The sequence below is a fragment of the Nicotiana tabacum genome, chromosome 5 (assembly GCF_000715075.1).
Source record: "Nicotiana tabacum cultivar K326 chromosome 5, ASM71507v2, whole genome shotgun sequence".
Classification (NCBI taxonomy): domain Eukaryota; kingdom Viridiplantae; phylum Streptophyta; class Magnoliopsida; order Solanales; family Solanaceae; genus Nicotiana; species Nicotiana tabacum.
This window is the reverse complement of record NC_134084.1, coordinates 123858517-123930605: the sequence shown is the minus strand read 5'-3', so window position 1 is coordinate 123930605 and position 72089 is coordinate 123858517. Positions and strand designations below refer to the sequence as shown.

Sequence of the window (72089 nt, the reverse complement as noted above, 5' to 3'; positions counted from 1 at the left end):
CTGGAGGGCCATGACTAGCACCCGACCATACTTGCCGAGCACCAACGTACATTTTATCTAACCTTCTTTATTATCTTTTACGGCTGACGAGATCAATATAAATGGTAGACATGGATCATGGACAACCAACAATAAGAACTGATGGCATGAACATATATAATATGGGATGACCAGACAATCAAGAAACTATATATAAGGTATGAGCTACCACGCTACCATGAAAGACTATACAACAAAAACTAGCCGACAAGGCATACCAAACTATACATGAGTCGACACCTGTCTATGAGCCTTTAAAGGAACATAAGTGCTGCAACATAGCCGGAACAGGGCCTCGACATACCCATAATGTCTATAACAAAAATTCATACCAAGACCAAGGCAAGTCCGGAGAAAGGATCTCGCCAATCACCGCTGAACTGGACAGCCTACTGTGGTGGGGGAGCTGCACATGCCTGTCTATCAGGACTTGCAACACGACACGCAGCGTCCACAAATAAAATGACGTCAGTACGAATAAAGTACTGAGTATGTAAGGTAGGGAACCATAAATACGATCAGTAATGTAAGCAAGGATAGAGAATATACAACCTGTAACATCTTAGTACCTCTGAGGGCTACTGACATGAAATGCATGATACATATGTATAAATACATAAACCTTTAAAACATTCGCCTCTGTGGGCATCATCATCATCATATCGTACCCGGCCATAATAGGCTCGGTAAAAAACGTACCCGACCATCATAAAGCTCGGTAGAATCGTACCCGGCCACGTGGAGCTCGGTAAAACCCAACTGATTAGTGGTTGCACAATAGGTGCCGTACCCGGCCAATTATAGCGTGGCTCGGTAGAGTAAAATAGATACATATATATAATGCATGCTCGACTCATGGAATCACATTCTAAACCTTTCGGAGTGACATAAGGTCGGTATCCTCTGTACACGTTATTAGGACTAACTCTTCACTATGAACCTTATAAGAATCAGGAAGTACCAACAACGTTGATAACATAAGAATAAGAGAAGCAACATTAACATCAATCGTTCCATAAGAGGGAAAATAATGTAAGTACTGCTAGCTTCTAAGAGTAGAGTATCTTGGAAGCTCGTTCATTACATTATGTACAATCGGAGTCGTGCAAAAGAAGGAAAGGGATAGCCTCACATACCTTGTATATACTGCCCCAATCTCAAGCTATGCAATTGTCAAAACTCCTTAGTCTACAATAAGAGAAACAATACTATCGTTATCATTTAAGCGTCATAACTATTATGTATCGACCACAACCTATTTTACGATGAAACGGACAGCACCTTCCCTATATATATGAACTCACACCATTCAAAACAGTCACCAAACAGCCCAAACAACATCAATAATAAACATATTGAGCCTCTTAAAATAGTCCACACACAGCCTAATCACTCCATACATACGACGACCACCGTAGTCGTGTCAAACAACCTGAAAATGTTACGAATAAATATCAGCCCATAACCCTACATATATATGATGTTTCTCCACACCCTTCCTCCTCCAAAACTCCACAAAACAGTAGTAAAATACGCAGCCCAACAGCAACGCAAAAAAGTCCACAAAACAATAACATTACTACCAAGCCTTTCGATATATATTTCACAAGTTCTAGCTTCAATGGCTTAGCCGCAACTTGGATAATCTTAAATACATGTAGAGTAAGAGGTTCCTTACATTTATACAGAAAGAACAACTCCAATTTGACCTTAAATTTCCATGAAATATCCCTCCAATGCTGCCACAACAACAAAAAAGCGAAACTAGCGATCAATTAGTGTTTTTCGGCACTAGAATCACTTTAGAAGGCTTGAAATCACCTAGGATTGATATTAAGAACATGAGGGAGTATTTACAGAACATAAACCCTTTAAAACAACCTCCCACACGAGCTGGAACGACACAAAAATGAGCAACAACAAGAAGAACAAGAGACTTACTAGCGCCACGGAATTCCCGACACTTGATTTGTGTTGTTTGCCCTTTTTGGGTCTTGAATCTTGAGAGAACCTTGAGAGGATGTTACTAGGGTTCTAAGGTCTGAAAATAGTGAGAATAAATGACTTAAAACGGGTTGGAGGCATCCTATATAGGTCCAAATATCTTAAACCGCCTTAGTGGGCCCCATAGAGAGGTGCTTGGCGCAGTCTCGCGAAAATGCGAATATCTCTCTACTCCGAGATCGTATCAATGAACGGTTTAATGCGTTGGAAACTAGACTCATAGATCTTTAATTTGGTTGGTAGATAAACCCGTAATTCCTTGTAAATTAGGAGAAAAGATTAGAAACATTCGACCTAATGTTTCTATGCTCTGAAAGTATATTTTGGATTCGTCTCATGTTTTGAACTTCAGCACGGTTCAGTTGGATGATGATTTGACCTTTGATGTGGAGCCAGTAGCTATTTTGGGTCGCCAGATTCGGAAGATGAGGTCAAAGGATATAACTTCAGTGAAAGTGCAGTGGAGAGGTCGGCCCGTGGAGGAGGATACTTGGGAGACCGAGCAGAATATACGGAGCAGATATCCTCATCTGTTTGAGGCTTCAGGTATGTTTCTTGACTCGTTCGAGGACGAACGTTTGTTTAAGTTGGGGTGGATGTGACGACCCGGCCAGTCGTCTCATGAGTTACCGCTCCGTTTCCCCCATTTCAGCTTCTTTACGCTTCGTTATCCGTGTTTTATGTGATCGAGTTGATTAGTTCGAGTTCGGAGAGGATTCTGTAAGAAATGAGACACTTAGTCTCTTTTAAGAAGGCTTAAGTTGGAAAAGTCAACCAGGTGTTGACTTATGTGTTAGAAGGCTCGGAAGTGAGTTCCGATGGTTCGGTTAGCTTCGGGAGGTGATTTTTGACCTAGGAGCGCGATTGGAATGGGTTTTGGTGTTGTAGAAAAGATTTAGGCTTGAATTGGCGAAATTGATATTTCGGCAAATTCCGGTTGATAGGCGGAATTTTCATATAGGGGTCGGAATAGAATTCCGAGAGTTGCAGTAGCTTCATTGTGTCATTTGGGATGTGTGTGCAAAATTTCAGGCCATTCGGACGAGATTTGATAGACCTTTTGATCGAAAGCATAATTTAAGAGTTCTTGGAGTTCTTAGGCTTGAATCCTATGTTAAATTGGTGATTTGATGTTGTTGTGAGCGTTCCGAAGTTTTGAGCAAGTTTGAACGATGTCATGGGATGTGTTGGTGCAATTGGTTTGAAGTTCTGGGAGTTCCGGGTAGGTTCCAGGATGTTTTAGTGCAAAAATCAAAGCTGTAGCAGGTCTACAGGGGTTGAAGGCCCCGGAACTCACTCACGCGGTCCGCACAAAAATAAGTGCGCCCGCATTGAGTGCTGTGCGGACCGCACAAAAGCGGGCGCGGTGTCACGACCCAAACTGGAGGGCCATGACTAGCACCCGACCATACTTGCCGAGCACCAACGTACATTTTATCGAACCTTCTTTATTATCTTTTACGGCTGACGAGATCAATATAAATGGTAGACATGGATCATGGACAACCAACAATAAGAACTGATGTCATGAACATATATAATATGGGATGACCATACAATTAAGAAACTATATATAAGGTATGAGCTACCACGCTACCATGAAAGACTATACAACAAAAACTAGCCGACAAGGCATACCAAACTATACATGAGTCGACACCTGTCTATGAGCCTTTAAAGGAACATAAGTGCTGCAACATAGCCAGAACAGGGCCTCGACATACCCATAATGTCTATAACAAAAATTCATACCAAGACCAAGGCAAGTCCGGAGAAAGGATCTCGCCAATCACCGCTGAACTGGACAGCCTACTGTGGTGGGGGAGCTGCACCTGCCTGTCCATCAGGACTTGCAGCACGACACGCAGCGTCCACAAATAAAATGACGTCAGTACGAATAAAGTACTGAGTATGTAAGGCAGGGAACCATAAATACGATCAGTAATGTAAGCAAGGATAGAGAATATACAACCTGTAATATCTTAGTACCTCTGAGGGCTACTGACATGAAATGCATGATACATATGTATAAATACATAAACCTTTAAAACATTCGCCTCTGTGGGCATCATCATCATCATATCGTACCCGGCCATAATAGGCTCGGTAAAAAACGTACCCGACCATCATAAGGCTCGGTAGAATCGTACCCGGCCACGTGGAGCTCGGTAAAACCCAACTGATCAGTGGTTGCACAATAGGTGCTGTACCCAGCCAATTAAAGCGTGGCTCGGTAGAGTAAAATAGATACATATATATAATGCATGCTCGACTCATGGAATCACATTCTAAACCTTTCAGAGTGACATAAGGTTGGTATCCTCTGTACACGTTATTAGGACTAACTCTTCACTATGAACCTTATAAGAATCAGGAAGTACCAACAACGTTGATAACATAAGAATAAGAGAAGCAACATTAACATCAATCGTTCCATAAGAGGGAAAATAATGTAAGTACTGCTAGCTTCTAAGAGTAGAGTATCTTGGAAGCTCGTTCATTACATTATGTACAATCGGAGTCGTGCAAAACAAGGAAAGGGATAGCCTCACATACCTTGTATATACTGCCCCAATCTCAAGCTATGCAATTGTCAAAACTCCTTAGTCTACAATAAGAGAAACAATACTATCGTTATCATTTAAGCGTCATAACTATTATGTATCGACCACAACCTATTTTACGATGAAACGGACAGCACCTCCCCTATATATATGACCTCACACCATTCAAAACAGTCACCAAACAGCCCAAACAACATCAATAATAAACATATTGAGCCTCCCAAAATAGTCTACACACAGCCTAATCACTCCATACATACGACGACCACCGTAGTCGTGTCAAACAACCTGAAAATGTTACGAATAAATATCAGCCCATAACCCTACATATATATGATGTTTCTCCACACCCTTCCTCCTCCAAAACTCCACAAAACGGTAGTAAAATACGCAGCCCAACAGCAACGCAAAAAAGTCCACAAAACAATAACATTACTACCAAGCCTTTCGATATATATTTCACAAGTTCTAGCTTCAATGGCTTAGCCGCAACTTGGATAATCTTAAATACATGTAGAGTAAGAGGTTCCTTACCTTTATACAGAAAGAACAACTCCAATTTGACCTTAAATTTCCATGAAATATCCCTCCAATGCTGCCACAACAACAAAAAAGCGAAACTAGCGATCAATTAGTGTTTTTCGGCACTAGAATCACTTTAGAAGGCTTGAAATCACCTAGGATTGATATTAAGAACATGAGGGAGTATTTACAGAACATAAACTCTTTAAAACAACCTCCCACACGAGCTGGAACGACACAAAAATGAGCAACAACAAGAAGAACAAGAGACTTACTAGCGCCACGGAATTCCCGACACTTGATTTGTGTTGTTTGCCCTTTTTTGGGTCTTGAATCTTGAGAGAACCTTGAGAGGATGTTACTAGGGTTCTAAGGTCTGAAAATAGTGAGAATAAATGACTTAAAACGGGTTGGAGGCATCCTATATAGGTCCAAATATCTTAAACCGTCTTAGTGGGCCCCATAGAGAGGTGCTTGGCGCAGTCTCGCGAAAATGCGAATATCTCTCTACTCCGAGATCGTATCGATGAACGGTTTAATGCGTTGGAAACTAGACTCATAAATCTTTAATTTGGTTGGTAAATAAACCCGTAATTCCTTGTAAATTAGGAGAAAAGATTAGAAACATTCGACCTAATGTTTCTATGCTCTGAAAGTATATTTTGGATCCGTCTCATGTTTTGAACTTCAGCACGGTTCAGTTGGATGATGATTTGACCTTTGATGTGGAGCCAGTAGCTATTTTGGGTCGCCAGGTTCGGAAGATGAGGTCAAAGGATATAACTTCAGTGAAAGTGCAGTGGAGAGGTCGGCCCGTGGAGGAGGATACTTGGGAGACCGAGCAGAATATACGGAGCAGATATCCTCATCTGTTTGAGGCTTCAGGTATGTTTCTTGACTCGTTCGAGGACGAACGTTTGTTTAAGTAGGGGAGGATGTGACGACCCGGCCAGTCGTCTCATGAGTTACCGCTCCATTTCCCCCATTTCAGCTTCTTTACGCTTCGTTATCCGTGTTTTATGTGATCGAGTTGATTAGTTCGAGTTCGGAGAGGATAGGCGAATTCCGGTTGATAGGCGAGAATTTGATATAGGGGTCGGAATAGAATTTCGAGAGTTGCAGTAACTTCATTGTGTCATTTGGGATGTGTGTGCAAAATTTCAGGCCATTCGGACGAGATTTGATAGACCTTTTGATCGAAAGCATAATTTAAGAGTTCTTGGAGTTCTTAGGCATGAATCCTATGTTAAATTGGTGATTTGATGTTGTTGTGAGCGTTCCGAATTTTTGAGCAAGTTTGAACGATGTCATGGGATGTGTTGGTGCAATTGGTTTGAAGTTCTGGGAGTTCCGGGTAGGTTCCGGGATGTTTTGGTGCAAAAATCATAGCTGTAGCAGGTCTACATGGGTTGCAGGCCCCGGAACTCACTCACGCGGTCCGCACAAAAATAAGTGCGCCTGCGTTGAGTGTTGGGCGGACCGCAAAAAAGCGGGCGCGGGCGCGGGCGCGGGCGCGGTAGGCGTCGCGCGGACCGCACAAAAGTGGGTGCGGCCGCGTTCGTTTTGGTGCGGCCCGCTGTAGCTGAAACCTGAGGGGTACCTATAAATACGAGGTCTTGGGTTTTATATAATATTTTAACCTAGAGAGCTCGGATTTTGGCGATTTTTTGAAGGTTTTTCCAGAAATTCATCGGGGTAAGTGATTTTAACTCAGATTTGGCTAGAATACATGAATCTATCACTGAATTCATCATTTAATTCGTGATTTGAGATGGAATTTGGGAAGAAAATTGTGAAACCTTACAAAAATGTAAAATGATGATTTGAAGGACCAAATGGTATCGGAATTGGATAATTTTGGTATAGTTAGACTCTTGAGGGTATGAGGAATGTAAATTTTACCCGATTCCGAGACATGGGCCCGGGGTTCGGGTTTTTCTAATTTCGAGATTTTTGATATTTTTCGAATGTTTTCACTTGAGCTTTGTTCCCTTAGCATATTGTGACGTATTCGTTCTGATTTTGGATAGATTCAACGCGCGTGGAGTCCAATTCGAGGGGCAAAGGCGTCGCGAGCTAGAGAATTAGCCAGTTCGAGGTGAGTAATGGTTGTAAATGATGTCCTGAGGGTTTGAAACCCCGGATTGCACATCGTAGTGCTACATTGAGGCAAGATACGCACTGGATGATTTGCGTGGGGTCTTTCACTACTGGGGATTGTGACTTGGTCCATCCCGATTGATGATTTTACTGAATATTTGACTGAAATTCATTTGTTATCATCATGATTTGGGGTGATTGTCATATTTGGGCTTCGTGCCAACTATTTGAACCCTTCGGGGATTTTTATCACTATTTCCTAACTACTTGACTTATTATTTGAACTCAGTCCTGTTGATATCTATTGTTTTACAAACTCAGCCACTTTTACTCAGTTTTGAAACTAAAATGATATTTCTACATCATGTTTTGGGCTGAGGACTACTGTTTTACTAATGCCCAAGGGGCTTTGATGATTTCCGGACTGAGTGAGGCCGAGGGCCATAAGTGAGGATATGCTGAGTGATATGAGGCCGAGGGCCTGAGTTACTATTTATGCCACGCGGTGGCTTGAGTGATGTGAGGCCGAGTGATATGAGGCCGAGGGCCTGAGATACTTTATATGCCACGCGGTGGCTTGAGTGATGTGAGGATATGCTGAGTGATGATGCCACGAGGTGGCTTGATATAGCGCTTGGGCCGTAAGGGGCCCCTCCGGAGTCTGCACACCCATAGTGAGCGCGGGTACCCATTGTTCTGAGTGATTGATGCTATGCCCGAGGGGTTGATATGAGTGATTGTGAGGTATCCCGAGGGGCTGATACTATTCCGAGAGTGATCCCGAGGGGCTGATACTGTACTGAGAGTGAGCCCGAGGGGCTGACACTATGCTGAGCGATTGATACTGTGCCCGAGGGGCGGATTTCTACTTGTTATTTACCTGTTAAATTACCTGTTTTACTTGTTTTAAAAAGGAATATCATTTTATTCTTCACTGATTTACTGCTTTAAGTGATTTTACTACTTAATATGGAATTGCTTTGTGTCTTTACGTGTTTTCATACATTCAACCATTATTTATAATTGTTACTCACTGAGTTAGAGTACTCACATTACTCCCTGCACCATGTGTGCAGATTCAGGCATCGCAGAGTCCGCTCCTGAGTGCTGATTTCTCCCAGTCCAGGCAGTGATTTGGAGACTATGAGGTAGTTGTTGGCGTTCGCAGCCCCGTGCCTCCCTTATCCTAGCATTTCCATGTTTTTTTTCCTGAACTATTGTATCGGATTTTGTGTTCAGTAGACTTGTATCCGGACTTCTTAGTTGCTCATGACTTGTGACACCCCGGTTTGGGCTGTGTCGGGATGTTCCTGCTGTTGTTAACGTTAAAATTCCGCAATTTATGAGTATTATATTATATGTTATTACTGTTTATGATGATTAACTGTTTAAAAGAGGTGTTCCGTTTTGGTCTGGCTGGCCTTGTCTTCACGAGAGGCGCTATCACGACCGGGTTCGGGGATTGGGTCGTGACAAGTTGGTATCAGAGCCAGGTTACATAGGTCTCACGAGTCATGAGCAGGTTTAGTAGAGTATCGCGGATCGGTACGGAGACGTCTGTATTTATCCTCGAGAGGCTACAGAACCTTTAGGAAAAACTTCACATTCTTGGAATTCTTATCGTGCGTCCTTGATTCAACTTGGGAAGTAACTCTTTAAATTACTTCCACGTGTTCGCATGCGCGCATGAGCGCTCAGTATCAGATGTGCCTTGTTAGCTTGTGATCCCCTGATCCAGGGGCGAGATGTGATCTCTATGAGTTGATGTTGGGCCAATCTGAAGGACATGAGGCTGGATCTTTGCCTAGGGCTTGAGCACCGAGGTGCTGATTGTGGAGCAAGTGTTTTGAACTTGTATGTGCGGTACTGTCCCTATTAGTAGAAGCGATGGTTGACAACTATGTGATGAGTATGTTGGTACTGCGAGAGGTATCTATATGACTTGGAAGTGACGAGGAAGGTCTGATAGATGATAGATGAACTATTAAGTGTTTGATTTCCATTGTGGTTGGATGTGTAGCCCCGAGTTATGGGCGCGTGAAGAATCTTTTCATGTCTCCTAGTTGGAGTAAAGTAAATTTCATGTTGCGGTATAAGTTCAGACTCAGGAAAAATTAAGTGACTGTGTGATGAGTATGACGGTGGAAGGTATACAAAAATGTTATATTGAGGCAAAGCAGGCGGGTTGTCTCCTGCGGTGTTCTGAGATTGTGTGATCCTTATGCTGCCTGTTAGAAGATCTCACTCACAAGTGAAACATATTAGTTGAAATTTAAATTTGGGTCACTTGGTAGAGTGGGCTTAACTGTTACGAGAGTGAATGCGAGATTTGCATAGAGTTAAAGTACCCGATGGTCGGTATTTCAAGAGCTTATGAAGGACTGAGTCTAATCTCACTATGGTATTATGGAAGCAACAAAGTATACGCGTAATAAGTTATGGAGCATGTTTTGATCTATGGCTTTGAGCCCAGAGGGGGAGGTCGATCAGGGGGCGGTCAGGCCCATTTCTATGGACTCCCGGGAAGACCCGACGCTATTGCTTCGGATGCTATCATTAAAGGTATTGTTTCAGTCTGCCATAGAGATGCCTTTGTATTATTTGATCCCGGTTCCACCTTTTCTTATGTGTCATCATACTTTGCTCATTATTTGGGTACGCCCCGTGAGTTTCTTGCTTTACCTGTTCATGTATCTACCCTAGTGGGCGATACTGTTGTTATAGACCGTGTATACCGATCATGTGTCTCTATTGCTATTGAGAATGGTGGATTTTGATGTCATTTTGGGCATGGATTGGCTATCTCCATGTCGTGCTATTCTAGGTTGTCATACTAAGACAGTCGCTTTGGCTATGCCGGGTGTACCGCGGATTGAGTGGCGTGGTATGACTGATTATATCCCTATTAGAGTGATCTCTTTCTTGAAGGCCCAGCGTATGGTTGGGAAGGGTTGCCTTTCATATCTAGCATTTGTAAGGGATGTTGGAGCTGAGACTCCTAGTATCGATTCTGTCCCAGTTGTGAGGGATTTTCCCGATGTGTTTCCTGCAGACCTGTCGGGCATGCCATTGGATAGGGACATTGATTTTGGTATTGACCTGGTGCCGGGCACTCAGCCCATTCTATTCCGCCATATCGTATGGCACCAGCAGAGTTGAAAGAATTGAAAGAACAGCTTCAGGAACTCCGAGATAAGGGGTTCATTCGGCCTAGTATGTCCCCTTGGGGTGCACCGGTTTTATTTGTGAAGAAGAAAGATAGCACGATGAGAATGTGCATTGATTATAGGCAATAAAACAAAGTAACAATTAAGAACAAGTATCCTTTGCCTCGCATTGATGATTTATTTGATCAGCTTCAGGGAGCGAGGGTATTCTCTAAATTGATCTCCTTTCGGGTTATCACCAGTTGAAGATTAGAGATTCAGATATTCTTAAGACTGCTTTCAGGACCAGATATGGTCATTATGAATTTCTTGTTATGTCTTTCGGGCTAACCAATGCCCTAGCAACATTCATGCATTTGATGAACAACGTGTTCCGGCCTTATCTTGATTCGTTCGTTATAGTATTCATTGATGATATTCTGGTATACTCGCGTAGTCAGGAGGAGCACACGAAGCATTTGAGGGTTGTGTTGCAGAGATTGATGGAGGAGAAGCTTTATGCAAAATTCTCCAAATGTGGGTTTTGGCTCAATTTAGTGGCTTTCTTGGGGCACGTGGTGTCCAACGAGGGTATACAGGTTGATCCGAAGAAGATAGAGGCAGTTCAGAGTTGGCCTAGACCATCCTCAGCCACAGAGATTTGTAGCTTTCTTAGGTTGGCAGGCTATTATCACCGGTTTGTTCAGGGATTTTCATCCATTGCATCGCCCTTGACCAAGTTGACTCAAAAGGGTGCTCCATTTGTATGGTCGGACGAGTGTGAGGAGAGCTTTCAAAAGCTCAAGACAGTCTTGACCACAGCTCCAGTGTTGGTTTTGCCATCAGCTTCAGGTTCATATACTGTGTATTGTGATGCTTTGAGAGTTGGGATTGGTTATGTGTTGATGCAGGAGGATAGAGTTATTGCTTATGCTTCTCGTCAGTTGAAGCCCCATGAAAAGAACTACCTCGTTCATGATTTGGAGTTGGCTGCCATAGTTCATGCATTGAAGATTTGGAGGCATTTCTTGTATGGCGTATCTTGTAAGGTGTTCAATGATCATCGCAGTCTTTAGCATTTGTTCAAGCAAAAGGATCTTAATTTGAGGTAGCGGAGATGGTTGGAGTTGCTTAAGGATTATGATATCACTATTCTGTATCATCCGGGAATGGCCAATGTAGTGGCCGATGCTTTGAGCCGAAAGGCAGTGAGTATGGGGAGTTTGGCATATATTCCAGTTGGGGAGAGACCCCTTGTAGTTGATGTTCAGGCCTTGACCAATCAGTTTATGAGATTGGATATTTCGGAGCCCAGTCGGGTGTTGGCATGTGTGGTTTCTCGGTTTTCCTTATATGATCGTATCAGAGAGCGCCAGTATGATGATCCGCATTTGCTTGTCCTTAAGGACAGAATCCAGCATGATGATGCCAGAGATGTGACCGTCGGTGATGATGGTGTGTTGAGGATGCAGGGCCGGATTTGTGTGCCCAATGTGGATGGGCTTAGAGAGTTGATTCTGGAAGAGGCCCATAACTCGCGGTATTCCATTCATTCGGGTGCCACGAAGATGTATCAGGATTTGAGGCAGCACTATTGGTGGAGAAGAATGAAGAAAGATATCGTGGGAGTTGTAGCTCGGTGTCTCAATTGTCAGCAGGTGAAATATGAGCATCAGAGACCGGGTGGCTTGCTTCAGCAGAAGGTTATTCCCGAGTGGAAGTGGGAGAGGGTCACCGTGGATTTTGTGAGTGGTCTTCCTCGGACTTTGAAGAAGTTCGATACTATTTGAGTGATTATGGATCGGTTGACCAAGTCTGCGCACTTCATCCCTGTGTGTACTACCTATTCTTCAGAGCGGTTGACAGGGATTTATATCCGGGAGATTGTTCGGTTGCATGGTGTTCCGGTCTCCATCACCTCAGATAGAGGTACTCAATTTACTTCGCAGTTTTGGAGAGCCGTGCAGAGAGAGTTGGGTACTCAGGTAGAGTTGAGCACAACGTTTCATCCTCAGACGGACGGACAGTCCGAGCGTACTATTCAAATATTGGAGGACATGTTGCGTGCTTGTGTTATTGACTTTGGAGGTTCATGGGATAAGTTTCTACCACTTGCAGAGTTTGCTTACAACAACAGCTACCAGTCGAGTATTCAGATGGCTCCATATGAGGCTTTGTACGGGAGGCGGTGTAGATCTCCGATTGGTTGGTTCGAGCCCGGCGAGGCTAGACTATTGGGGACAGATTTGGTTCAGGATGCCTTAGAGAAGGTGAAGGTGATTTAGGAGAGGCTTCGTACAGCGCAGTCGCGTCAGAAGAGTTATGCAGACCGGAAGGTTCGAGATGTGTCCTACATGGTCGGTGAGAAGGTCTTGCTGAAGGTTTCGCCCATGAAGGGTGTTATGAGGTTTGGGAAGAAAGGCAAGTTGAGTCCTCGGTTCATTAGGCCTTTTGAGGTGCTTCGGAGGATTGGGGAGGTGGCTTATGAGCTTGCTTTGCCACCTAGCCTGTCGAGTGTGCATCCGGTATTTCATGTTTCTATGCTCTGGAAGTATATTTGGGATCCGTCTCATTTTTGGACTTTAGCACGGTTCAGTTGGATGATGATTTGACCTTTGATATGGCGCCAGTAGCTATTTTGGGTCGCTAGGTTCGGAAGTTGAGGTCAAAGGATATAACTTCAGTGAAAGTGCAGTGGAGAGGTCGGCCCGTGGAGGAGGCTACTTGGGAGACCGAGCGGGAGAAACGGAGCAGATATCCTCATTTGTTTGAGGCTTCAGGTATGTTTCTTGACTCGTTCGAGGACGGACGTTTGTTTAAGTTGGGGAGGATGTAACGACCCGGCCAGTCGTCTCATGAGTTACCGCTCCGTTTCCCCCATTTCAGCTTCTTTACGCTTCGTTATCTGTGTTTTATGTGATTGAGTTGATTAGTTCGAGTTCGGAGAGGATTTGGTAAGAAATGAGACACTTAGTCTCTTTTAAGAAGGCTTAAGTTGGAAAAGTCAATCGGGTGTTGACTTATGTGTTAGAAGGCTCGGAAGTGAGTTCCGATGGTTCGGTTAGCTTCGAGAGGTGATTTGTGCCTAGGAGTGCGATCGGAATGGGTTTTGGAGTTGTAGAAAAGATTTAGGCTTGAATTGGCGAAATTGATATTTCGGCAAATTCCGGTTGATATGCGAGATTTTGATATAGGGGTCGGAATAGAATTCCGAGAGTTGCAGTAGCTTCATTGTGTCATTTGGGATGTGTGTGCAAAATTTCAGGCCATTCGGACGAGATTTGATAGACCTTTTGATCGAAAGCATAATTTAAGAGTTCTTGGAGTTCTTAGGCTTGAATCCTATGTTAAATTGGTGATTTGATGTTGTTGTGAGCATTCCGAAGTTTTGAGCAAGTTTGAACGAAGTCATGGGATGTGTTGGTGCAATTGGTTTGAAGTTCTGGGAGTTCCGGGTAGGTTCCAGGATGTTTTAGTGCAAAAATCATAGTTGTAGCAGGTCTACAGGGGTTGCAGGCCCCGGAACTCACTCATGCGGTCCGCACAAAAATAAATGCGCCCGCGTTGAGTGCTGTGCGGACCGCACAAAAGTAGGCGCGGTTGCGGTCGTTTTGGTGCGGCCCGCGGTAGCAGAAACCTGAGGGGTACCTATAAATACGAGGTCTTGGGTTTTATTTAATATTTTAACCTAGAGAGCTCGGATTTTGGTGATTTTTCGAAGGTTTTAAAGAAATTCATCGGGGTAAGTGATTTTAACTTAGATTTGGATGGAATACATGAATCTATCACTGAATTCATCATTTAATTCGTGATTTGAGATGGAATTTGAGAAGAAAATTGTGAAACCTTTCAAAAATGTAAAATGATGATTTGAAGAACCAAATGATATCGGAATTGGATAATTTTGGTATGGTTAGACTCGTGAGGGTATGAGGATTCTGAAAATGTAAATTTTACCTGATTCCGAGACGTGGGCCTGGGGCTCGAGTTTTACTAATTTCGAGATTTTTGATACTTTTCGAATGTTCGCTTGGGCTTTGTTCCCTTAGCATATTGTGACGTATTCGTTCTGATTTTGGATAGATTCGACGTGCGTGGAGGCCAATTCGAGGGGCAAAGGCGTCACGAGCTAGAGAATTAGCCAGTTCGAGGTGAGTAATGGTTGTAAATGATGTCCTGAGGGTTTGAAACCCCGGATTACACATCGTAGTGCTACATTGAGGCAAGATACGCGCTGGATGATGAGCGTGGGGTCTTTCACTACTGGGGATTATGACTTGGTCCATCCCGATTGATGATTTTACCGAATATTTGACTGAAAATCATTTATTATCATCATGATTTGGCTGATTGTCATATTTGGGCTTCGTGCCAACTATTTGAACCCTTCGGGGATTTTTATCACTGTTTCCAAACTACTTGACTTATTATTTGAACTCAGTCCTGTTGATATCTACTGTTTTACAAACTCAGCCACTTTTACTCAGTTTTGAAACTAAAATGATATTTCTACATCATGTTTTGGGCTGAGGACTACTGTTTTACTAATGCCCAAGGGGATTATGATGTTTTCCGGACTGAGTGAGGCCGAGGGCCATAAGTGAGGATATGCTGAGTGATATGAGGCCGAGGGCCTAAGTTACTATTTATGCCACGCCGTGGCTTGATTGATGTGAGGCCGAGTGATACGAGGCCGAGGCCCTGAGATACTTTATATGCCACGCGGTAGCTTGAGTGATGTGAGGATATGTTGAGTGATGATGCCACGAGGTGGCTTGATATAGCGTTTGGGCCGTAAGGGGCCACTCCGGAGTCTGCACACCCATAGTGAGTGCGGGTACCCATTGTTCTGAGTGTTAATGCTATGCCCGAGGGGCTGATATGAGTGATTGTGAGGTAGCCTGAGGGGCTGATACTATTCCAAGAGTGAGCCCGAGGGGCTGATACTGTACTGAGAGTGAGCCCGAGGGGCTGACACTATGCTGAGCGATTGATACTGTGCCCAAGGGGCAGATTTCTACTTGTTATTTACCTGTTAAATTACCTGTTTTACTTGTTTTAAAAAGGAATATCATTTGATTCTTCACTGATTTACTGCTTTAAGTGATTTTACTACTTAATATGGAATTGCTTTGTGTCTTTACGTGTTTTCATACATTCAACCATTATTTATAATTGTTACTCACTGAGTCGGAGTACTCACATTACTCCCTACACCATGTGTGCAAATTCAGGCATCGCAGAGTCCGCTCCTAAGTGCTAATTTCTCCCAGTCCAGGGAGTGATTTGGAGACTACGAGGTAGCTGTTGGCGTTCGCAGCCCGTGCCTCCCTTATCCTATCATTTCCATGTTTTTTTTCTGAACTATTGTATCGGATTTTGTGTTCAGTAGACTTGTATCCGGACTTCTTAGTTGCTCATGACTTGTGACACCCCGGTTTGGGCTGTGTCGGGATGGTTCCTACTGTTGTTAACATTAAAATTCCGCAATTTATGAGTATTATATTATATGTTATTACTGTTTATGATGATTAACTGTTTAAAAGAGGTGTTCCGTTTTGGTCTGGCTAGCCTTGTCTTCACGAGAGGCGCCATCACGACCGGGTTCGGGGATTGGGTCGTGACAAGTTGGTATCAGAGCCAGGTTACATAGGTCTCACGAGTCATGAGCAGGTTTTGTAGAGTATCGCGGATCGGTACGGAGACGTCTGTATTTATCCTCGAGAGGTTACTGAACCTTTAGGAAAAACTTCACATTCTTGGAATTCTTATCGTGCGTCTTTGATTCAACTTGGGAAGTAACTCTTTAAATTCCTTCCACGTGTTCGCATGCGCGCATGAGCGCTCAGTATCAGATGTGCCCTGTTAGCTTGTGATCCCCTGATCTAGGGGCGAGATGTGATCTCTATGAGTTGATGTTGGGCCAGTCTAAAGGACTTGAGGCCGGATCTTTGCCTAGGGCTTGAGCACCGAGGTGCTGATTGTGTGAGCAAGTGTTTTGAACTTGTATGTGCGGTATTGTCCCTATTAGTAGAAGCGATGGCTCACAACTATGTGATGAGTATGTTGGTACTGCGAGTGTATCTATATGACTTGGAAGTGACGAGGAAGGTCTGATAGATGATAGATGAACTATTAAGTGTTCGATTTCCATTGTGGTTGGATGTGTAGCCCCAAGTTATGGGCGCGTGAAGAATCTTTTCATGTCTCCTAGTTGGAGTGAAGTAAATTTCATGTTGCGGTATGAGTTCAGACTCAGGAAAAATTAAGTGACTGTGTGATGAGTATGACGGTGGAAGGTATACAAAAATGTTATATTGAGGCAAAGCAGGCGGGTTGTCTCCTGCGGTGTTCTGAGATTGTGTGATCCTTATGCCGCCTGTTAGAAGATCTCATTCACAAGTGAAACATATGTTTTGAAATTTAAATTTGGGTCACTTGGTAGAGTGGGCTTAACTGTTACGAGAGTGAATGCAAGATTTGCATAGAGTTAAAGTACCCAATGGTCTGTGTTTCAAGAGCTTATGAAGGACTGAGTCTAATCTCACTATGGTATTATGGAAGCAATAAAGTATACGCGTTATAAGTTATGGAGCGTGTTTTGATCTATGGATTTGAGCCTAGAGGGGGAGGTCGATCAGGGGGCGGTCAGGCCCGTTTCTATGCACTCCCGGGCAGACCCAACGCCATTGCTTCGGATGCTGTCATTACAGGTATTGTTTAAGTCTGCCACAGAGATGCCTCTGTATTATTTGATCCCGGTTCCACCTTTTCTTATGTGTCATCATACTTTGCTCGTTATTTGGGTACGCCCCGTGAGTTTCTTGCTTTACCTGTTCATGTATCTACCCCAGTGGGCGATACTGTTGTTGTAGACCGTGTGTACCGGTCATGTGTGGTGACTATTGGGGGTCTGGAGACCCGAGTGGATCTATTGCTATTGAGCATGGTGGATTTTGATGTCATTTTGGGCATGGATTGGCTATCTCCATGTCGTGCTATTCTAGACTGTCATGCTAAGACAGTCACTTTGGCTATGCCGGGTGTACCGCGGATCGAGTGGCGTGGTATGACTGATTATATCCCTAGTAGAGTGATCTCTTTCTTGAAAGTCTAGCGTATGGTTGGGAAGGGTTGCCTTTCATATCTAGCATTTGTAAGGGATGTTGGAGCTGAAACTCCTAGTATCGATTCTGTCCCAGTTGTGAGGGATTTTCCCGATGTGTTTCCTGCAGACCTGTCGGGCATGCCACCGGACAGGGACATTGATTTTGGTATTGACCTGGTGCTGGGCACTCAGCCCATTTCTATTCTGCCATATCGTATGGCACAAGCAGAGTTGAAAGAATTGAAAGAAAAGTTTCAGGAACTCCTAGATAAGGGGTTCATTCGGCCTAGTGTGTCCCCTTGGGGTGCACCGATTTTATTTGTGAAGAAGAAGGATGGCACGATGAGAATGTGCATTGATTATAGGCAATTAAACAAAGTAACAATTTAGAACAAGTATCATTTGCCTCGCATTGATGATTTATTTGATCAGCTTCAGGGAGCGAGGGAATTCTCCAAATTGATCTCCGTTCGGGTTATCACCAGTTGAAGATCAGGGATTCAGATATTCTTAAGACTGCTTTCAGGACCAGATATGGTCATTATGAGTTTCTTGTTATGTCTTTCAGGCTAACCAATGCCCCAGCAGCATTCATGCATTTGATGAACAGCGTGTTCCGGCCTTATCTTTATTCGTTCGTTATAGTATTCATTGATGATATTCTGGTATACTCGCGTAGTCAGGAGGAGCACGCGGAGCATTTCAGGGTTGTGTTGCAGAGATTGAGGGAGGAGAAGCTTTATGCAAAATTCTCCAAGTGTGGGTTTTGGCTTAGTTCAGTGGCTTTCTTGGGGCACGTGGTGTCCAGCGAGGGTATACAGGTTGATCCGAAGAAGATAGAAGCGGTTCAGAGTTGGCCCAGACCGTCCTCAGCCACAGAGATTCGTAGCTTTCTTGGGTTGGCAGGCTATTATCGCCTGTTTGTTCAAGAATTTTCATCCATTGCATCGCCCTTGACCAAGTTGACTCAGAAGGGTGCTCCATTTGTATGGTCGGACGAGTGCGAGGAGAGCTTTCAGAAGCTCAAGAAAGTCTTGACCACAACTCCAGTGTTGGTTTTGCCATCAGCTTCAGGTTCATATAGTGTGTATTGTGATGCTTCGAGAGTTGGGATTGGTTGTGTGTTGATGCAGGAGGGTAGAGTTATTGCTTATGCTTCTCGTCAGTTGAAGCCCCATGAGAAGAACTACCCCGTTCATGATTTGGAGTTGGCTGCCATAGTTCATGCATTGAAGATTTGGAGGCATTACTTGTATGGCGTATCTTGTGAGGTGTTCACTGATCATCGCAGTCTTCAGCATTTGTTCAAGCAAAAGGATCTTAATTTGAGGTAGCGGAGATGGTTGGAGTTGCTTAAGGATTATGATATCACTATTCTGTATCATCCGGGAAAGGCCAATGTTGTGGCCGATGCTTTGAGCTGAAAGGCAGTGAGTATGGGGAGTTTGGCATATATTCCAGTTGGGGAGAGACCCCTTGCAGTTAATGTTCAGGCCTTGGCCAATCAGTTCGTGAGATTGGATATTTCGGAGACCAGTCGGGTGTTGGCATGTGTTGTTTCTCGGTCTTCCTTATATGATCGTATCAGAGAGCGCCAGTATGATGATCCGCATTTGCTTGTCCTTAAGGACAGAGTCCAGCATGATGATGCCAGAGATGTGACCATCGGTGATGATGGTCTGTTTAGGATGCAGGGCCGGATTTGTGTGCCCAATGTGGATGGGTTTAGAGAGTTGATTCTGGAGGAGGCCCATAGCTCGCGGTATTCCATTCATCCGGGTGCCGCGAAGATGTATCAGGATTTGAGGCAGCACTATTGGTGGAGAAGAATGAAGAAAGATATCGTGGGAGTTGTAGCTCGGTGTCTCAATTGTCAGCAGGTGAAATATGAGCATCAGAGACCGGGTGGCTTGCTTCAGCAGAAGGTTATTCCCGAGTGGAAGTGGGAGAGGGTCACCGTGGATTTTGTGAGTGGTCTTCCTCGGACTTTGAAGAAGTTCGATACTATTTGAGTGATTATGGATCGGTTGACCAAGTCTGCGCACTTCATCCCTGTGTGTACTACCTATTCTTCAGAGCGGTTGACAGGGATTTATATCCGGGAGATTGTTCGGTTGCATGGTGTTCCGGTATCCATCATCTCAGATAGAGGTACTCAGTTTACTTCGCAGTTTTGGAGAGCCGTGCAGAGAGAGTTGGGTACTCAGGTAGAGTTGAGCACAGTGTTTCATCCTCATACGGACGGACAGTCCGAGCGTACTATTCAAATATTGGAGGACATGTTGCGTGCTTGTGTTATTGACTTTGGAGGTTCATGGGATAAGTTTCTACCACTTGCAGAGTTTGCTTACAACAACAGCTACCAGTCGAGTATTCAGATGGCTCCATATGAGGCTTTGTACGGGAGGCGGTGTAGATCTCCGGTTGGTTGGTTCGAGCCCGACGAGGCTAGACTATTGGGGACAGATTTGGTTCAGGATGCCTTAGAGAAGGTGATTCAGGAGAGGCTTCGTACAGCGCAGTCGCGTCAGAAGAGTTACGCAGACCGGAAGGTTCGAGATGTGTCCTACATGGTCGGTGAGAAGGTCTTGCTGAAGGTTTCGCCCATGAAGGGTGTTATGAGGTTTGGGAAGAAAGGCAAGTTGAGTCCTCGGTTCATTGGGCCTTTTGAGGTGCTTCGGAGGATTGGGGAGGTGGCTTATGAGCTTGCTTTGCCACCTAGCCTGTCGAGTGTGCATCCGGTATTTCATGTTTCTATGCTCTGGAAGTATATTTGGGATCCGTCTCATGTTTTGGACTTCAGCACGGTTCAGTTGGATGATGATTTGACCTTTGATGTGGAGCCAGTAGCTATTTTGGGTCGCCAGGTTCGGAAGTTGAGGTCAAAGGATATAACTTCAGTGAAAGTGCAGTGGAGAGGTCGGCCCGTGGAGGAGGCTACTTGGGAGACCGAGCGGGAGATACGGAGCAGATATCCTCATCTGTTTGAGGCTTCAGGTATGTTTCTTGACTCGTTCGAGGACGAACGTTTGTTTAAGTTGGGGAGGATGTGACGACCCGGCCAGTCGTCTCATGAGTTACTGCTCCGTTTCCCCCATTTCAGCTTCTTTACTCTTCGTTATCCGTGTTTTATGTGATCGAGTTGATTAGTTCGAGTTCGGAGAGGATTTGGTAAGAAATGAGACACTTAGTCTTTTTTAAGAAGGCTTAAGTTGGAAAAGTCAACCGGGTGTTGACTTATGTGTTAGAAGGCTCGGAAGTGAGTTCCGATGGTTCGGTTAGCTTCGGGAGGTGATTTTTGACCTAGGAGCGCGATTGGAATGGGTTTTGGTGTTGTAGAAAAGATTTAGGCTTGAATTGGCGAATTTGATATTTCGGCAAATTCCGGTTGATAGGCGAGATTTTCATATAGGGGTCGGAATAGAATTCTGAGAGTTGCAGTAGCTTCATTGTGTCATTTGGGATGTGTGTGCAAAATTTCAGGCCATTCGGACGAGATTTGATAGACCTATTGATCGAAAGCATAATTTAAGAGTTCTTGGAGTTCTTAGGCTTGAATCCTATGTTAAATTGGTGATTTGATGTTGTTGTGAGCGTTCCGAAGTTTTGAGCAAGTTTGAACGATGTCATGGGATGTGTTGGTGCAATTGGTTTGAAGTTCTGGGAGTTCCGGGTAGGTTCCAGGATGTTTTAGTGCAAAAATCAAAGCTGTAGCAGGTCTACAGGGGTTGAAGGCCCCAGAACTCACTCACGCGGTCCGCACAAAAATAAGTGCGCCCGCATTGAGTGCTGTGCGGACCGCACAAAAGCGGGCGCGGTGTCACGACCCAAACTGGAGGGCCATGACTAGCACCCGACCATACTTGCCGAGCACCAACGTACATTTTATCTAACCTTCTTTATTATCTTTTACGGCTGACGAGATCAATATAAATGGTAGACATGGATCATGGACAACCAACAATAAGAACTGATGGCATGAACATATATAATATGGGATGACCAGACAATCAAGAAACTATATATAAGGTATGAGCTACCACGCTACCATGAAAGACTATACAACAAAAACTAGCCGACAAGGCATACCAAACTATACATGAGTCGACACCTGTCTATGAGCCTTTAAAGGAACATAAGTGCTGCAACATAGCCGGAACAGGGCCTCGACATACCCATAATGTCTATAACAAAAATTCATACCAAGACCAAGGCAAGTCCGGAGAAAGGATCTCGCCAATCACCGCTGAACTGGATAGCCTACTGTGGTGGGGGAGCTGCACCTGCCTGTCCATCAGGACTTGCAGCACGACACGCAGCGTCCACAAATAAAATGACGTCAGTACGAATAAAGTACTGAGTATGTAAGGCAGGGAACCATAAATACGATCAGTAATGTAAGCAAGTATAGAGAATATACAACCTGTAACATCTTAGTACCTCTGAGGGCTACTGACATGAAATGCATGATACATATGTATAAATACATAAACCTTTAAAACAATCGCCTCTGTGGGCATCATCATCATCATATCGTACCCGGCCATAATAGGCTCGGTAAAAAACGTACCCGACCATCATAAGGCTCGGTAGAATCGTACCCGGCCACGTGGAGCTCGGTAAAACCCAACTGATCAGTGGTTGCACAATAGGTGCCGTACCCGGCCAATTATAGCGTGGCTCGGTAGAGTAAAATAGATACATATATATAATGCATGCTCGACTCATGGAATCACATTTTAAACCTTTCGGAGTGACATAAGGTCGGTATCCTCTGTACACGTTATTAGGACTAACTCTTCACTATGAACCTTATAAGAATCAGGAAGTACCAACAACGTTGATAACATAAGAATAAGAGAAGCAACATTAACATCAATCGTTCCATAAGAGGGAAAATAATGTAAGTACTGCTAGCTTCTAAGAGTAGAGTATCTTGGAAGCTCGTTCATTACATTATGTACAATCGGAGTCGTGCAAAAGAAGGAAAGGGATAGCCTCACATACCTTGTATATACTGCCCCAATCTCAAGCTATGCAATTGTCAAAACTCCTTAGTCTACAATAAGAGAAACAATACTATCGTTATCATTTAAGCGTCATAACTATTATGTATCGACCACAACCTATTTTACGATGAAACGGACAGCACCTCCCCTATATATATGACCTCACACCATTCAAAACAGTCACCAAACAGCCCAAACAACATCAATAATAAACATATTGAGACTCCCAAAATAGTCCACACACAGCCTAATCACTCCATACATACGACGACCACCGTAGTCGAGTCAAACAACCTGAAAATGTTACGAATAAATATCAGCCCATAACCCTACATATATATGATGTTTCTCCACACCCTTCCTCCTCCAAAACTCCACAAAACAGTAGTAAAATACGCAGTCCAACAGCAACGCAAAACAGTCCACAAAACAATAACATTACTACCAAGCCTTTCGATATATATTTCACAAGTTCTAGCTTCAATGGCTTAGACGCAACTTGGATAATCTTAAATACATGTAGAGTAAGAGGTTCCTTACCTTTATACAGAAAGAACAACTCCAATTTGACCTTAAATTTCCATGAAATATCCCTCCAATGCTGCCACAACAACAAAAAAGCGAAACTAGCGATCAATTAGTGTTTTTCGGCACTAGAATCACTTTAGAAGGCTTGAAATCACCTAGGATTGATATTAAGAACAAGAGGGAGTATTTACAGAACATAAACCCTTTAAAACAACCTCCCACACGAGCTGGAACGACACAAAAATGAGCAACAACAAGGAGAACAAGAGACTTACTAGCGCCACGGAATTCCCGACACTTGATTTGTGTTGTTTGCCCTTTTTTTGGGTCTTGAATCTTGAGAGAACCTTGAGAGGATGTTACTAGGGTTCTAAGGTCTGAAAATAGTGAGAATAAATGACTTAAAATGGGTTGGAGGCATCCTATATAGGTCCAAATATCTTAAACCGCCTTAGTGGGCCCCATAGAGAGGTGTTTGGCGCAGTCTCGCGAAAATGCGAATATCTCTCTACTCCGAGATCGTATCGATGAACGGTTTAATGCGTTGGAAACTAGACTCATAGATCTTTAATTTGGTTGGTAGATAAACCCATAATTCCTTGTAAATTAGGAGAAAAGATTAGAAACATTCGACTTAATGTTTAAGTAAGATTATGAACCTAAGTTGCGACAACTTTTGTCGACTTTTGTTTCATAACTCGTTTGACTTCAAGACTTATGATACGGATATTATATGGTTAAAATACCTTAATAAATGAACTCTTGGGTGTATTAAGCACCGCTATATTACCTAAAAATACGAGTTACAACAACCTTGATTCATTTAACTTCTAATACTTGTTAATCACTCTTATACACTCTTGTATCACTTAAGACCAATAGGATTGACTTCTTATCATCTCAAAGATAATTCCTTCTTGGATTTATGTTAACTAATATATGGCATGAACTAACACATGTGGATATGGGTTGTAACACCCTCCCCCCTTAGGAACATTCGTCCTCGTATGTAAGGGTTCATGGGGAGTTTAAATCATCGTGGATTCCAATGGAAATTTCCGATCAATTTTCCCCTATAAAATGGTCACTAGCAAAACTTGCAAGTAATTAAGCCCAACATATGGCTTCACAAGGCTACACAAAGCATTATGCGTATTTACATTATCTACATATCACTATTTTGTATTAAGGAGGAGTATTCTCAAATTATTGCTTACCTCATAGAGCCGTTTCACCTTCCAATGTATCATGTCTTCCACCAGCATCCTTGTTATCTTCATTCTGGAATAAGTAAGGGTATTTAGACTTCATCTCCTCTTCTGCTTCCCATGTCATTTCTTCCATATTTTTGTTCCTCCACAATACTTTGACGTAAGCTACATCTTTTGTTCTCAGCTTGCGGACTTGTCGATCTAATATCGCCACTGGCACTTCTTCATATGATAGGTCCTCTGTAACTTGTACATCTTTGATAGGGACGACTCGAGAAGGGTCTCCAATACATTTTCTCAACATAGATACATGGAATACCGGGTGTACAAATTCCAATTCGGATGGCAATTCTAACTCATAAGCAACCTATCCAATTCGTCGAAGAATTTTATACGGCCCAATATACCTTGGACTCAGCTTACCTTTCTTCCCAAAACGCATAATACCCTTCATTGGTGAGATCCTCAGGAAAACCCAATCACCAACCTCAAACTCTAGATCACAACGTCGGACATCAGAATAAGATTTTTGCCTGCTTTGTGCCGTCCTCAATCGCTCATGTATCACTTTCACCTTCTCAATAGCTTGTTGAATCAAATCTGGCCCATATAATTATGTTTCACCGACTTCGAACCATCCAACTGGTGATCTACATCTCCTCCCGTATAGTGCCTCGTATGGGGCCATTTTAATACTGGAATGGTAGCTATTATTGTAGGAGAATTCTATGAGTGGAAGATGATCATCCCAATTCCCCTTAAAATCTAGAACACATGCTTGTAGCATATCTTTCAGTGTCTGAATGGTACGTTCAGCCTGTCCGTTAGTCTGCGGATGAAATGCAGTGCTGTGATTTACTTGTGTGCCTAAACCCTTCTAGAAAGACCTCCAAAAGTTAGCCGTTAATTGAGCTCCTCGGTCTGATATAATAGATATACGGGCACACCATGAAGCCTAACAATCTCCTTGATATACAACTTCGCATAATCTTCAGCCGTGTAAGTTGTCTTCACTGGCAGAAAATGGGCACATTTTGTAAGTCGATCAATTATCACCCAGATGGAGTCAAACTTATGATAAGAGCGAGGTAATCCAATAATGAAGTCCATATTAATCACCTCCCACTTCCAGGTCGGAATCTCTATATTTTGAAGCAATCCACCGGGTTTCTGATGTTCTATCTTTACTTGTTGACAATTGGGACACTGGGCTACAAATTCTACAATAGACTTCTTCATATTATCCCACCAATACTGCTCCTTGACATCATGATACATCTTTGTCGAGTCGGGATTGATGAATCTCATTCATAATCTTCTCTCGCAACCCTGCCACATTAGGCACACACAATCGGCTCTGGTATCTCACTGCCCCGTCTTTTCCGATCCCAAAAGCCATACTTCTACACTGTTGAATGTTTTCTCTAAATCGTACTAAGATAGGATCTTCATATTGTCGTGCTTTTACCTCGGCTACCAAAGATGATTCTGATGTATTCTGTACAGTAACACCTCCGTCATCAGAGTCTAACAATCTGATTCTCATATTGGCTAGCTGATGAAGCTCTTTAATCAACCCCCATCTACCTGCCTCAATATGTACTAAGCTTCCCATTGATTTACGGCTGAGAGCGTCTGCCACAACATTGGCTTTACCGGAATGATACAATATCTCGACGTCGTAGTCTTTCAATAATTCAAGCCACCTACGCTGCCTCAAATTCAACTCTTTCTGCTTGAAGATGTATTGTAAACTCTTGTGATCGGTGTAGATGTCAACATGGACGTCGTATAAGTAGTGCCGCCATATCTTCAAAGCATATATTACTGCAGCCAATTCCAAATCATGGGTTGGATAATTCTTTTCATGCTTCTTCAATTGTCTTGATGCATAAGCAATCACATTCCCACGTTGCATCAATACGCACCCCAAACCTATACCTGAGGCATCACAATATACCACATAACCTTCTGTTCCTTCAGGAAGAGTGAGCACTGGTGCGGATATCAATCGATTCTTCAGCTCCTGAAAACTACGTTCACAAGTGTCAGACCACTGGAATTTGGTAGCTTTCTGTGTTAACTTAGTCAATGGTGATGATATAGAGGAAAACCCTTCCACAAATCGCCTATAATATCCTGCTAGCCCTAGGAAGCTGCGGACTTCTGATGGTGTTGTAGGTCTCGGCCAATTCTTTACTGCATCGATCTTCTGAGTGTCGACACTAATACCCTCATCAGATATCACATGGCCAAGGAATGCTACTGAGTTCAGCCAGAATTCACATTTGGAGAGCTTAGCATATAACTTACAATCCTGAAGCGTCTGTAATACTATCCGCAAGTGGCCCGCATGTTCCGCCTCCGAACGAGAATACACTAGAATGTCATCAATGAATACAATCACGAACACATCAAGATAGGGCCTGAATATAGTATTCATGAGATCCATAAAAGCTGCTGGGGCATTTGTTAGCCCGAACGACATCACCAAGAACTCAAAGTGCCCATATCTTGTCCGGAAGGCCGTCTTTGGAATATCCTTCTCCCTAACCCTCACCTGATGATATCCTGAACATAAATAAATCTTGGAGAAATACTTGGCACCCTGGAGTTGGTCAAACAGGTCATCAATTCTTGGAAGTGGATACTTGTTCTTTATAGTAGACTTATTCAACTGTCGATAGTCGATACACATCCGTACTGACCTGTCTTTCTTCTGCACGAATAGGACTGGTGCACCCCAAGGTGAAGTGTTAGGCCTAATAAAGCCCTTATCCAGCAAGTCCTTCAACTGCACCTTCAACTCTCGCAACTCTGCCGGGGCCATTCTGTATGGAGGAATAGAGATCGGTTGAGTGTCAGGAAACACATCAATGCTAAACTCAATCTCCCTTTCAGGAGGAAGGCCTGGGAGTTCATCTGGGAAAACATCTGGGAATTTGTTGACCACAGGGATTGATTGTAAAGTAGGCGGTTTCGCCTCCGCATCCCTAACGCGAACGAGATGATAAATGTAACCTTTTGAGATCATTTTCCTTGCCTTAAGATAGGAAATAAACCTACCTTTCGGTGTAGCAATGTTCCCTTTCCATTCAATGACGGGTTCACCCGGAAATTGGAACCTAACCATCTTCGTACGACAGTCAACATTTGCATAGCATGAGGCCAACCAGTCCATTCCCATTATCACATCAAAATCAACCATTTCTAACTCAAATAAATTTGCCGAGGTTTGACGACTACAAATCATCACAGTGCAACCTCTATATACCCTTCTAGCAATCACAGAATCTCCTATCGGAGTAGATACCGCAAGGGGTTTACTTATCAATTCAGGTTCAATGCCAAACTTATTAGCCACAAAGGGTGTAACATATGATAATGTAGATCCCGGATCAATCAGCGCATATACATCATAAGAAAACACAGATATAATACCTGTAACAACATCTGGAGACGACTCGAGATCCTTTCGACCTACTAGAGCATAGGTTCGATTTTGAGCACCACTCGAACTCGGCACTGCACCTCTACCCTTACCACGACCTGTCGACTGCTGAAAACCCCGTGCTGGAGGTCGAAGTGATGAGGAAGAACCAGACACAGATCCAGACGGCTGAGCCATACCATCACCTCCTCTATTAGGACAATCCCGCATCATATGGCCAGGCTGTCCGCACGAATAGCACACATCAGAACCTCGACGACACAGTCCAAAATGGGCCTTGTCGCACTGATCATAATGTGGTGTTGGGGGTCTCATCTGACTAGTATCCATGTGATGTTGCGAGCCAGATGCCCGCGAACTCTGACCTGGACCAGAATAGGATCGATCATATCGAGGCCTTTGAAACTGTGGAGGAGCACTAGCTACAAGTGGCGCCGAACTCCTCAAAAATTGTGGCCTGATGCTGCCTCTGAAGTCATCAGAATACCCTGCAAATCTCGCCCTCTTATGCTGGCCCCTATCCTGCTCCCTAACTGCCCTCTGCTGGCTCTTACGATCCTCTAGGGTCTGGGCATAAGCTTGAATACGGGAAATATCCATGCCCTCCACCAAGGAGGCTGTCGTGCACTCATTTATCATATGTGGTCCCAATCCGTTCACGAACAAATGCACCCTATCACTCATCTCGGCCACCATATGGGGAGCATACCTTGCTAAAGAATCTAACTGCATACTGTACTCTCGCACACTCATATTACCTTGTCTAAGGTTCAAGAAGTTATCAGCTCTAGCTTGTCGTATCTCAACTGGCAAGTAGTGACGAAGAAAGGCCTCAAAAAATTACTTCCACACAGCTGGAGGAGCGTTCAAACCCCTGGATCTCTCCCAACTATCATACCAGAGAACCACTAAATCTCGTAGCCGATAAGAAGCCAACTCTACTGCCTCTGTATCACTAACTTGCATAACCCGAAGTGTACGATGAACCTGGTCAATAAAAGTCTGTGGGTCCTCCTTGGGGTCTGATCCGGTAAACACTGGAGGGTCTAAATTAATAAGATCACGAACTCTCGTACTAACTGGTTTATCAGCAGCACCTGTATTCTGCCTCTGAGCCTGAGCAGCTACCAAGCTAGTCAACAACTGCAAAGCACTCCGCATATCCAGGTCTGTAGTGCCAGACGGAGGAACTGGAGGTTCTGGGTGCCTCCTAATATCCTCTGGAGGAGACGGGGTAGATGAGGTATGAGACGGCATCTCACTCTGAGCCTCACTTTGGCATGCTCTGGCTTGGGGCACCTGACTGGTACCCTCTCCCGCAGCTGTATCAAGCCGTCTACTAATTGTTTGCTTCCTAGTCGAAGGCATCGCTGAAAGAAAATAAGGTGAATATTAGAGACGAACACTTACGACTCAACTCTACGCACGATCTAGATTCAGGAAGAAGGTAACAACCCTAGATGTCATGTAGCCTCCTGATTAAAAATGTGGCGCGCTACACATCCATAATCAAGACTCTACTAGACATGGCTCATAGACAATCTCTAGGAAAGACTTGCTCTGATACCAAGTTTGTCACGACCCAAACTGGAGGGCCATGACTAGCACCCGACCATACTTGCCGAGCACCAACGTACATTTTATCTAACCTTCTTTATTATCTTTTACGGCTGACGAGATCAATATAAATGGTAGACATGGATCATGGACAACCAACAATAAGAACTGATGGCATGAACATATATAATATGGGATGACCAGACAATCAAGAAACTATATATAAGGTATGAGCTATCACACTACCATGAAAGACTATACAACAAAAACTAGCCGACAAGGCATACCAAACTATACATAAGTCGACACCTGTCTATGAGCCTCTAAAGGAACATAAGTGCTGCAACATAGTCGGAACAGGGCCCCGACATACCCATAATGTCTATAACAAAAATTCATACCAAGGCACTACCGGAGAAAGGATCTCGCCAATCACCGCTGAACTGGACAGCCTACTGTGGTGGGGGAGCTGCACATGCCTGTCTATCAGGACTTGCAACACGACACGCAGCGTCCACAAATAAAATGACGTCAGTACGAATAAAGTACTGAGTATGTAAGGTAGGGAACCATAAATACGATCAGTAATGTAAGCAAGGATAGAGAATATACAACCTGTAACATCTTAGTACCTCTGAAGGCTACTGACATGAAATGCATGATACATATGTATAAATACATAAACCTTTAAAACATTCGCCTCTGTGGGCATCATCATCATCATATCGTACCCAGACATAATAGGCTCGGTAAAAAACGTACCCGGCCATCATAAGGCTCGGTAGAATCGTACCCGGCCACGTGGAGCTCGGTAAAACCCAACTGATCAGTGGTTGCACAATAGGTGCCGTACCCGGCCAACTATAACGTGGCTCGGTAGAGTAAAATAGATACATATATATAATGCATGCTCGACTCATGGAATCACATTCTAAACCTTTCGGAGTGACGTAAGGTCGGTATCCTCTGTACACATTATTAGGACTAACACTATGAACCTTATAAGAATCAGGAAGTACCAACAACGTTGATAACATAAGAATAAGAGAAGCAACATTAACATCAATCGTTCCATAAGAGGGAAAATAATGTAAGTACTGCTAGCTTCTAAGAGTAGAGTATCTTGGAAGCTCGTTCATTACATTATGTACAATCGGAGTCGTGCAAAAAAAGGAAAGGGATAGCCTCACATACCTTGTATATACTGCCCTAATCTCAAGCTATGCAATTGTCAAAACTCCTTAGTCTACAATAAGAGAAACGATACTATCGTTATCATTTAAGCGTCATAACTATTATGTATCGACCACAACCTATTTTACGATGAAACGGACAGCACCTCCCCTATATATATGACCACACACCATTCAAAACAGTCACCAAACAGCCCAAACAACATCAATAATAAACATATTGAGCCTCCCAAAATAGTCCACACACAGCCTAATCACTCCATACATACGACGACCACCGTAGTCGTGTCAAACAACCTGAAAATGTTACGAATAAATATCAGCCCATAACCCTACATATATATGATGTTTCTCCACACCCTTCCTCCTCTAAAACTCCACAAAACAGTAGTAAAATACGCAGCCCAACAGCAACGCAAAACAGTCCACAAAACAATAACATTACTACCAAGCCTTTCGATATATATTTCACAAGTTCTAGCTTCAATGGCTTAGCCGCAACTTGGATAATCTTAAATACATATAGAGTAAGAGGTTCCTTACCTTTATACAGAAAGAACAACTCCAATTTGACCTTAAATTTCCATGAAATATCCCTCCAATGCTGCCACAACAACAAAAAAGCGAAACTAGCGATCAATTAGTGTTTTTCGGCACTAGAATCACTTTAGAAGGCTTGAAATCACCTAGGATTGATATTAAGAACAAGAGGGAGTATTTACAGAACATAAACCCTTTAAAACAACCTCCCACACGAGCTGGAACGACACAAAAATGAGCAACAACAAGGAGAACAAGAGACTTACTAGCGCCACGGAATTCCCGACACTTGATTTGTGTTGTTTGCCCTTTTTTTGGGTCTTGAATCTTGAGAGAACCTTGAGAGGATGTCACTAGGGTTCTAAGGTCTGAAAATAGTGAGAATAAATGACTTAAAATGGGTTGGAGGCATCCTATATAGGTCCAAGTATCTTAAACCGCCTTAGTGGGCCCCATAGAGAGGTGTTTGGCGCAGTCTCGCGAAAATGCGAATATCTCTCTACTCCGAGATCGTATCGATGAACGGTTTAATGCGTTGGAAACTAGACTCATAGATCTTTAATTTGGTTGGTAGATAAACCCGTAATTCCTTGTAAATTAGGAGAAAAGATTAGAAAAATTCGACTTAATGTTTAAGTAAGATTATGAACCTAAGTTGCGACAACTTTTGTCGACTTTTGTTTCATAACTCGTTTGACTTCAAGACTTATGATACGGATATTATATGGTTAAAATACCTTAATAAATGAACTCTTGGGTGTATTAAGCACCGCTAGATTACCTAAAAATACGAGTTACAACAACCTTGATTCATTTTACTTCTAATACTTGTTAATCACTCTTATACACTCTTGTATCACTTAAGACCAATAGGATTGACTTCTTATCATCTCAAAGATAATTCCTTCTTGGATTTATGTTAACTAATATATGGCATGAACTAACACATGTGGATATGGGTTGTAACACCCTCCCCCCTTAGGAACATTCGTCCTCGTATGTAAGGGTTCATGGGGAGTTTAAATCATCGTGGATTCCAATGGAAATTTCCGATCAATTTTCCCCTATAAAATGGTCACTAGCAAAACTTGCAAGTAATTAAGCCCAACATATGGCTTCACAAGGCTACACAAAGCATTATGCGTATTTACATTATCTACATATCACTATTTTGTATTAAGGAGGAGTATTCTCAAATTATTGCTTACCTCATAGAGCCGTTTCACCTTCCAATGTATCATGTCTTCCACCAGCATCCTTGTTATCTTCATTCTGGAATAAGTAAGGGTATTTAGACTTCATCTCCTCTTCTGCTTCCCATGTCATTTCTTCCATATTTTTGTTCCTCCACAATACTTTGACGTAAGCTACATCTTTTGTTCTCAGCTTGCGGACTTGTCGATCTAATATCGCCACTGGCACTTCTTCATATGATAGGTCCTCTGTAACTTGTACATCTTTGATAGGGACGACTCGAGAAGGGTCTCCAATACATTTTCTCAACATAGATACATGGAATACCGGGTGTACAAATTCCAATTCGGATGGCAATTCTAACTTATAAGCAACCTATCCAATTCGTCGAAGAATTTTATACGGCCCAATATACCTTGGACTCAGCTTACCTTTCTTCCCAAAACGCATAATACCCTTCATTGGTGAGATCCTCAGGAAAACCCAATCACCAACCTCAAACTCTAGATCACAACGTCGGACATCAGAATAAGATTTTTGCCTGCTTTGTGCCGTCCTCAATCGCTCATGTATCACTTTCACCTTCTCAATAGCTTGTTGAATCAAATCTGGCCCATATAATTATGTTTCACCGACTTCGAACCATCCAACTGGTGATCTACATCTCCTCCCGTATAGTGCCTCGTATGGGGCCATTTTAATACTGGAATGGTAGCTATTATTGTAGGAGAATTCTATGAGTGGAAGATGATCATCCCAATTCCCCTTAAAATCTAGAACACATGCTTGTAGCATATCTTTCAGTGTCTGAATGGTACGTTCAGCCTGTCCGTTAGTCTGCGGATGAAATGCAGTGTTGTGATTTACTTGTGTGCCTAAACCCTTCTAGAAAGACCTCCAAAAGTTAGCCGTTAATTGAGCTCCTCGGTCTGATATAATAGATATACGGGCACACCATGAAGCCTAACAATCTCCTTGATATACAACTTCGCATAATCTTCAGCCGTGTAAGTTGTCTTCACTGGCAGAAAATGGGCACATTTTGTAAGTCGATCAATTATCACCCAGATGGAGTCAAACTTATGATAAGAGCGAGGTAATCCAATAATGAAGTCCATATTAATCACCTCCCACTTCCAGGTCGGAATCTCTATATTTTGAAGCAATCCACCGGGTTTCTGATGTTCTATCTTTACTTGTTGACAATTGGGACACTGGGCTACAAATTCTACAATAGACTTCTTCATATTATCCCACCAATACTGCTCCTTGACATCATGATACATCTTTGTCGAGTCGGGATTGATGAATCTCATTCATAATCTTCTCTCGCAACCCTGCCACATTAGGCACACACAATCGGCTCTGGTATCTCACTGCCCCGTCTTTTCCGATCCCAAAAGCCATACTTCTACACTGTTGAATGTTTTCTCTAAATCGTACTAAGATAGGATCTTCATATTGTCGTGCTTTTACCTCGGCTACCAAAGATGATTCTGATGTATTCTGTACAGTAACACCTCCGTCATCAGAGTCTAACAATCTGATTCTCATATTGGCTAGCTGATGAAGCTCTTTAATCAACCCCCATCTACCTGCCTCAATATGTACTAAGCTTCCCATTGATTTACGGCTGAGAGCGTCTGCCACAACATTGGCTTTACCGGAATGATACAATATCTCGACGTCGTAGTCTTTCAATAATTCAAGCCACCTACGCTGCCTCAAATTCAACTCTTTCTGCTTGAAGATGTATTGTAAACTCTTGTGATCGGTGTAGATGTCAACATGGACGTCGTATAAGTAGTGCCGCCATATCTTCAAAGCATATATTACTGCAGCCAATTCCAAATCATGGGTTGGATAATTCTTTTCATGCTTCTTCAATTGTCTTGATGCATAAGCAATCACATTCCCACGTTGCATCAATACGCACCCCAAACCTATACCTGAGGCATCACAATATACCACATAACCTTCTGTTCCTTCAGGAAGAGTGAGCACTGGTGCGGATATCAATCGATTCTTCAGCTCCTGAAAACTACGTTCACAAGTGTCAGACCACTGGAATTTGGTAGCTTTCTGTGTTAACTTAGTCAATGGTGATGATATAGAGGAAAACCCTTCCACAAATCGCCTATAATATCCTGCTAGCCCTAGGAAGCTGCGGACTTCTGATGGTGTTGTAGGTCTCGGCCAATTCTTTACTGCATCGATCTTCTGAGTGTCGACACTAATACCCTCATCAGATATCACATGGCCAAGGAATGCTACTGAGTTCAGCCAGAATTCACATTTGGAGAGCTTAGCATATAACTTACAATCCTGAAGCGTCTGTAATACTATCCGCAAGTGGCCCGCATGTTCCGCCTCCGAACGAGAATACACTAGAATGTCATCAATGAATACAATCACGAACACATCAAGATAGGGCCTGAATATAGTATTCATGAGATCCATAAAAGCTGCTGGGGCATTTGTTAGCCCGAACGACATCACCAAGAACTCAAAGTGCCCATATCTTGTCCGGAAGGCCGTCTTTGGAATATCCTTCTCCCTAACCCTCACCTGATGATATCCTGAACATAAATAAATCTTGGAGAAATACTTGGCACCCTGGAGTTGGTCAAACAGGTCATCAATTCTTGGAAGTGGATACTTGTTCTTTATAGTAGACTTATTCAACTGTCGATAGTCGATACACATCCGTACCTGACCTGTCTTTCTTCTGCACGAATAGGACTGGTGCACCCCAAGGTGAAGTGTTAGGCCTAATAAAGCCCTTATCCAGCAAGTCCTTCAACTGCACCTTCAACTCTCGCAACTCTGCCGGGGCCATTCTGTATGGAGGAATAGAGATCGGTTGAGTGTCAGGAAACACATCAATGCTAAACTCAATCTCCCTTTCAGGAGGAAGGCCTGGGAGTTCATCTGGGAAAACATCTGGGAATTTGTTGACCACAGGGATTGATTGTAAAGTAGGCGGTTTCGCCTCCGCATCCCTAACGCGAACGAGATGATAAATGTAACCTTTTGAGATCATTTTCCTTGCCTTAAGATAGGAAATAAACCTACCTTTCGGTGTAGCAATGTTCCCTTTCCATTCAATGACGGGTTCACCCGGAAATTGGAACCTAACCATCTTCGTACGACAGTCAACATTTGCATAGCATGAGGCCAACCAGTCCATTCCCATTATCACATCAAAATCAACCATTTCTAACTCAAATAAATTTGCCGAGGTTTGACGACTACAAATCATCACAGTGCAACCTCTATATACCCTTCTAGCAATCACAGAATCTCCTATCGGAGTAGATACCGCAAGGGGTTTACTTATCAATTCAGGTTCAATGCCAAACTTATTAGCCACAAAGGGTGTAACATATGATAATGTAGATCCCGGATCAATCAGCGCATATACATCATAAGAAAACACAGATATAATACCTGTAACAACATCTGGAGACGACTCGAGATCCTTTCGACCTACTAGAGCATAGGTTCGATTTTGAGCACCACTCGAACTCGGCACTGCACCTCTACCCTTACCACGACCTGTCGACTGCTGAAAACCCCGTGCTGGAGGTCGAAGTGATGAGGAAGAACCAGACACAGATCCAGACGGCTGAGCCATACCATCACCTCCTCTATTAGGACAATCCCGCATCATATGGCCAGGCTGTCCGCACGAATAGCACACATCAGAACCTCGACGACACAGTCCAAAATGGGCCTTGCCGCACTGATCACAATGTGGTGTTGGGGGTCTCATCTGACTAGTATCCATGTGATGTTGCGAGCCAGATGCCCGCGAACTCTGACCTGGACCAGAATAGGATCGATCATATCGAGGCCTTTGAAACTGTGGAGGAGCACTAGCTACAAGTGGCGCCGAACTCCTCAAAAATTGTGGCCTGATGCTGCCTCTGAAGTCATCAGAATACCCTGCAAATCTCGCCCTCTTATGTTGGCCCCTATCCTGCTCCCTAACTGCCCTCTGCTGGCTCTTACGATCCTCTAGGGTCTGGGCATAAGCTTGAATACGGGAAATATCCATGCCCTCCACCAAGGAGGCTGTCGTGCACTCATTTATCATATGTGGTCCCAATCCGTTCACGAACAAATGCACCCTATCACTCATCTCGGCCACCATATGGGGAGCATACCTTGCTAAAGAATCTAACTGCATACTGTACTCTCGCACACTCATATTACCTTGTCTAAGGTTCAAGAAGTTATCAGCTCTAGCTTGTCGTATCTCAACTGGCAAGTAGTGACGAAGAAAGGCCTCAAAAAATTACTTCCACACAGCTGGAGGAGCGTTCAAACCCCTGGATCTCTCCCAACTATCATACCAGAGAACCACTAAATCTCGTAGCCGATAAGAAGCCAACTCTACTGCCTCTGTATCACTAACATGCATAACCCGAAGTGTACGATGAACCTGGTCAATAAAAGTCTGTGGGTCCTCCTTGGGGTCTGATCCGGTAAACACTGGAGGGTCTAAATTAATAAAATCACGAACTCTTGTACTAACTGGTTTCTCAGCAGCACCTGTATTCTGCCTCTGAGCCTGAGCAGCTACCAAGCTAGTCAACAACTGCAAAGCACTCCGCATATCCAGGTCTGTAGTGCCAGACGGAGGAACTGGAGGTTCTGGGTGCCTCCTAATATCCTCTGGAGGAGACGGGGTAGATGAGGTATGAGACGGCATCTCACTCTGAGCCTCACTTTGGCATGCTCTGGCTTGGGGCACCTGACTGGTACCCTCTCCCGCAGCTGTATCAAGCCGTCTACTAATTGTTTGCTTCCTAGTCGAAGGCATCGCTGAAAGAAAATAAGGTGAATATTAGAGACGAACACTTACGACTCAACTCTACGCACGATCTAGATTCAGGAAGAAGGTAACAACCCTAGATGTCATGTAGCCTCCTGATTAAAAATGTGGCGCGCTACACATCCATAATCAAGACTCTACTAGACATGGCTCATAGACAATCTCTAGGAAAGACTTGCTCTGATACCAAGTTTGTCACGACCCAAACTGGAGGGCCATGACTAGCACCCGACCATACTTGCCGAGCACCAACGTACATTTTATCTAACCTTCTTTATTATCTTTTACGGCTGACGAGATCAATATAAATGGTAGACATGGATCATGGACAACCAACAATAAGAACTGATGGCATGAACATATATAATATGGGATGACCAGACAATCAAGAAACTATATATAAGGTATGAGCTATCACACTACCATGAAAGACTATACAACAAAAACTAGCCGACAAGGCATACCAAACTATACATAAGTCGACACCTGTCTATGAGCCTCTAAAGGAACATAAGTGCTGCAACATAGTCGGAACAGGGCCCCGACATACCCATAATGTCTATAACAAAAATTCATACCAAGGCACTACCGGAGAAAGGATCTCGCCAATCACCGCTGAACTGGACAGCCTACTGTGGTGGGGGAGCTGCACATGCCTGTCTATCAGGACTTGCAACACGACACGCAGCGTCCACAAATAAAATGACGTCAGTACGAATAAAGTACTGAGTATGTAAGGTAGGGAACCATAAATACGATCAGTAATGTAAGCAAGGATAGAGAATATACAACCTGTAACATCTTAGTACCTCTGAGGGCTACTGACATGAAATGCATGATACATATGTATAAATACATAAACCTTTAAAACATTCGCCTCTGTGGGCATCATCATCATCATATCGTACCCAGACCATAATAGGCTCGGTAAAAAACGTACCCGGCCATCATAAGGCTCGGTAGAATCGTACCCGGCCACGTGGAGCTCGGTAAAACCCAACTGATCAGTGGTTGCACAATAGGTGCCGTACCCGGCCAACTATAGCGTGGCTCGGTAGAGTAAAATAGATACATATATATAATGCATGCTCGACTCATGGAATCACATTCTAAACCTTTCGGAGTGACGTAAGGTCGGTATCCTCTGTACACATTATTAGGACTAACACTATGAACCTTATAAGAATCAGGAAGTACCAACAACGTTGATAACATAAGAATAAGAGAAGCAACATTAACATCAATCGTTCCATAAGAGGGAAAATAATGTAAGTACTGCTAGCTTCTAAGAGTAGAGTATCTTGGAAGCTCGTTCATTACATTATGTACAATCGGAGTCGTGCAAAAAAAGGAAAGGGATAGCCTCACATACCTTGTATATACTGCCCTAATCTCAAGCTATGCAATTGTCAAAACTCCTTAGTCTACAATAAGAGAAACGATACTATCGTTATCATTTAAGCGTCATAACTATTATGTATCGACCACAACCTATTTTACGATGAAACGGACAGCACCTCCCCTATATATATGACCACACACCATTCAAAACAGTCACCAAACAGCCCAAACAACATCAATAATAAACATATTGAGCCTCCCAAAATAGTCCACACACAGCCTAATCACTCCATACATACGACGACCACCGTAGTCGTGTCAAACAACCTGAAAATGTTACGAATAAATATCAGCCCATAACCCTACATATATATGATGTTTCTCCACACCCTTCCTCCTCTAAAACTCCACAAAACAGTAGTAAAATACGCAGCCCAACAGCAACGCAAAACAGTCCACAAAACAATAACATTACTACCAAGCCTTTCGATATATATTTCACAAGTTCTAGCTTCAATGGCTTAGCCGCAACTTGGATAATCTTAAATACATATAGAGTAAGAGGTTCCTTACCTTTATACAGAAAGAACAACTCCAATTTGACCTTAAATTTCCATGAAATATCCCTCCAATGCTGCCACAACAACAAAAAAGCGAAACTAGCGATCAATTAGTGTTTTTCGGCACTAGAATCACTTTAGAAGGCTTGAAATCACCTTGGATTGATATTAAGAACATGAGGGAGTATTTGCAGAACATAAACCCTTTAAAACAACCTCCCACACGAGCTGGAACGACACAAAAATGAGCAACAACAAGAAGAACAAGAGACTTACTAGCGCCACGGAATTCTCGACACTTGATTTGTGTTGTTTGCCCTTTTTTTGGGTCTTGAATCTTGAGAGAACCTTGAGAGAATGTTACTAGGCTTCTAAGGTCTGAATATAGTGAGAATAAATGACTTAAAACGGGTTGGAGGCATCCTATATAGGTCCAAATATCTTAAACCGCCTTAGTGGGCCCCATAGAGAGGTGCTTGGCGCAGTCTCGCGAAAATGCGAATATCTCTCTACTCCGAGATCGTATCGATGAACGGTTTAATGTGTTCGAAACTAGACTCATAGATCTTTAATTTGGTTGGTAGATAACCCCGTAATTCCTTGTAAATTAGGAGAAAAGATTAGAAATATTCGACCTAATGTTTAAGTAAGATTATGAACCTAAGTTGCGACAACTTTTGTCGACTTTTGTTTCATAACTCGTTTGACTTCAATACTTATGATACGGATATTATATGGTTAAAATACCTTAATAAATGAACTCTTGAGTGTATTAAGCACCGCTAGATTACCTAAAAATACGAGTTACAACAACCTTGATTCATTTAACTTCTAATACTTGTTAATTACCCTTATACACTCTTGTATCACTTAAGACCAATAGGATTGACTTCTTATCATCTCAAAGATAATTCCTTCTTGGATTTATGTTAACTAATATATGGCATGAACTAACACATGTGGATATGGGTTGTAACACGCGGGTGCGGTAGGCGTCGCGCGGACCGCACAAAAGCGGGCGCGGTAGGCGTCGCGCGGACCGCACAAAAGTGGGCACGGTCGCGGTCGTTTTGGTGCGGCCCGCGGTAGCTAAAACCTAAGGGGTACCTATAAATACGAGGTCTTGGGTTTTATTTAATATTTTAACCTAGAGAGCTCGGATTTTGGCGATTTTTTGAAGGTTTTTCAAGAAATTCATCGGGGTAAGTGATTTTAACTCAGATTTGGCTGGAATACATGAATCTATCACTGAATTCATCATTTAATTCGTGATTTGAGATGGAATTTGGGAAGAAAATTGTGAAACCTTTCAAAAATGTAAAATGATGATTTGAAGGACCAAATGGTATCGGAATTGGATAATTTTGGTATGGTTAGACTCGTGAGGGTATGAGGATTCTAAAAATGTAAATTTTACCCGATTCCGAGACGTGGGCCCGGGGTTCGGGTTTTGCTAATTTCGAGATTTTTTATATTTTTCGAATGTTTTCGCTTGGGCTTTGTTCCCTTAGCATATTGTGACGTATTCGTTCTGATTTTGGATAGATTCGACGCGCGTGGAGGCCAATTCGACCCGTGGCCCGTGGTGGCCCGTAACCCACATAGGGCTGGGGTGGGGTGAATATTATAAGGCTCATCAAAATCGTGGGCTAGCCTAGCCCAGCTCGTCAATTGCTGAAGCCCATGTGGGCTAGCCCAGCCCCACCCATATTGACAGCTCTAGGCAGATATTTATTTGAAGGCATTTGTAAAGTTGTTTATGAGCCTATGCTGCTTTGAGATTTTCAAGCACAAATATATCTTTTGAGAAACTTCTTGTTCACTTGTTTTAATGGGATTTTGTAGTAGCACTTCCTTAATATGCTAGTATGAGCGTGTAAATGTCACGTAAATAGTTTTCTAACTATTGATGAACTTCATATGTGGTTGTTTATTTACATTTGTTTCATTTTATCATTTCAGACCATATATTATGATGTTCAAAATCTTCGCTCATAGCAAATTTCATTATGATCAAGAATTGGAGGATCTTTCTTATATCGCTTATTGTATATAGCTACTTGATAAATAATTTACTAGATGTTAAATGACACTAGTTATTAGATTCAAATAGGTTAGTATTTTTGTAATGCTGTTGACACTTCCAATTTATGGATTTGTAGTTCTGATTTGTGAATTAATTAAGTGCATTAAGATTTTTGAAGAGATTGCCATCAATAATTAAGTGGGAAAACTATTTCTTAATAGTTAGCGGCAACAAGAAAAATTGTTAAACGGTCATTGTTATAGCAATTATATGAAATATATGAATTATATGAACTTTTATCGACAGTAATAAAAGCTATTAAATCTCTCTCTCTATATATATATATTGAGGAAATAGTAGAGCTGATGTGTCACCTTTCAAAGATGAGGATTGGTATTTACTTTTTTCCTATTTTTTCTCATTTATGTTCTCTATTATGATAAAACAAAAAACTCAAAAGTCGAATCCTTTTATTTTACCTGGAAAAGTCGCATCCTTTACTTCTCTTATCTTTTTTCTTTTGTTTTTGTAACTGACATTGCTGGTAACGCCTTTGCTATTCAAGTCGATCTCTCATGCCTTTCCGGGCTTCGCCATTCTATATAGCGTTGCTTCAGTCTGTTCCTCAATTGTAAATAAATTACCACGAAGAAGAATTGATTCACATTTTTCATTCGTCCGAGATTTAAACCGCATATGGCGAATCATTTACCGCAGGATAATGCAGATGATTTGGTTATCAAATTTTAAAGGCTTATTGTGGTGATTTCAGATTGAGTACGTTGCTAAATCTCCAAATTCTAATAGAGTGTTTTCCAAAATTTGGTGCTTTTCTACTTCCTTTGCTTTATATGTTACCTTTGGCTATCTTTCTGTTTTTCACTTCTTATGTTTGTTCTGAGCTTCAACTTTCTATTTTGTCTTTGGCTCTTTGATAGAAATTAGTCAATGCATGTAAAAGTCAACAACTTATTTCAATTGGGTTCGAAAAGACGGTGTTGTGGAAGATTCAATCTTAATTTCTCTGTCTAATATTTGACAGGATATGCCCGGGTGAGTATTTAATTATAAAATATGGATGTCAATCATATCAATAGTTGATTAATTTCCTGTAATATGTTTTGAGTTTATTTTGGTAGTAGTAGGAACGATCTAGGACTAAGGAGGAGGAAATCAAGAAAATTGTTTAGTTTGATGCAGTAAATTGGTTCGACATTAGGTTATATTCTTTCTTTTTTTCCTTTTGTGCAATTCTTTTTTTTTTTTTTAATTTTAACTAGAATGTCGAGTTCATTTCTGTAGTTTGTATCTTTCTTAGGTGTGCTAAATCATTATTATGCATAGTCATTTGAGGTTTGCTTGGAACTGTGAATATGAAATTTGCACATGAGAAGTTTGATGGTGTAGGAGGATATAGTTTACAAAAAAAAATTGAAAATTGAAGAGATAAAAAGAGGATGATATTCAAAAAAGTTACAGAAGGCATGAGAAAGGCCTTCTCTTTGACATGCAAATAAGTTATGAGTTTTATATGGAAAAAAAGGTATCAGGGGCTCTTTACGTTGATCAGGCTTCAAATGTCAGATCTTTAATAAGCATAAATAGACATCTTGATCTTTCATACTTTAGATGCAGCATTTCAAAGACAAGATTATATTCGCTGTAGTATACGCATAAATAATCTTTTGCCCATGGAATTTATTAACGTTGGTGGGTCTAAATGCTATTCGTAATCATAATATTTGATGTTTCGCTTCTTGCTAAAATAATAACTTTTGCATTATTGCATCTAAGTTCTGGTTTTAACGTATTTTAAGTGTGCACTTTTTAGCAATGAGGAGTAGTACCTTTTAATAGATGAAGTAAGTTGCGAGCAGCTAGGAATGCAGGGATATGGATTGAACACCATATATCCAACTGGATGCATTAAGGATTCCATACTTCCAGAAAAGTTGGCTTCGGACCTGAAATACATATAGCCTTCAGTTTTCTTGAAGAAATAGGTTTCATTTGCTACGCTAGGAGCATTAATCTGTACCCTTTTCAACTGATCTGTACCTTGATGAGTACAATTTATAAATTGTGTTGCTTATTAGATGAATATTATGAGCTTGTATTTTATAGTTTTCAATAATAAGGTATAATAAGGTAAGCTGCATTACTTACTGTTGGATGCCACTGCTTCATTAGTTGGTAAGATTGCAACGCCTACTAGATTGCTTGCGTTTTCAGTGCTCTTGAAGTGGTATCATAGTTTGCTTTGTCATGTTGGGAGTGCATTTGCCAAATATTTTTCTCTGCTTCCTAAACTATTCGTTTCTGTTGGAGAAGAATCTAAAATGTCTTTGGAATATATGAGACAACATATATTTTTTGGGTATGAATGTAATGCATCTACATGCATTTTGTTTAAATGTTACTAGTATTTATTGAAAGAGCACCTATATATACTACTTGTATTCATGACGGTGATTCAGATAATCAGGACCATAAGAAAGGTGGAAAAAATACAATACAATAGAAAAGAACTAGAATATCAGAAGCGGAAGAGAAAGAACTAACGCACAGAAAGCAAAGAAGAATAAGAACAGGGTGAGGAGACAAGTTACTAAAACTACAGTTTATATACACCAAGATGTGAATAAGTAAATTTTCATCATTTTACTCATAGACCTTTGGCCAAAGAAAATGTCTGCATTTGTTCGAAGTCACCGCGAGTAAAGTGACGAACTCAAGAAAACAAATAACAAAATAAAAGCAACAACTACTGTTTAGCTACATTATTATTACTGATATAAGGCAACTTTAGGATAATTTGAGAATCTAAAATATTACAAAAGGCGTGGCTTGACTGCTTGAGTCACTCGACATTCAAAAAGAAGGAAAACATGAAAGTAAAAAGAATCAGGTCCAAGAAAAACAACTCTGTTACTCCTCGAATCTTTCTTAATTAGATAAAATTTTAGTAAGCTTCATTAGTAGTTATAATTAACTAAAAATAATATTGAAGTATAAGCTTTAACTTAATCACGGTTAAGAATTAACCCAAATGTATGTTATTCATAAGTTTTTTTTAAAAAAAATCCATTATAAGCATGTTAATTTATAAATTTAAATACTTACTTTTACGACCGCGCGAAGCGCAGACAAATTAACTAGTAAATGAATTAAGTTGAATTCAAGGATAACTTTAGTGGCCATTATATTTGTTGCGGAAAGGGGTTCTTTTTACCAGTTATTAAATTGACTTTTAGCAGCAATAATAAAAGCTGCAAAAGGTAGGGCCTAAGGAATTTTTAGTGAGTTTTAGTGTCCATTATAATTGCCAGTAATATTTGTTGCTAAAACTAAAGAACTTTTACCGGCCATAACAACTTCCTTTACCAGCATTCAGATAAATGGCCACTAAAGGCTTTGCCGACGCCGGCTACAACGACTAATAACTAATTGCCGGTAAATATTTTGGCAGCCATTTTTATTTCCGCTATAATACATTTTAATTGCCACTAAAAGCTTTTTTTGTTGTAGTGAGTGTCAGCCTATCTCCTCAGCAAACAATAGCCCTTACGAGCGCGGGGTATCTAACCTTGGCCTTGTGGCACTCACACAAGGGGAGGTCGGCTAGCTCTCCCTTTAATGTGATCACATTAGTGCATAAATAAATACCGGAACTGAATACATCACTAAATGTAAATATCACCAACAAAGGCACATAAATACGCATAAACATGTAACTCTATCACATATAAAGTCGTAGTGAATAAGAATGACGCAAACTGAATACTGGATCACAAGGAGACATGGCTTAGATTTATCAAACACATGGAGCACGTGGGCTCTAATAAAATTCCCTACTAAGAGAATACGCCTTGACTCAACTCAAGACGACAAGCTTAACTTCCACTTCACACCTCTTTCAAGCAATCCCGGACCCCAATTTCACAATCTACATGATAAACCAGTTCAACTTACACAAATACATGCCTAAAGCTTGCAACTTTATTCCCATTAATTTAGGGACATTGGTCAAATCCTCTAATTTCTGTGTTTTTCCTCAATTACGTAGGAACAAAACTTATCCACTTCATTCTTTTACAATACAATGGGTACAATCCTCCTAAACAACATTATCAACAATACAGTATAATACCCAGTCAAAGGTTTCATCTTTTTAATAATTTAAATCTTCATTATCAATTTCTCCCTGTACTACTCAACCCTAACTCCTGTTTGCAATTACAATAACCCATCTAAATAATAGAGTAGACAATTAAATAAGAAAGAAGTGAAGAAAACCAGAAGGAAGAAGGAATTTTTTTTTACCGTGCGTTTGTCAGTGGAAAGAACACAAGTAACCAAAAGGAAAAACTTTGCTGCCTTTAAGCTTCGGCCAAACGAGAACTTTAAATCCCGTACCAATTCTTAATGTTTCATTCTAATGCCTTTTCTTTAAGATTCCAATCCATATATATCACGTGACCATACTTAGTCCACGTGACTATTCCAATTCTCTTTTTGTCAAATTTTTATTCTCTTATCTCTTTTTTTTTTTTTTTTGGTCTTTATCAATTTATCATTTCACACCACTACCAATTTATAAAATATACACAGTAACATGTTTCAATTACTTTATTTAATTTTTTTTTTAATATTAGTCTTTGGGTACGCGCCTTGGCCATATATAGATACCATTTGCTATATTACGGATTATAGATACATTTTCTGTGGTTATAAGATATATTTGATGTATTTAAGCTATTGTATTCATGAAAACAATAGCAAAAATAGGCGTGAATCATGGAAGTCCAGCTAATCAGTTGTTGTATTCAAGTGTATTCGACTGTATTCATGGAGTGAAACATGGGATTACAGCTGGACAGATTATTGTATTCAACTGTATTCGACTGTATTCACGGCGTGAAATTGGGGATTACACTATTTTTAAAACGAAAATTGAATCAATTAACATAATAGACTTCTAATATAACTCAATAAACTCAATTATAACACACAAATTTTGTATTTTCAGTTATAAAAAAGATTCTCAACCGAAAAATATCCCAAAAACATAGCAATCTTCAGAGAAATTATATAATACATCTGAATACAAAAATTATATTAATTAAAAAATATATATGAATACATTCATGGCATATAGCGAGGCAGTGAATACAATGAAATACATAGAATACAGCAGAAAAATTGAAATACAATGAGAAAAAAATAGTGAATACAATGAAATACATGGAATACAACAAGATACATTGAATTACAATGGAAAAAAAAGACAACGAATACAATGAAATACATGAAAATACAGCGTGATACGTTGAAAAAACATTGAAATATATTAATAGAAAATCAAGTTGTTCAGCCCCAAAATCTGTCGTCTTTGTTCAAGAACAAACCCTAATTTCTAGCTACTCCTATTGCAGCAGATGCAACAATAACGTCAGAAGCAGCAACAACAACAGGAAGCCATGGCTCGTTTCCCTTCTAACATGGACCGGCGGGGTACTCCCTGACAAATTCTCCGACCAAATTTCTGATAAGGTGGGTCATTTATTTACGATCTCTTATCGCGTTGCTCTTCAAACATTCGACAGAAACAAAGTGAAAAAAGAGATGCTGGGAATTTCATATGGAGAGCTTTTTCTCTTGCTTGGCGCTACTGCTGCTCTTATTGGAGACGTAAGGATCTTCTGCAATTGTAGAGCTCTTTATGAAAAATTTGAGGTAAAAGTTGTATCAAAGTAGAGAGAGTAAGAAAATATTGTAACTGAATAGCGTATTTAGTGGCTTAGGTGTAGGAGTTAACCAAAATTAGATATTTTGTTATAAACATCAAAAGGTATCTATAGAATACACTTTTTTTAAATGGTATTTATTTAAAATAAATAATGTGTTAACCTTTGACATATGAGGTAAAAATTCCTTTAAAATATGACACAAATAATAAATATTTAATAATTTTGTGTTTACGTTATAAAACAAAAATTCATATTCCTAAAAATAATGAATGTTCATCTTATATAGCTAAGTCAATAAAAGAAGAAATTGCCTTATATATGTTCTCACTGATTAGTCGATGTATTCACAACCTAAATTTATTTTAGCTTTATAATTTCAGCACTTCAACATTGTAAGTTATCATGATTCCTAGGGTTGTTCACGATTTGACGAAAAACCGATTCAAACCGAAAATCAAACCAAACTGATTAAGTAAACCGATATTTGTTTTTGATTTGGATTGGTTATGGTTTTAAATTTTAAAAACCGATTTGATTTGGCTTTGGTTCTATTATAAAAAACCGAAAAATAAACCGAACCAAACCGATTAACTATATACAAAATTTGATAATTATTTATATACAATATAATATCTTTTTTCTAAATAATATTAAATATTTTATGCAATTTAATTGTTATTTTAAATTTTGATTTTTCCTACTTATATCTTAAAAGATTGCCTAAGCCCAGAACAAGAGGAATCGGTCAATTTTCTTTTCATTAAGAGACTTTAATTCTCTAACCCTCCGCACATACTTTTGCCTAACAAAAGAGTTAAAAAAAATCCTACCATAAGAGTAAAGAAAGCAAACTCAAATTGCAGGACTGCAGTGGCTAAAGCTTGAGAAAGCAAACTTTTAGTTTGTTTTTTTGTTCATTCTTTTCATCTAAAGAGGTAAATAAACTTTCAGTTCCGGAAGAAATATCTAAAAAGCATAAATTTAGTAAATTATTTTCAGATTATTGTATAGTGTTGTTTCACTATTATCGACTTATTATTAGCTTACTAAAAATCGAAAACCGTACCAAACCAAACCAAACCAATAACAACCAAATCGATGGTTTGTATTTAATTTAGTTTGGTTTTGGTTTTAAAATTTTAAAAATCAATTAAATTGGTTTGGTTTGGTTTTGATTTTAATAAAAAACTGATCAAACCGAACCGTGAACACCCCTAATGATTCCTTTTCAGTTTCAACGAGAACATATAACTCTTGAAGATTTAAGAGTTTTACTTAAACTTTTTATTAAAAAGCTTTTCTCCAGCTCATTCTAGAAAACACAAACAAAATCATCCAACAAAGAAAAGGCAACCTAAGTCTAAATCTCATCGAATTTTAGTATCTTTTATGTTGGCTTAGTTCTATCGTTAATCGAATTTTAAATTCTTTAAAGTATAGATCGCATTGATAAATTCTAACCAATTCATTCGTGGAACTTGTTAGTATAATTCTCCTCAACTTAAGAGTACAACTTACCAAAACTAAAGGAATATCAAAGTAAGAAAATTTATATCGAATCTTAAAGTCCTAAACTTAGTTCTACCAAAAATAAATTATTAATTATAATTGTAATGTACATTGACATAATTAACTATAATAAAAGGTAAATAGAATATAAAAAAGTATAATTTACCTACTTATTATGCTTTGCTCTAAAAGATCCAAAACGAAAATAATAAATGAAAAGTAAAGAAAAAACCTTCAATTTAATTATATGGCCGGCAACAATCTTCCCAAAAAATCATCAAAGGTATTTTTTGTTTGAACTTTAGATGATTACGTTCTGTTGGAATAGTAGCACATCTAATAGTAATTTTAACTTGTAATAGACAACTTAATTCCTATAAGTTTTAGGAAAGGGCATAATCAATTTGCTAAGTTTACATATTGTATAGGTCTTTTTGTCCAATAATTTTATTTATTAAATTAAATAAAAGAGGCAGAAGAATGAATAAGTTTCATAATGTTACTTGTAAATAAAAGAGTTCTTCTATTGTAATAAATAACTATGGCACACAAGCAAACGAAGAACTACCGAAAAAATATAACTCACAAGTAATTCATCTAACACTTGCAAAAGAATTGTCAAAATATTTAATATCTTCATGGTTTCAATTGCTTCGTTCAAAACCAAAAAAACAGACTGGACAAATTTGTGAAGAAAGCATACAATACGAACCATATTTGTGGAGAAAGCAGACAACTGCTTCCTTCAGCTATCGATTTTTTTTGCTATTTTATATTTAAAATCTTTCCTTATTTTTAAATTCAAATCTTCTCAGAATCTTTCTTTATGTATTTAATTAACTCATTATGTGTTGTAGTCCTTCTATTCTAAAATTCTTACGCGTATTTTTTGGGTTTTCATATCGTTTCAATATTGAGTTGAATTGATTTGGAATTCCTAAATATTAGGGAGATACGTATAAAATAATTCTAACAATTAGGAAAATAATACAAATGACTATTTTGTCTACTGTAAAACTCATTTTTAAAGGGTAAAAAAGGCGAACGATATTTCGTTAAGGGCCTCCGTACTTTTAATATAGTATAGATTAATATAACATATAACCCGCTTCTAATCACCATGTGCTATAGGCAATATCTTCAACCACTTTATCTAGACCGCATAGGTTCTTATACCCGTCGAGCATCTTATTCATGTCATTAATATGGTCATTATCAACATTTAAAGCCTAAAAATGTATGGGGTTTTACAGGATCGGATGCCTGCAGGATATGTATTAATAGTGTAAGCAAAGTGTAGAAGAAAAGCTTATTTCAGTACTTAAAGATTTTGGAGATGTGGAGTTGATTGTAACAGCTATCTCAAACCTCTTTGTTTGCACTATGGTGTACCTTCTTGGTACTTTCTTCAATAAATTAATCGACCTTATTTTTGAAAAAGAAAAAAGATGACTGAGGTAGTGTCATGAAATTGAAACAAAAGATGTACATACCATTATCCTTAAATGGTATTGTGTGGTTCATTTTTTGGAAGGTTCATAACTTACCATAGGCAAAATAGTTTTGAAAGTAATTAGCTGAAACTGTTGCTTCGCTATTAATGTTTATTGTTATAGGCAATGTTTAAATGTCTGAGACTCTGAACAACAAAAGCAAGCCTTCACAACTATAAATCAACTGTAAACACCACCCAAATATTCACTTCCTTCACATTTACTTGTTCATAATGAACTTTGTAGAGGAATTGAAAAACAAATGAAAAAGAGAGAATTGCTTTTAAAAAAATAGAGCTTATAAAGAAAAAAATTGTGGTTATATATATTAGAAGAAAAAATGATATTAAAAAATGATATTCTTTAAAAATGACTAAGTTAATTAATATGACTCCAAAAATTACAAGCTAAATCTGCCAATGAAAACAAATAACTTCTTAGTACATGACACGTAGTTGGTGGAGAAAATGTAATTTTAAATTTTAAAATAATAAGAAGAAAACACGTAGTGTGTGTGTGCCGCAAAATGGACCACACAGGTCAACACCAAATGGAACTTGAGAAAGCCATAAATAAAAAGCTGGCCTGCGAATTGAAGGATGCCAAGAAAAACCAACACAAGTCATTTTCATTCCTCTACAATTATATTGATTTGAGTACAGAATTATCTCTTTCCCTTGTCACATGGAAGAGGAAGTGCTCAACATAAACTAGTATAATTTAGTTAGGGGTGTAAATGGAGACTGTGTTGGTTCGATTTTTATCAAAATTTGACTACTATATTTATTTGGGTTGGTTTTATTGGTTTTTTGAATTTTTTCTATATAAATATTATTTTAATCTTATTTTGTTAGAGTTAAGGATAAATTATGAAAAGTAAATATATTTAAAAAAATTGACAAACATATGGTCTATTAAAATATTCTTATGGGAGGATTTATAGAAATACATAATAGGAGTAGTTATTTTCTTAGTCTAATAATAATTTTTCTTTAATGTACGCTTCAAGCTTAACCGAATTTTAGTAATTAAATATAAAAATCAATATGATAACTAAATAATGATATGTTCTACTTAATTTTAAAAATTATTGGTAAAATATCATTTTAAAATTTTAAAAAAAATTTATAAGTGTTTAATAAATCTTGAATATAGAAGAACAAAGAGATTGATACTTTTCAATAACACTTGATAAGAAAGTAATGATACAAGTTAGAATCAACCATTATTTAAAGTAAATCAAATATTTGTACTTTATAATTCTATTAAATCTTACATCCCACGAGAGGATTATAAATATTTTTGGATATTTGTTTGAAAAAAAATATATATAATTTTAAAAATATATATAAAAATTATATAATATGTCGGCTTGGTTCAAGTTTTTTTTACTTAAAACCAGACCTGATCGAGCTTTTTAATAGGTTCGGTTTAACTTTTCAATTTAGTGCGATTTTCCGGGTCGATTTGAACAACCATAATTTCAATTTATGACCACTTACGGAAGGTTTATCCTAAAGCCTTGCATTTTTTTTCAAGCCTTTCATCTTCGTGGAAAGGATAAGGATATGTGTCATAAATATGTCACGCATATGTCGACACCTAGGGGTGTTGATGGTTCGGTTTGGATCGGTTTTTTCTTAAAAAGAAATCAAACCAAGTAAATTCATTTTTTAAATATTAGAACCATACCAATTAAGTCGGTTCTTTCTCGATTCGGTTTATGTCGGTTTTTCGATTTTTTCGGTTATTTGTTGGTTTTTTTAAAAAATATAAGACATACAGTACCAAATACATATTTTGGCAACCATATTTTCATAACACTATCAAATCAAGATATACTGATGATAATTGAATCAAATAGTGATGAATAACTTAAGGACTCAATTAAAAATATATTATTTTTAACATGAAATAAATTCTTACACTTAACAAAAGAAAACTACCAATCAAACTAGAATGTAAAAGTAAAGAACTATACTAAAAGCGCAAACGATTAACATTTACTATAAAGTTGGCGAAATGGCTTCCTGACCACTTAAACTTGTGGGGCTTTTGAAAGCCGATATACAAACTTTAGTCTTTCCCATTTAAACACTCAAACTCGTAAAACCTATAACTAATAAACACCTTTGACCATTGACTACGCTTATGTGGTGGTAGTTTATCTTACGTGGACATAGTGCGTACAAGTCACATTCAAATGGCGCGTGTATATGTACTATTCATTTAAAAGATTGTAAAATCAAAAAAAATAAAACAGAAACTATAAGGAAAACCAAAAAAGAAAAAGAAATCCCATCCGCCGATTTCCATAATATAAACACCCATCCCTCCCTCCCGAAACACCCCCTGGATCTCGTCTTCTACAAACCACCCCTGTATCTTCGCACCATCCCCAACGACCAGAAACAAGGCTTCACCTATAACCCACAGCAACGACCAAACGAACCCAACCAGTCCCTCCTCCCCATCTACGCCTAACAGCGCCTTCCCCCATCCCTTCGAATTTTGAACTTTTCTTGTTGTCAATCTAAAAGTTAGTCGCCTACCACCAGAAACGGCTGCAAGATAAACACACATACATGCAAGGGACAGAGAAACAGATCTGGGGGGGGGGGGGTGAAAATGAGAGAAAAGGAGATGGGGAAGTGAGCGAAAAAACAAAGGGACAAAGATATTTTTGTGGTTGTTCGGTTTGAGTGTTGAGGACGTTCGAGATCACCGACGAGTTATTTTTTTCCGGTTTGTGGTACAATTTCCAGATTTCTGTTGATCATATATTATCCATGTTTTTACTCGTTTTCTCTAATTCACTTGAACAGTTCTAAGTATCCATTGTTGTTCCTCTTGTGTTCGATTTTTTCTGCTGTAGTATTGTGTAAATTATTTGTGGCCCTCTTCGTAGTTAATTTGGTTTGCTGGGTCATTTTGGTACCTTGAGTTAGATAAAAGTTGCACAGCTATGGTGAAGAAGAAAATAAGGGAAATAGAAGAAAAATTAGAAATTAATAAATTTATTTTAGCACAGCTATGGGGTTTGTTTTGGCGCCCTTGATGTGTAACAATCCCATTAGTCATTTGCTAACTGGATGGACACGTATGTGAATGTATAATATACGCGCGTAAGGTCAAGGATCAAATGTGTTTATTAGTTAAGGGTTTCACGAGTTTGAGTGTTCAAATGGGAAAGTCCAAAGTTTGTGTATCGGCTTTCAAAAGCCTTACAAGTTTAAGTGGCCAGGAAGCCATTACGCTCTATAAATTTTTTGAAACTTTGTATAAAAGTATACATATATATATGTGTAAAAATAAATTTAAAATAGTTACTCTTATATTCGGTTTGGTTCAGTTTTTTCTATTAAAACCAAAACCAAATCAAATTTGATCGGTTTTTAAATTTCAAAACCAAAACCAAACCAAACCAAAAAATATCAATTTTTTTGATCGGTTTGATTTGGTTTTCGGTTTGGTTCAATTTTTTGGATTTTTATGAACACCCCTATCGACGCCATAAATTGTTTAGGAATGGTTGATACTCAAATTGTTAATTAAGAAAAGACAACCTTCTATTATGCCTTTATAGTAAAAGTGAAAGCACGAATATCTTATGTGTAGAACAAAGTAATCTAAATGAGGGGGTTAAGGGCTAGCTTATTTGGTGAACTCCTTTTTACATGGGAGGTTCAAACTTACTTTTTTCTTCCCCTCCTTAATGTAATAAAGTTTTTTTTTTCTTTTAAATAATAATCTAGCACAACTTTGTATCAAGATTTTAATATAGTTGAATAATTAGTAGTAGTGATCACGCACTAAAGTTCTTATGATTTGAGCGAATCATGTTGACCTTTGTTTCGGATTAAATCACTTGATTGTCAATTTTAATAGCAAAATATACAAATTTAAAGGATTTCTTTTGATGATTAAAATGGTAAACAATTTGCACGCAAATTTTAAGGATTTCTAAGCATGCGTGGGTTCAAACTTTCAACTTTTGTCATTCTTTTTCAAATCGTGCATCTATTAGTTATTCAAAATAAACCGATTTTTATAGCTTGGCCAAACAAGTTCTAAACATACTTTAAATTTAATCTATAAAAAACTAAATTTTTTTGAAATTATTATGAAATGAAAGTAATATAACAAGAACTATGTAATTTATTATAACTTAACATAAGAAGGGAATGATAATATTAGAAGAGAAAATTTCTTCTTTTTTCAAGTGTGTCCAATAGGTTCATCAATGAACCAATTTATAGAAATATTTCATTGTTGCAAAACCAATTCAAAACTTGTTATGAATACAAAACTAATTCAAAATCTGTTATGAAGATAAAATCAATTCAAAATTTGTTAAGAAAACAAAACCAATTCAAGACCTTTATGAATACATCCATCGTCATGTAATTTGTGTAACAGAAAAGTTTCTAGTTTGTATAAATTTCATTATTATCTGTGTTAAACCAATAATGCATGGTAAAAAAACTCAAGGGAGAAATTTAAGTAGCAAGATCATCCAAATTCCAAAAACAGTAAAATTATGGGATCTATAAAACAAGCCAGCCCATAAATTATTTTCAAGCAAAAGATAAAATATCAAATTACCCACCAAAAATAAAAGAGAAAAAATTAAGAAAAAAATATACACTAATTAATTCACATTTTTTGTCAACAATGGAGCACCCCAAGATTTCTCTCTTTTCAATTTGGCCCCATGATCAAATCATTCGGATGACGTCATTTGCCGACGAGAATCATCTAATCCAACGGCTGTGATTAAATCTTCTCCAATTTCTGAGCTTTAATCAAAGGATTCGCCTTAGCAATCGCTTCTCTTCCCATAGACTTGAAATCAAACGTGCAGCCATGGATCTCGGGATATCGATGGGTGCCACAAAAAGTGGTCCCACACCTACACTTGAACCCGGTCAACCCCACTTTCTTCCTACAAACCGAACACCGGTTTGGCTGCACCACCGGTTCGACAACAGCAGCCGGTTTTTTCTCTACTTTTAACAGTTCCGGCAATACCACCACCGATGAGCTGGCTGCGGGAACCGGCGGCTGCAGAGGAAAGAGAGAATCAATGGGCTTTTGTTGGGATTGTTGAGCTAAATAAATTTCATGGTAGCATTTTGAGCAGAAATTTTGGGTTGTTGAGCTGCCGAAGAATCCACAGTTGTTTGCGCATAATATGTGCCCTTCTTGTGCCTCAAATCCATGTTCTTCCGCCATAATTGTATCAGTTTTTCTTCAAATTAAAGGCTCAACACAACAAGATTTTCGAGCAGATGAAAAAAGGCTATTAATGAAACTCTGGGAAGGAATGAAGAAGCAATTGGGGTAAAATGGGATGAAAGAATAAATAAAGAGAGAAGAGGAAGGATCAGAGAAAGGAGACAAAAATTAAAGGGAATTTTAATAATGAGAATTGTGAGCAAATCATTAGAGAAGATAATACTAAAGAAATATCAATAGGACAGGCTGGAAGAGGCAAAAAAAGAGGATGAAGGGAAACCAAGAATTTTAGTCATGGGGGTAATTGGGTGGTGGGGGAGGACACGTGGCTGGAGGATTGTGGTTTGAGATGAGAGGTAATTTAAGGCGAAATAACTCGCACTAAATATTTGCATCAAATTATAAAGGGAATTTTATGGCTCGTCATAAATTTTCATTAACCCAATCTGTCTATTTTTATTTGTTCAATCTACTAAAATATATTTTTATTTTTACTTATCCATTATAACAAATTAAAAAAGAATAAATTTTCTTTCTTCCGATTTTACCATTATCATTAACTACTCATTTTTTAAATTATTGCTCAAGACTTTTTGAAATGCTATCTTATTATGAATAAAATTGTAAAATACATACTTTATTTATTTTTTCTTAAAGGGGTGCAAATTAAAAATGAACAACTAAAAATGAGTGGAGGGAGTATATGATTATTTTTATGGAAGATCGGTAAAATATGGGTAAATTTATTAGTTTGTAGATTCATTTTTTTCTATTTAGTTTGTAATTGAACTAATCCCTAGTATATAAATTTACCATAATTAGTGATAATATAGAGGTAAAACACGTATTAGTGTACTATAATTAGCTGGTATTATTTGATTATGATTAGCTGGTAACAATCTATAAAAAAAATATTTCTTGAATGGTATAAATATTGAATGTGAGTGAATTTATTGAGTTTTTGGCCAATATTGTCCTTTATCTTTGAGGGTAGGTCTATTTTGGTCCCTCAAATATAACCTGAGCATATTTAGTTTCTTAACTATGCTAAAGCATAATGTGTTCAAAAAATAACATCACTACCTCGTGTTACTCATGTGACACTGTAAGAAGAAGATCAACAGTAAAAGAAAAAAACCATTTCCATTTCGGGGTTGGTTTCAGCACTCACCATTTTTTTAATTTACATATCGAAAATATTTTATAAACCAACACCCACTAATAGTACAGAGCTGATAAATTTAAGATTTTAACGTTGAAACTTTTACTTTTAAAAATTTCGATTGATTTTTCCAAAAAGAAAAGTTAAAATTTGAAAAAAATAAAGCTGCCAGGATCACTTCTAGGCATCTCAGTGAGAGTAAAGGTGCTACACTCTAGCATACTTAAAGGACTAAATATGCTTAGGATTATATTTGAGGGACCAAAATAGACCTACCCTCAAAGATAAGGGACAATATTGGTCAAAAACTCTAAATTTACTTGTGAGACAAAAGTTAGAATATGGGGATGAGGGTAGTGGGTTAGGTGGTAGGTTAAGCTGAATGGGTTGAGTTATGGGGAAGAATGTGATTAGTGTCTTCTTGTGCATTCTCCAATTATTAATTTTTTGTTTTGGGTGTGGCTTTCTCCAATTACGTGTGTGCTTAGCTGCATTCATAGTTTTGAGTCAATTTTGAAACACTCTAAGATAGTAATTTGTATTTTGAACACCTAAAGAAAAAGAACAAGGCGTATCCTTAGGCCTTTGACTCTTTTTTTTGATGATCGACTAGTTAACTCTTGCTTAATAGTAGTATATATTAGTCCATCCTTTTTCTTCTTTTCAAAAGGCTGCCACTTGCCATTTACTATTTCTACAAATAGAAGGTGGAAAATGTCAATAATAATAATAATAATAATAATAATAATAATAATAATTATTATTATTATTATTATAATGGTCGACTCCTTTGAAGGAAAAACTAGAATAGGAATCTAGTGTAAAACATGACAAAGCGGAGGAATAAGAGTTCAAACTCTGTATTATACGCCAACTTTTTTATTATATGATATTTTTCTTAATGACATAGGGAGCATGTACCTATAATAAGGTCAAGTATTGTACTACCTATTATAATATATAAATATTTCCTTTCGACAAAACAAAAGTATTCAAACCCAATGCTTGTGTGAAAAAACAAAATACAGTACTTACCTTTACTCTTCTAAGAAAAAATCGAGAGTCGCTATCCGTGCCGGTCCATTTATACATTTTCTTCATTTGTTGTTCATTTTTTTTTTGGATTTAGGTGTAAACTTGACTTTTTAGGTGCAGGGTTAATTTCTTCTTCAAGATTGTAATGCCTTGTGAAGTAAAAACTTCCATTTATCGTAATATTTTGTTGATCTAACGCGATAAAAATGTGAAAAATTGAAGATAAAAGTTGAAAAAAGCGTGTAAATAGTTGAAAATTAATGAATACTTAGCTAAGAAAGCAACACCAAATTGTAACGACCCAACCGGCCGTTTTTGAGCATTTGCATTTCGTTCAGCTGTTTGAAGTCTTGAGTAGCTTCATAGGATGTATTATGATTTGTGCGAATCGTCGGTTTTGGTTTTCAGGTGATTCAAGATTGATTGGAAGAATGAATCTCATGTTAGAAGTTTTAAGTTGGAAGAGTTGACCAAATTTGACTTTTGTGTATTTGACCCTGGATCAGAGGTTTGATGGTTCTGTTAGGTTCGGATGGTGATTTTGGACTTGAGCGTATGCCCAGATTTGCATTTGAGTGATTCTAGAAGGTTTCAGTACTATTTGGTGAAGGTTGGAAATTTAGAGTTTTGGAATGTTCAATATTTATGAGCAGAAGTCGACTTTGATGATATCGGTTCGGATTTTGGTTCCGAGAATTGGAATAGCTTCGTTATGTCATAAAAAAAAAAAGAAAAAAAAGTGCAACATATCAAAGAGCGATGACACAAATTATCAGTGACCTCCTACATAACATATGTGAGCCTTACGTGGACAATTTGGTAGTCTTTTCAAAAGAAAGAACCGACCACATCGAAAATTTACGCAAGGTCTTCGAAAGGTTAAGAAAATATCAATTGAAGATGAACCCAAAAAATGTGCATTCGGGATCGGGCAGAGGCGACTCCCGCTAGATAGCCGCCTCTCTCTTTTTATAGCCTCGTGGACGGACTGAGACTTGTGTGAAAATTTTGAGGTCATTCCGGATAGATTTGATATGGTTTGGCACAAGTTATAGAAGTTGAAAGTTCATTAAGTTCGATTTAAGGTGCGATTTGTGGTTTTGATGTTATTATGTGTGATTTGAGGCCTCGAGTAGGTCCGTATTATGTTTCGGGACTTGTTGGTATGTTTGGACGGGGTCCTAGTGGCCTCGAGTAAGTTTCAGATTGATTTCAGACCTTTTTCCTTATGTTTGGCATAACTGATTCTCTGCTGGTTCTGGTGTTTCAGGCCTTCTTCGAAATCACGAAGGAGAAGACGTGATCGCATAGAGTCGCATTCGCCAGAGGTGAAGCACGTTCGTGAAAGGTTGAAGGGTTGGTACATCGCGCTCGCAGGTGAAGGTTCACGATCGTGGAGCAACTTGGAGCTAAGGACTTCCTTCTTCGCATTCGCATAGTTGTGGATGCATTCGTGTAGTGTTGGTGCTTGGGTTCATAGCGTTCACGAGGGTAGTGTTGCAAACGCGAAGAGTATTTTTTTGGTTGAGTTCATTTCTGTCCATCGCGGTCGCATGGGTGCAACCGCGATCACATAGTATTAGTTTGAGTGCCCGTATGGATTACAAAGAACTTGGTTCTTTACCGTTTTCCTTAAGCATAAAATAAATAAGCAATAAAATGAACACATCAGTTTTTACGTGGAAAATCACCCGGCTCAAAAGATGCAAAAACCACGACCTACCATATAGGATTTTCAACTTCGCAATGAGCCAAAATGTATAAATTATAAGACTGTAATTCAATACTCTCATTACTCCTACTGCTCATATTTGATTCACAAGTTACTCTATGATCCAATAGCCTTGATCTCCTCATACCTACACTGCTTGAGGGTAACAACATCCAAAACTTTGTTGTGGTTTCCTAACATAATCTCAGGTAAGGTAATGTTGAGCTTGTCAAACAACCTAGTCAATGTGAAATCATAAGGCATATCATTCTTAGGTTTGGAGGTGTCTATAGCCCTTGCCATATGCTGAATCATCAGGCTAGGAAGATTGATAGGTCTACCAGTGTCAAGCAGTTCCATCACAGGCATGTCCAGCAGAGTAGCTTCATGCCTTCTCTCAGACTTCTGAAGAATGCAGGAGTTTACAAAATGAAACAACAACTTGTGGAAGGGAGTCATATCAGTCTTGTACACCTTCTGGGGAGCATCCAGTTCAAACTTTTGAGAAAACTTCCTTGTGACCACAATGCCAGTGTCAATATCATTTTCTATGGCTGGTCACTTTTTCTTCAAATAATTGTCAAATCCCAAGGAAGAGATATTCAGGAGCATCCCTAGCTCCTCAGCATCAAACTCCATTTCAAATCCCCATACCTTACTCTTGACTACCTTACCATCATAGTTGAAATTTCATAGAACTCCACCACATCAGGAACACATACTGGGGGGAAGGATTTGATAAACATGTGCTTCCACCCCTGTAGCTCAAGTTTTTCAACCAGTTGAGCCATCCCCTTCTCATCAATATTCGCAAGACTTTTCCCATTTAGCACTTTTCTGTTCCTGAACTCAGTGAGTCATCAACTACAGTTGGCACATTTTTTCTTGTTTTACCGCTACTGGCCCTTGCAGAAGGAGTAGCACTTTTTGCAACTTTGGCAACCTTTCTCTTTGGTGTAGAGGACTTCGCTGTCAAGGCATAATCAGATTCATCTTCTCTATGTAGCTCAATAATAGGTTCCACAATTGAAATCTTCTTCCTTGACTTCTTTGCACTTCTAGACTCCTTAGTGACTTGTGCATCAACAACCTTTCTTTTACTCCTTGTAAGAGGAGTCCTGGTAGGAGGAGACACTCCTTTCCTTGTTGGGACTACTTCACAGGAGTCTTGCTGGGTTTCTTCCCTACCTCAGATAGTGGCACATCATCTTCATCACTGCTAACTTCTTTATCTCCAGTAAAAGGAGTTAACAGAGACCCAGGTTTTTGAGCCCTTGTCGCTTTACCAGTTTCTTCTGAAGGGGCTATGATAGTGTTGCCAATGGTCATGAAACCTTCAGATTCCTCACTCACATTCTCATCTTCTTCCTCACTCTCTTCATAACCTCCTTCACTCTCACTTACCTTTTCTTGATTCTCACCCTCACTTTCAAAGTCGTCCTCTTCTTCATTATGATTTTCTTCTTCTGCAAAATCATTAACCTGCTCACCTGTCTTATCATCTATATCACTCTCCTTATTTCCATACACTCCCTCATTCTCACTCTTTTCTTCTTTATTGGCTATATTTTGAGTACCATGATCCTCATGACTGTTCACAACTTCCTCTTTTTCTCACTCCCATCATCATCCTCATCCCCAATCCAACTAAAAGAAAGGCCATCAGAAGCCTCCTTTGGCACATGTTCTTTACTTCCTTCCCCTCAACCACAGGCTCCACATCAGTAGTATCTACCTCCTTCCCCAGATCACCTACACCCTTTTCTGCAGTGAATTTTTTCACTTATGGCTTCTCAACCGTGGGTGGGAGAGTATCTAAGGGTGAAACATCTATAGCAGACACTAAAACATCTAATTTAGAAGAAGAATATTGTACCTGATCAGTAATAAATGGCACTGATTCCCCCTGAACCACAGATTCTTTGGCTATTGTGTCTACCTGTGTAGCAGCATCAAGCACTTTCTTGACAGATTTTCTTAGAGTGGCCTTGACCTTTGTGGACTTAGAGGTATTATTCGCAGTAAGCTCAGGTTCATGGGTGGTTGGTTTTGGAGAAGAGGTTATAGTGGAGGTGGGGATGGTAGGAACCGTAGGAAAATATGAGGATGATGTAGGTATATTGGAGGATATCGAATAAGAAGGAGCAGATGTGGGTGTGTGTTCCCTTGATGGCTTGGTACATTTCTTCGATTTTGGGTTTTGCTTCAGCCTTGGGTGATGATTTGGCTTTATAGGGGATTTGACTGACTTTAGGCATGGTGATCAAATGAGAGACTAGAAGAAGAGAAAGGGAGAATTAGTTCTTGATAATTGCTCTTAATTCTTGCTTAGGATTTGAGAGAAACAATGAGGTCTGAGAGGATGATCATAAGAGCCTTTTAAACATGTTACTCCTGATTTGACTGGAAGAGAGAAGGTGAGCGAATTTGAGTTCTAAAGGGACTCTTATAATGGTTACTTTGACTGTTAGTATTTCTGCAGTAATTGAACTCTAATTGCTCTAGGATTCCCCCTTACTCTTTGACTAGAAGACGAATGGAAGTGATGCCAACAGAATTAGAAGTCAGAGTATAGCAATAATTCTAGGATATTAAGTCCTAGTAACTCAAGATAGTATGGCATGTACCTGAGTCAAAGAACCAACTCCTTAGTTGTTTCTGCAATAAGGCTTCAACACTTTATATTAGTATCATACAACACAGTTATCAGCCAAATTTTCCAAGCAAGTGTATGAGCTTAATACAAGCACGAAGATAAATCAAACATATTGTACTTAATTATCTACATCTAATTATGACTTTTTTAGCCAATCACTGGGTTTCAACTTAGTGGGAGGAGTTGATTAGACCTAGTTCTATTCTATTTCTTTCAAAGTGATCCTTACTCAAGCTTTAGTAAAAATATCAGCAATTTGATCTTCAGTTTTACAAAGTTAATTGAGATATTTCCTTTTTCAATATTGTCTCGGAGAAAGTGATGTCTAATGTCAATGTTCTTGGTTCCTTTGTGTTGACATGGCTTTTTAGCAATGTTTATCGCACTGGTATTATTACAGAAATGGGAACACAATCAACAAATATACCATAGTCCCTTAGCTGTTGTCTTATCCATAGCAGTTGAGTACAACAGAATGCTGATGCCACATATTTAGCCTCAGAGGTAGATAAGGCCACTGAGTTTTGCTTCTTGGTTCCCCAAGACACCAGACAAGAACCTAGAAAATGAGTTGTTCCTGAAGTGCTTTTCCTGTCAACATGAAAACCTGCATAATCAGCATCAACATAATCAAAGCTATACCATCTCGGATACCATATACAGAGATCAAGGGTCCCTTTGAGATATATTAGTATCCTTTTGACAGCCTTTGGGTGAGATATTTTGGGATTTGCCTGAAATCTTGCACGTAACCCCACACTGAATACTATATCATGCCTGCTTGCTATGAGGTACAATAGTGACCCAACCATTCCTCTATATAGTTTGTGTTCCACGCTTTTCCCTTCTTTATCAAGGTCCAGCTTTCTTACAGTTGCAATGAGAGTGTCAATGGACTTAGAGGAGTCCATGTTGAACTTCTTCAATAATTCTTTGATATATTTCTGCTATGTATCATGGTTCCAGTAGGTGTTTGCTTGATTTGCAATCCCATAAAGAAGTTCAATTCACTCAGCATGCTCATTTCAAACTCATTTCCCATTATCTCAGAAAATTCCTTGCACATTGTTTCATTGGTAGCCCCAAAGACAATTTCATCTACATACACTTGCACAATCAGAATAGTCTTCCCTATACTCCTTAGAAATAGAGTGTTGTTCGCCTTTCCTCTTACAAAGTTGTTGGCTAAGAGGAACTTTGAGAGTTTTTCTTACCAAGTTCTTGGAGCCTGTTTTAGTCCAAAAAGAGCTTTATCCAGTTTGAACACACAGTCAGGAAATTCTTCACTTTAAAATCCAGGAGGTTGTTTGAAAAACACTTCCTCCTTCAGATAACCACTCAAAAAGTCACTCTTTACATCCATCTGATATAAGGTGAACTCCATGTGGACAACAAAGGCTATCATCATTCTTATAGCCTCCATTCTAGCTGCATATGCAAACGTTTTATCAGAGTCAATGCCCTCCTCTTGATTGTATCCCTGAATCACTAGTCTGGCCTTATTCCTTGTGATATTTCCTTCTTCATCCAGCTTGTTTCTGAACACCCATCTGGTACCTATTATAGTTCTATTCTTGGGTTTCTGTATCATGTGCTAGACCTTGCTTATTTCAAACTGATTTAGCTCCTCTTGCATGGCTATGATCCAGTCTGGATCCTTTAGAGCTTCTTTGATGGTCTTAGGACCTGTGAGAGAAATGTTATGAGTGCACGTAGACTCTTAGAGAAGACCTGGTCTGCACCCCTGCATTTGGATCAGAGATGATATTCTCAAGAGGATGTGAATTTTGATACTTCCATGGTCTGATCTATGTACCCAGAGAAAATTCACCCAAGGAGTGACCCAAAGGAACATGTTCAGTGGGTGTGGCTTCATTAGTCTGGTAACAGTTAGAGTAGTTCTTTCTTCTTCTTGTTCCTCATGATCACTGTTAATTTCCTTATGGTCTTTGGATCCATCTTCATACTGAGGTTCAGATTCCTTTATAACTCCATCACTAGTAAATCCTATGTCTTAATCTTTATCCTGTAGACCTTTCCCAACCATATTGTTAGATTCATTCTACACACATAGTTCCTTTATTAAAAACTTTATACGCCTTACTATGAGGAGAGTAACCCAAGAAAATTCCCTCATCATTTTTGTCATCAAACTTACCTAGAGCTTCTTTTCCATTATTATGCACAAAATATTTGCACCCAAAGGCTCTCAGGTAAGTGATGTTGGGTTTTCTTCCTCGAAGTAACTCATAGGGAGTTTTCTCAAGAATGAGTCAGACCATGCATCTATTTAGCAGGTAGCAAGCAGTATTGATTACCTCAGCCCAGAAACTCTTAGGCAATCCACTAGCAATCAACATGATCCTCCCCATGTCTTCTAAGGATCTATTCTTTATTTCTACAATCCCATTTTATTTTGGAGTTCTAGGTGCAGAGAAATTATGGTCAATACCGTGTGAGCCACAGAACGCAAGGAATTTTGAATTTTCAAATTCAGTTCAATTGTTAGTTCTTATACTTAATACATTGCACCCTAGATTTTATTGAATCATTCTAAAAAATACACATAAAACATAAAAGGTTTCATCTTTGGATCCCCAAAATAAAGTCCAGGTATACCTGAAAAAGTCATCAACAATCACAAACACATACCTCTTACCTCCTTCGCTCCTTATTCTTATTGGTCCACATAGGTCTATGTGAAGGAGTTCTAGAGGTTTAAAAGTACTTACAAACTTTTTAGATTTAAAGGATGACTTTACATGTTTCCCTCTAACACATGCATCACACACCTTGTCAGAAGTGAACTCAACTTTAGGTAGCCCAAGGACCAAGTCCTTTGCTGCCAACTTGTTGAGTTGAGAGAGACTGGCATGTCCCAATCTTCTATGCCATAATAGTGGATCGTCTTCCACTACACTCAAGTATGTGTTTTCACTCTGGGGAAGTGACATAATCGATATCTTGTAGGCATTGTTATGCCTCTTACCTTTTAACACAATTTCATCAGTATCAAGCTTAGTGACAGTGCAAACTTTGGAATTAAATTTTACTTCATTTCCTTTGTCGCACATTTGGGAAATGCTAAGAAGATTGTGTTTAACACCTACCACATAATACACATCTTCTATAGCATGAGAGAGTGACTTACCAACCTTGCCAATACTTGTTATCTGGCCCTTTTTCCCATTTTCAAATGACACACTTCCTCCTTGGAAGGCTGTCAGTGAGAGGAAGTTTTTCTTTTCTCCAATCATATATCTTGAGCATCCACTGTCTAGATACTAGTCCTGATTGTTTCCTTTCACCTTAGCCTGCACCAAAATTCATAAGTTAGTTTTTGGAATCCAGACAAGCTTGGGTCCTTTTTTGTTGAAAAAAGGATGAGTCATATCCCTTCTTACCCAGAAGGAGAGAGGATTAGAAGCTATTTTCTCGTTAACCTTAATCCACTTAGTATGGATAGCAGAATTAATCTTTGTCTTCTCTTCCCTCTTCACATTTTTAGCAATACCAAAGGTGCTTCTATGTAGAGCATGAACTAAGGCAGGACAAGTGTCTCTAAAGTATCCTACTTTTGCGCAATGAATGCACATGTTATTATCAGAAATTCCTTGCACATGTTATTATCAGAATTCCCTACATATTTTGGGTCAAATTTAGGGACAGGTTTTCTATAGCCAATTCCGGATTTGTTAGAACTACGGTTTTAATTCAGCCAATTCAAGGCATCAGAAGATCTATGCCATTTGCTTAGTCTAGAGAGTTCATAATTATCTTTTTCTAGGTTTCCTGTAGGACTTTATTTCTATATTTAGCATCACAAAGATTATATTTAGGAATTTTTAATTTATTTTCAAGCTTATCCTGCAGATCACTCATTTTTCCTTTGCCACGTATATTAGGAGACTTCTCATTCTTAGATGTACGCTCAAGAACCTGGTTCTTAAGGTCCTTGACCTGTTTCTCTAAATTAGCTTTGTCAGATTCAAGCTCTTTGATATCAAGTTTGACATATGAAAGGTTGCTTATTAGGTGATCATTTTCAGTACTCATTTTATCCATTTCATTCATTAAGGTCAAAATTATGGCTGTCACGACCCAAAACTAAACCCGATCATGATGGCTCCTATCATGGAACTAGGCAAGCTGACACACTTCCAGAACAATCTCATACTTCATTAAAAGATAAAACAAAGCCTTTTCCATACTGAAATTTCATAAGAGAGTTTAACTTGAAAACAAATGCAGAAAACAAATAGCCCGACATCGGGGTATCACTAAGTCATGAGCAACTACTACAACTGTTCTGATAATACAAGACCAACATAGTCTGGGAAAAATCCAAAATACAATTACGAGGAAGATAGAGAAGAAGAAAGCAGGACTACGGTCGCTAGGCAGCTACCATGCTAACTCCAATGATCAGCAACAGAAATATCAACAGCCGCTACCGTGACCAGAGATACCTGAATCTGCACACAAGGTGCAGGGAGTAACGTGAGTACACTAACTCAGTAAGTAACAAGTCCAAACTGTGGGATGAAAGGTAGTGACAAACTCAACCTCATCAGAGATAACAGAAATATCGTTCAGAAACGTAGGCATGCTTTCAAACAAATAGACAGCTCAAAACAGTAAAACAGAGCAGGTATGAACATGGTAAAGAAATATAACTCTGCTACATCTACATGCCAATGCACATGCTGTATGTAATGCACCATGCTGAGTGACTCATGTGCCCACAATCTCATATGCTCGTCCACTCAGTACTATATATGGCCCATACAACCCAGGGAAGATCCATCTCGGAATATATACATCTTTGACAGTAGTCACTCAGTATTGAGGAAGGGCAATCCATCCCGGAATATATATACATCACTGACTACCAGTCTCCAGTACCAAGGAAAAATAGGCCAATCCAATCTCATGGAGAAGATCCATCTCCATACCAAGGGAAGATCCATCCCTGAATATAATCAACCACGCCCACTATGGGTGTGCAGACTCCGGAGGGGCTCCTACGTCCCAAACGCTATAACAAGCCAATAAAGGCATAATCAATAATCTGTTACGGCATGCAGCCCGACCCATAACTGTCACTCATAATCAGGCTCTTGGCCTCTCTCAGTCATCACTCTCCAATCTCACCCACGGGCTCACAATGCCATGAAAACTAGCCCGGAACAGTGATATGATGTGCAAATAAATAACCACTGAGACTGAGATGTGATATTAAATGCATGAACATGACTGAGTACAGAATATCAAGGAAATCAGTGAGATGACAGCAAGAAACGACAACTAGGGGTCTTAACAGTATCAGCGCAAAGCCCTAACAAGATAACTAGCATGATTTACAGCCCATTTACTTCATCACAGGAAGAAAATGCAGATATCAACAAGATAGAATCACTAATCAGTGCCATAAGATGAACCATGTCACCATTCTCACGGTGCACGCCCATCACTTGGCATGTGCGTCACCTCAATACTAATCACATAACATGTAGTTCGAGGTTACGAACCCTCAGAACCAAGTTTGAAAGCGTTACTTACCTCAACCAAGCCAAAATCCTACTCCGCGATGCCTCTACCCCTCAAATCGACCTCTTGATGCTCTGAATATAGCCATAAACAATTCTATACTATCAACACGAGCTAAAGGAATCAATCCCATAAGAAAATGCTAAGCTTTAGGTCAAAAGTCAAAAAGTCAACTCAAAAGTTGGGATCCGGGCCCACATCTTGAAATCCGACCAAAGTCAAAAATCCAACAACCCATTCGATTATGAGGCTAACCATATTAGTTTCACTCAATTCCGACTTCGAATCAGCTTTCAAATCCCAAAAGTTCATTTTATGAAACACCACAAATTTTCCCCAAATTCGATCCCAAATTACTAACGAAAAGATGAAATTAATGATATATTCATGATTATTAGTCAAAACCAAGTTAGAATTACTTACCCCAATGATGTCCTTGAAAAACTCCCGAAAATTCGCCTCAAACCGAGCTCCCAAAGTCCAAGATGTGAAATGGAACCGTAAACCTCGCTTATATAGTGCTCTCTGAACCCCCAGTCCATGGTCCGCATATTTCTCACCACGGCAGCACAATCACTACCACGGTCCGCGTAATTGCATCGCAACCGTGAGTCCTAAGCCAACCTCTACCGCGGTCCGCGAGATTCTCACCGCGACCGCGAATGCTGAATCAAGTCCTTCTGTGATCTGCGAAGTTCCCATCGCGGCCGCGTTCTCTTACCGCAGTCCGTGTAATCCATACCACGGCCGCACTTCCAATCATCCAAGACCTGCAACTTTCCAACACCAGATATCAGGTATTTTTCCAACTCCCAAGGCCAAATAGTGATCCGATAATCACCCAGAACTCACCCGAGAGCCTTGGGACCCCAATCAAACATACCAACACATCCCATAACATCATACGAATTAAGTCAAACCTTCGAATCACTCAAAACAACATTGAAACACCAAATCGCCCTCTGACTCAAGCCTAAGAACTCCTAAAGTTCCAAATTCCACAAATGACGCCAAAACCTACCAAATCCCGTCCGAATGACCCTAAATTTTGCATACACCTCAAACATAACACTACAAACCTACTCCAACTTTCAGATTTCTATTCCGACCCCGATATCAAAATATTTTTTCACTGGCGACCAAAATTACCAAATTTCTAATTTTTTTGCCAATTCATGCCTAATTCTATCACAGACCTCCAAATCATATTCCAGACGTTCTCCTAAGTTCAAAACCACCTAACGGAGCTAACAAAACCATCAAAATTCAAATCCGAGGTCATTTACTCATAAGTCAATATCCGGTTGACTTTTCCAACTTAAGCCTTCTCAAAAGAGACTAAGTGTTTCGATTCTCTCCAAAACCACTCCAAACTTGAACCAACTAACGCGATACGATCAAATACAACTGAAGAACACAAAATGAAGCAAAAAATGGGGAAACGAGGCTATAACTCTCGAAATGACCGGTCGAGTCGTTACAATGACCATCAATTATTTTTTGGACATATCATGAATGTTCTCTTTCAAGTCAAATATACTTACCTGGTTTGCTTCATCTTCAGTTTTTGAATCACTCATGGCCATCTTTCCGATCACTTCTTCCTCTATTTTAGATTCTTCAATCGCCATCAGGGCCACTTCGATGTTTTCATTTTCAAAGTCAGTTTCCAAGGTCCTCCATATATCATGAGCAGAGATGCAAGAGGACACTCTGAGGAGAGTGTTACTAGATAAGCTTTTGTAGAGCAGGTACTTTGCTTTAGCATTTTTCTGAACTAGCTGGCGCTCTTCCTCATCGTATTCCTCTTCTCTTTTGTTGCACTTGTTACCTTCACTATCCATTTTGGTTGGGAGAATTGGTCCATGACTGACAATTACCCATAGGTCAAAGTCAGTAGCCTAAAGAAATGTTTCCATACACAGCTTCCATTCATCATAGTGGTGTCCATCAAATAGAGGAGGTCTTCTAATGTGTATTCCAAGTTGTACTAGGGGTTCAACTTGGTGTCCATCAATCACAACATAGAGACTTATAGCCTCATCCTCCTTTTCTTCCTCTTGATCACTTCCACTGTCCTCATATGCTACCAAGAAGGCATGCTTCATTGCTTCAGTAAATCTTTTGCCTAGGATTTTTCCTTTTTTGGAACCCTTTTCTCTCATCTTCTCCCATTTCTCTTTTTTCAGATCGTTCTTTTCTCCGCTCAATTTCCTACTTTGGGCAGTCCTTGACCATGTGATCTAGCTTACCGCACTTGTAGCACCCATCAGCTTTGTCGATCTGCTTGGGCTTACTACTGGTCTCTCTCTTGGATGCACTTTTGGAATTCTTCATGAACCTTTTAAACTTGGTAAATATTGCTAGATTAGAATCATCATAGTCAGATTCATCATCCTCAGACGCTTTAAGAACCAAGGCCTTATCCTTCTTTGATTCTTTCTTGCGCAGTTCTATCTTTCTCATTTCATGAGTTTTTAAGTTTCCAACGAACTCATCAAGTGAGATTTTGTCCAATTTCTTGGCTTCCTGTATTGCAGTGACTTTTGATTCCCATAAAGCTGGAAGGATTCTTAGAACTTTACTAACCAACTCTTTTGAGGTAAATACCTTTTCAAGTGATTTCAGATCATTGGTTATTATAGTGAACCTAGTCATCATATCCTGGATGGGCTCAGACTCCTTCATGGAGAAGAGCTCATAGTTTCTCATGAGTAGCTCTATCTTTGATCTCTTTACTTGGTTTATTTCTTCATGTGTAGTTTGGGGTGCATCCAATATCTGCTTCGCATTAGAGCACACAGAAATTCTATTGTACTCATCAGGACCAAGTCCACAGATAAGAATTTTCTTAGCCTTTGCATTCTTCTCAATCATTTTGAAATCCGCTGCCACAAATTCGTAGGGGATCCTTAGGAACTGTTTCATTTTGTGCATTTTTTTAGTTGGAATGAAAGGAACTTGGTTCACTATGGTCCATAGTTCATAGTCTTAAGATATCAGGAAGTCTTCCATTTTGACTTCCCACCAATTATAATATTTTTTATTGAACATGGGTGGCTTGGTAGTTGATTGTCCTTCATTAATTCCGGGTGGAACACTCATCTTGTTTCCAAGATCTCCTAGGTGTTAGCCGTGTAAATGCGAGAACCCCCTCTGATACCAATTGTTAGTTTGAGTGCCCATATAGATTACTAAAGAACTTGGTTCTTTACCATGTTTCTTAAGCATAAAGTAAATAAGCAATAAAATGAATACATCGAATTTTATGTGAAAAATCACCCGGCTCAAAAGGTGCAAAAATTACGACCTACTACGTAGGATTTTCAACTCCAACTCCACTAGAACAATGAGCCAAAATGTACAAATTACAAGACTGTAATTCAATACTCTAGTACTTTTCTACTCCTATTTGATTCACAAGTTACTCTAACTTGTAAAGCAAACACTCACTCCAACTCAATAATTGTAAGTGACACTTCATTACAACTCAATTTCCTAAAACACATTCACTATACTGACTCAAGAAGAATACAATATAAGTGTAAGCAATTAAAATTTTATTGAATTTAAATCCATAAGAAATTTAGATTTAATCTCAATTATGTATATCATGGTCCCAATCAGACCCCTGAGCTAATATAATTGGATTAATTTTTCAAATCCAATAAATATGGATTTAATAAATAGGTCCAAATGCGCTAAGCTAACCCATTTTTATTAGGCTACAAGTGATGAGCCCACTTTATTAAGCCCAAAATAATACATTCCGAGAGGCCCAGTTGGGTGTCATGTATCAAATGACGTGGTACACCAAGTCAAACGAAAGAGCTAATAGGATCATGCCACGTGTCAAAATGATCTAATTAGGTTGCAAGTATTCAAGCATTCAAGCACTTCAATACAAATTTCAAGATCAAGAATGAAGTCAAATCAAATACAAGGCGTTCAAGATCAAGGCTACTTGTTCGCGATAAAATTCGTGGCAACAATCAAAGCATTCGCAATGAATAAATTAAGCTCAAAGGCCCTTGAATTTATTTACTATTGAAAAGAAGAATCAGAGGATCCATAGAGATTATACACTCATATTATTTGAAATGAAATAATACGATTGTTGCCATATTTTCGGTCTTGATTTTATTTTCTCGACACAAATTTATTATTTACAGTAAGTACTCGACTCAAGTAAATGACTTATGACTATTTTAGTTGATGTGTAAAAGTATATTTCAGAAGTCCAAAGTAGATCATATTTAAACGCGTCAACTTGAGATCTTCTAGGAGTCCTGTTCATAGTTATTTCCTCTTTGATAAGACTGCTACTGGTCCAAGGATTCCACAAGCTTTGGGGCTTTTGTTTATGACTGAACTATCTGTATGTTCTTGAACAACGATACTTATCACATATAGCAGCCTTCTTCCACCAAACTGGGGCCTGAATAACTTTATGATAAAGTTACTATCTTATACAGACGTACAAGTATCAACATGAGGAACTGGTCCTTTATCCTGAGCAGCTGATTTTTCAGATCAATTAAGCAGCTATGTTGAGGGCCTGGTTCTTTGAACATTTAGTCATACTTTGTTAATTATCAAAACTTCAATACTCAACACGTAGAGTACCACTAGACAGTGCACATAAGTACTCTAATTCGGACCTCTGAGTTATTTTATCACATTTTGAGTTGGGGAGCTCGGTTTGGGCGATTTTGGAGGCGATTTTCACCACAAGGATTGGGGTAAATTGTCTCTACCTGGTTTTGATTATATTTCATGAATCTATCTGCGATTTTGGCATTTGAATTATGATTTATAAAGAGAAATTGAGAGTTTTTGTCTAAACTTTCCTAAAGTAATTTTTGAGATCTGAACATCGATGCGGAGTCAGAATTGAGTAAAATTAGTATAGTTGGATTCGTAACTGAATGGGTTGTCGGATCTTGTGATTTTTATCGGGTTCCGAGATGTGGGCCCCGGTTTGACATTTTGGTTGACTTTGAGTAAATGTGTAAAGATTCTATCTTTATCGTTTGAGTTTGCTTCCTATGG

General features: G+C 39.6%; 1 protein-coding gene and 1 long non-coding RNA gene across 2 annotated transcripts; both read right to left on the bottom strand.

Moving 5' to 3' along the window:
* Window positions 1–38240: 38240 nt before the first annotated feature.
* LOC107825038 (uncharacterized) lies at window positions 38241–45357 on the bottom strand. The gene is made up of 5 exons (XR_012709751.1): window positions 45257–45357; window positions 43100–43252; window positions 42781–42897; window positions 38921–38981; window positions 38241–38674 (listed from the first exon to the last, which is right to left on the bottom strand). It is a non-coding gene; the product is annotated as an uncharacterized LOC107825038 (long non-coding RNA).
* Window positions 45358–54202: 8845 nt separating this feature from the next.
* Window positions 54203–55120, bottom strand: LOC107811470 (zinc finger A20 and AN1 domain-containing stress-associated protein 4). Its single transcript, XM_016636400.2, has one exon. The coding sequence runs from the start codon at window positions 54918–54920 to the stop codon at window positions 54462–54464; it is 459 nt and encodes a 152-aa protein (XP_016491886.1). The 5' UTR covers window positions 54921–55120; the 3' UTR covers window positions 54203–54461.
* Between the last annotated feature and the right edge of the window lie 16969 nt (window positions 55121–72089).

Coding starts and splice junctions, on each gene's coding strand:
- LOC107811470 (XM_016636400.2), bottom strand. CDS start 54,920: ATGGCGGAAGAACATGGATTTGAGGCACAAGAAGGGCACATATTATGC.